The 72,089-nt window shown below is 44.6% G+C and overlaps 1 protein-coding gene across 6 annotated transcripts; it reads left to right on the forward strand.

The window, feature by feature from the left end:
* Positions 1-16,135: 16,135 nt before the first annotated feature.
* LOC110506857 (maestro heat-like repeat-containing protein family member 1) lies at positions 16,136-56,147 on the forward strand. 6 transcript variants are annotated; one of them, XM_036965882.2, is made up of 43 exons: positions 16,136-16,462; positions 17,203-17,314; positions 17,490-17,635; positions 18,549-18,680; positions 18,945-19,107; positions 19,329-19,427; positions 19,545-19,696; positions 21,172-21,312; positions 21,777-21,869; positions 22,335-22,413; positions 25,497-25,610; positions 27,669-27,742; positions 28,082-28,204; positions 28,368-28,478; positions 29,300-29,444; positions 30,066-30,106; positions 30,276-30,417; positions 31,059-31,111; positions 31,338-31,445; positions 31,734-31,853; positions 32,307-32,429; positions 32,878-33,024; positions 34,716-34,742; positions 35,755-35,877; positions 36,128-36,207; positions 36,509-36,653; positions 39,122-39,217; positions 39,311-39,415; positions 40,052-40,187; positions 40,639-40,751; positions 40,937-41,089; positions 41,221-41,375; positions 41,739-41,904; positions 42,032-42,228; positions 42,594-42,731; positions 42,870-42,984; positions 44,576-44,722; positions 46,454-46,642; positions 49,515-49,664; positions 50,185-50,319; positions 50,595-50,697; positions 51,135-51,200; positions 53,435-56,147. In XM_036965882.2, the coding sequence occupies exons 2-43, from the start codon at positions 17,293-17,295 to the stop codon at positions 53,509-53,511; spliced, it is 4,944 nt and encodes a 1,647-aa protein (XP_036821777.1). In that variant the 5' UTR covers positions 16,136-16,462; positions 17,203-17,292; the 3' UTR covers positions 53,512-56,147. The 6 variants fall into 6 exon arrangements, with proteins under 6 accessions (XP_036821777.1, XP_036821780.1, XP_036821789.1 ...); XM_036965885.2 differs by having other exon boundaries at positions 16,136-16,389; XM_090221585.1 differs by having other exon boundaries at positions 16,180-16,365.
* Positions 56,148-72,089: the final 15,942 nt, after the last annotated feature.

A 72,089-nucleotide genomic window follows, 5' to 3' on the forward strand; every position in this document is an offset into this window, starting at 1 on the left:
ACAGTAAAAAAAAACACTAGCATTTCTACAGTAAAACTGTGCACTTACTGTTTTTCAGAGAGTAATGGAGGTGGAAGCACTGGAAAGACCACATTCATTTGTATTTATCGATGAAGCTGGATTTAACCTTGCCAAAACACGACGCAGAGGAAGGAATGTTATAGGTCAAAGGGCCACTGTGGAGGTTCCAGGCCAAAGGGGGAGAAATATCACCATGTGTGCTGCAATGGCCAATGATGGTTTGCTTCTCAACACACCACTCATTGGCCCATACAACACAGAAAGGCTTATAGCTTTCCTAGAACAGCTCTATGCTCAGCTAGTGCCAGCAGAACAGGGGGAGCCAGTAAGAAACCCCCAAGTTTTTGTCATAGTTTGCGATAACGTTGCTTTTCACCACTCTGCAGCTGTCACAGATCGGTTTGCAGCACATCACAGATTTATGGTTCTGTACCTGCCTGCATATTCACCCTTCCTCAACCCAATAGAGGAGTTTTTCTCTGCCTGGAGGTGGAAAGTGTTTGGTCACCACCCACATGACCAAATGTCTCTTTTGGAAGCCATGCGTGCCGGATGTGAGGACACGAGTCCAGAGGACTGCCAGGGATGGATAAGGCACTCCAGAAGGTTCTTCCCCAGGTGCATGGCAAGAGAAAACATTAGATGTGATGTTGAAGAAAACCTGTGGCCTGATGCTAGAGAGAGGCAGGATTAGCCCCTCAATTATTTGTTCGAATTACAGTATGTACTTTTAGTTTCTACCTTTTTTTTCTCATTACTGTAATTCCGTAAATTATTACAGACTATTGAAGCAAACTGCTAATTTTCATTTACCTTAAAGAATTGTTATGTTCTAAAAATGTTAATAAATCATGTGAAAGAATGTCACTCTTTTCTTTGAAGAAAATATTACTTTGTATGAAGTCACTAAAATTGTTCAAACTGTAAAGATGAAAAGTTTGTATTTTCTGTATTGGTGTTTGATGCTAGTGTTTTTACTCTCAGTGTGTTCTGAGTGACAGTGTGTGTTATCTCAGTGAGGGTTGTGCATAGTGTTTGGCTGCACTGAGCGTGTTTTGAGACATGTGTTAAGAGTTGTGTTGCTTGGAATGAGTTTTGCAGGTGATGTGAACTGTTTAGCTCAGGTGACTGTTGGTAGTGCAGACTGTAGTTAGAGTTTTGCACATGTGACTCCAGTTGTGCCCACTGTCGTTTAGCTATCGAAAAAAACTGTAATTCATTCTTTACCAAAAATAAAACAATAGAGCCATTCCTCCCCCATATTAATTCATTCTTTACCAAAATAAAACAATAGAGCCATTCCTCCCCTATTATATCATTCTTTACCAAAAATAAAACAATAGAGCCATTCCTCCCCCATATTAATTCATTCTTTACCAAAATAAAACAATAGAGCCATTCCTCCCCTATTATATCATTCTTTACCAAAAATAAAACAATAGAGCCATTCCCCCCCTATTATATCATTCTTTACCCAAAATAAAACAATAGAGCCATTCCTCCCCCATATTAATTCATTCTTTACCAAAATAAAACAATAGAGCCATTCCTCCCCTATTATATCATTCTTTACCCAAAATAAAACAATAGAGCCATTCCTCCCCTATTATATCATTCTTTACCCAAAATAAAACAATAGAGCCATTCCTCCCTTATTATATCATTCTTTACCAAAAATAAAACAATAGAGCCATTCCTCCCCTATTATATCATTCTTTACCCAAAATAAAACAATAGAGCCATTCCTCCCTTATTATATCATTCTTTACCAAAAATAAAACAATAGAGCCATTCCTCCCCTATTATATCATTCTTTACCCAAAATAAAACAATAGAGCCATTCCTCCCCTATTATATCATTCTTTACCCAAAATAAAACAATAGAGCCATTCCTCCCTTATTATATCATTCTTTACCAAAAATAAAACAATAGAGCCACCCCCCCCCCTATTATATCATACTTTACCAAAATAAAACAATAGAGCCATTCCTCCCCCCCCCTATTATATCATACTTTACCAAAATAAAACAATAGAGCCACCCCCCCCCTATTATATCATACTTTACCAAAATAAAACAATAGAGCCATTCCCCCCCCCCCTATTATATCATACTTTACCAAAATAAAACAATAGAGCCATTCCCCCCCCCCCCCCTATTATATCATACTTTACCAAAATAAAACAATAGAGCCATTCCCCCCCCCCCCCCTATTAATTCATATTTTACCAAAAATAAAACAATAGAGCCATTCCCCCCCCCCCTATTAATTCATATTTTACCAAAAATAAAACAATAGAGCCATTCCTCCCTTATTATATCATACTTTACCCAAAATAAAACAATAGAGCCATTCCTCCCTTATTATATCATTCTTTACCAAAAATAAAACAATAGAGCCATTCCTCCCCTATTATATCATTCTTTACCAAAAATAAAACAATAGAGCCATTCCTCCCCTATTATATCATTCTTTACCAAAATAAAACAATAGAGCCATTCCTCCCTTATTATATCATTCTTTACCAAAAATAAAACAATAGAGCCATTCCTCCCCTATTATATCATACTTTACCAAAAATAAAACAATAGAGCCATTCCTCCCCTATTATATCATTCTTTACCAAAATAAAACAATAGAGCCATTCCTCCCCTATTATATCATACTTTACCAAAATAAAACAATAGAGCCATTCCTCCCCTATTATATCATACTTTACCAAAATAAAACAATAGAGCCATTCCTCCCCTATTATATCATACTTTACCAAAATAAAACAATAGAGCCATTCCTCCCCTATTATATCATTCTTTACCAAAAATAAAACAATAGATTAAAACCACTCTTTGTTTTGATTAGATAATTATTCAATGGACATCTGTCAATTCCTTCTCTTCTGGTTCCATTTCCTACAATGTTTTTATATCCTCATATTAGGCTGCATAATTATATTGATGTGAGTAAATCTGTTTGTGAGCACCAAACCTGCAGCCAAGAAGGAATATTTAGGCAAGTAAGATTTAGGAGAAACTCAACAGATTTGGATAGATCCAAAGTAAACAGTGGTGATGAAGTGAAATTTCCAGTCATCAAATTGTGCAGAGAGAGAGAGAAAGAGAGAGAGACAGAGAGAGACAGAGAGAGACAGAGAGAGACAGAGAGAGAGAGAGAGACAGAGAGAGGGAGAGAGAGACAGAGAGAGAGAGACAGAGAGAGACAGAGAGAAAGTGAGAGAGAGAGAGAAAGTGAGTGAGTGAGAGAGAGAGAGAGAGAGAGAGAGAGAGAGAGAGAGAGAAAGTGAGAGAGAGACAGAGAGAAAGTGAGTGAGTGAGTGAGAGAGAGAGACAGAGAGAAAGTGAGTGAGTGAGAGAGAGACAGAGAGAAAGTGAGTGAGTGAGAGAGAGAGAGTGAGATAATCTATCAGTCTATAAGAATAGTAACAGAAACTCAACTGTAAGTGAATTAGATATTTTCAGCGACAGACAGGTAAGAAACTAAGTAGTGTGATATCAGAAATGAAAGAGGAGTTGAATGTAATCTGTCATTTGCCAAGGAGAGTAGATAGTGATATTTCTACCATGCTTTTGGTGATGTTCCACATGAGGGAGACATGTCTGCAGGACGTCTCTCACCATGTCTGTCCTTCAAACTCAGAATAGAGCTGCAGGACATTTCAGCAAAGTTACACCAAGGGAAGAGGGTCAAAAGTTCACTTCAATACGAGATCATTTCAGATTCTTACAGATGATACAATCAGTCTCTGTGGGCTGGATGGAGGGAGAGGGTGTTGGGGTGCTGTGGGCTGTGAGCTGCTCTGCTCCATGACTTCAGCTGAATAAACAGTGTATGTTCCACTGGTTTCATCACAAATGGCACCCTTTACCCTATATAGTGCACTATGTTAGAACAGAGCGTGAATCAAAACTAGTGCACTATATAGGGAATAGGATGCCATTTGGGACACCCGCCCCCCAGTCTAAGCCATGTAGGGGTGGACCCGGACTTAAGGGCTTTGGCCTGTGCCTAACCTTTGTATTAATGCTTTAAAACCCTCATTTTATTGAATGTGAAAATATTAACGAAGAGGGTGAGGTACTTGCCTGAGGGGCATAACGATTTGTTTAACTGGTACATATAGCTTAGGTGGATTTAAATGATTTCCACAAGTTTGACCCAGAGCCATATATACAGACTGGTTTGACCTAGTGCAAAACACCCTGAGAGCCCTTCCCTGTACACTCTGAAGGAGAACCATTTTTGGTTCCAGTGAGAACCCTTTTTGGTTCAACATAAAACTATTTTGGGTTCCATGTAGAACCCTCTGTGGAAACGGTTCTACATGGAACTCAGAAGGGTTCTACCTGGAACCAAAAAGGGTTCTTAAAACGGTTCTTCTATGGGGACAGCAGAAAATCCTTATAGGCTCTATAGAACACCTTTTTTACCAAGAGTGTACCTGGTAACTCTGTTTTTAGGGTGAAATACAGTATGTGACAATGTCTCACTGATATGCTAACAATATATTTGAACTATGGATTGTGGTTTCATAAAACAACACTTTTACAGTTTGGTTTGTCATAGTTGTGCAAAACTTGACTATACCTGTTACAGTTTAGAAATACCTGAATATCTGAAAAAGCTCATTTTTCCCCTCATCAGAGTGAATTAACTTTCTCCCACAACTTTCAAGCCAACTTTCAAGGTCAATTTTCAGTAGTGGGGAAAATACATTCAACACCGCTCAAACTAGGCCCTTATTTCATCAGGTGATTGGTTTTCCTTCAGAGGCGTTAGTTTGTTGAGAATGAGGGACAGAGTTGTGTTTATTGTACTAACCATTTCTAGAACCTATTCAACGGGCTGAACCTCCATGGCAACCAGGGATCACATTGATTTACGTTCATGGTTGTCAATGCAGTCCCCATATGGACTATGGACAGGGCCAAATTGTCTCAGTCCTCATATGGACTATGGACAGGGCCAAATTGTCTCAGTCCCCATATGGACTATGGACAGGGCCAAATAGTCTCAGTCCCCATATGGACTATGGACAGGGCCAAATTGTCTCAGTCCCCATATGGACTATGGACAGGGCCAAATTGTCTCAGTCCCCATATGGACAGGGCCAGATTGTCTCAGTCCCCATATGGACAGGGCCAAATTGTCTCAGTCCCCATATGGACTATGGACAGGGCCAGATTGTCTCAGTCCCCATATGGACTATGGACAGGGCCAAATTGTCTCAGTCCCCATATGGACTATGGTCAGGGCCAAATTGTCTCAGTCCCCATATGGACTATGGACAGGGCCAAATTGTCTCAGTCCCCATATGGACTATGGACAGGGCCAAATTGTCTCAGTCCCCATATGGACTATGGACAGGGCCAGATTGTCTCAGTCCCCATATGGACAGGACCAAATTGTCTCAGTCCCCATATGGACTATGGACAGGGCCAAATAGTCTCAGTCCCCATATGGACTATGGACAGGGACAGATTGTCTCAGTCCCCATATGGACTATGGACAGGGCCAAATAGTCTCAGTCCCCATATGGTCAGGGCCAGATTGTCTCAGTCCCCATATGGACAGGGACAGATTGTCTCAGTCCCCATATAGACTATGGACAGGGCCAAATAGTCTCAGTCCCCATATGGACTATGGACAGGGCCAAATTGTCTCAGTCCCCATATGGACTATGGACAGGGCCAAATAGTCTCAGTCCCCATATGGACTATGGACAGGGACAGATTGTCTCAGTCCCCATATGGACTATGGACAGGGCCAAATTGTCTCAGTCCCCATATGGACTATGGACAGGGACAGATTGTCTCAGTCCCCATATGGACTATGGACAGGGCCAGATTGTCTCAGTCCCCATATGGACTATGGACAGGGCCAAATAGTCTCAGTCCCCATATGGACTATGGACAGGGCCAAATTGTCTCAGTCCCCATATGGACTATGGACAGGGCCAAATTGTCTCAGTCCCCATATGGACTATGGACAGGGCCAAATTGTCTCAGTCCCCATATGGACTATGGACAGGGCCAAATTGTCTCAGTCCCCATATGGACTATGGACAGGGCCAAATTGTCTCAGTCCCCATATGGACTATGGTCAGGGCCAAATTGTCTCAGTCCCCATATGGACTATGGACAGGGCCAAATTGTCTCAGTCCCCATATGGACTATGGACAGGGCCAAATTGTCTCAGTCCCCATATGGACTATGGACAGGGCCAAATTGTCTCAGTCCCCATATGGACTATGGACAGGGCCAAATTGTCTCAGTCCCCATATGGACTATGGACAGGGCCAAATTGTCTCAGTCCCCATATGGACTATGGACAGGGCCAGATTGTCTCAGTCCCCATATGGACTATGGACAGGGCCAAATTGTCTCAGTCCCCATATGGACTATGGACAGGGCCAAATTGTCTCAGTCCCCATATGGACTATGGACAGGGCCAAATTGTCTCAGTCCCCATATGGACTATGGACAGGGCCAAATTGTATCAGTCCCCATATGGACTATGGACAGGGCCAAATTGTCTCAGTCCTCATATGGACTATGGACAGGGACAGATTGTCTCAGTCCCCATATGGACTATGGACAGGGCCAAATTGTCTGTCCCCATATGGACTATGGACAGGGCCAAATTGTCTCAGTCCCCATATGGACTATGGACAGGGACAGATTGTCTCAGTCCCCATATGGACTATGGACAGGGCCAAATTGTCTCAGTCCCCATATGGACTATGGACAGGGCCAAATTGTCTGTCCCCATATGGACTATGGACAGGGCCAAATTGTCTCAGTCCCCATATGGTCAGGGCCAGATTGTCTCAGTCCCCATATGGTCAGGGCCAAATTGTCTCAGTCCCCATATGGACTATGGTCAGGGCCAAATTGTCTCAGTCCCCATATGGACTATGGACAGGGCCAAATTGTCTGTCCCCATATGGACTATGGACAGGGCCAAATTGTCTCAGTCCCCATATGGTCAGGGCCAGATTGTCTCAGTCCCCATATGGTCAGGGCCAAATTGTCTCAGTCCCCATATGGACTATGGTCAGGGCCAAATTGTCTCAGTCCCCATATGGACTATGGACAGGGCCAAATTGTCTCAGTCCCCATATGGACTATGGACAGGGCCAAATTGTCTCAGTCCCCATATGGACTATGGACAGGGCCAAATTGTCTCAGTCCCCATATGGACTATGGACAGGGCCAGATTGTCTCAGTCCCCATATGGACTATGGACAGGGCCAAATTGTCTCAGTCCCCATATGGACTATGGACAGGGCCAAATTGTCTCAGTCCCCATATGGACTATGGACAGGGCCAAATTGTCTCAGTCCCCATATGGACTATGGACAGGGCCAAATTGTATCAGTCCCCATATGGACTATGGACAGGGCCAAATTGTCTCAGTCCTCATATGGACTATGGACAGGGACAGATTGTCTCAGTCCCCATATGGACTATGGACAGGGCCAAATTGTCTGTCCCCATATGGACTATGGACAGGGCCAAATTGTCTCAGTCCCCATATGGACTATGGACAGGGACAGATTGTCTCAGTCCCCATATGGACTATGGACAGGGCCAAATTGTCTCAGTCCCCATATGGACTATGGACAGGGCCAAATTGTCTGTCCCCATATGGACTATGGACAGGGCCAAATTGTCTCAGTCCCCATATGGTCAGGGCCAGATTGTCTCAGTCCCCATATGGTCAGGGCCAAATTGTCTCAGTCCCCATATGGACTATGGTCAGGGCCAAATTGTCTCAGTCCCCATATGGACTATGGACAGGGCCAAATTGTCTGTCCCCATATGGACTATGGACAGGGCCAAATTGTCTCAGTCCCCATATGGTCAGGGCCAGATTGTCTCAGTCCCCATATGGTCAGGGCCAAATTGTCTCAGTCCCCATATGGACTATGGTCAGGGCCAAATTGTCTCAGTCCCCATATGGACTATGGACAGGGCCAAATTGTCTCAGTCCCCATATGGACTATGGTCAGGGCCAAATTGTCTCAGTCCCCATATGGACTATGGACAGGGCCAAATTGTCTCAGTCCCCATATGGACTATGGACAGGGCCAAATTGTCTCAGTCCCCATATGGACTATGGTCAGGGCCAAATTGTCTCAGTCCCCATATGGACTATGGTCAGGGCCAAATTGTCTCAGTCCCCATATGGACTATGGACAGGGCCAAATTGTCTCAGTCCCCATATGGACTATGGACAGGGCCAAATTGTCTGTCCCCATATGGACTATGGACAGGGCCAAATTGTCTCAGTCCCCATATGGACTATGGACAGGGCCAAATTGTCTCAGTCCCCATATGGACTATGGACAGGGCCAAATTGTCTCAGTCCCCATATGGACTATGGACAGGGCCAAATTGTCTCAGTCCCCATATGGACTATGGACAGGGCCAAATTGTCTCAGTCCCCATATGGACTATGGACAGGGCCAAATTGTCTCAGTCCCCATATGGACTATGGACAGGGCCAAATTGTCTCAGTCCCCATATGGACTATGGACAGGGCCAAATTGTCTCAGTCCCCATATGGACTATGGACAGGGCCAAATTGTCTCAGTCCCCATATGGACTATGGACAGGGCCAAATAGTCTCAGTCCCCATATGGTCAGGGCCAGATTGTCTCAGTCCCCATATGGACAGGGACAGATTGTCTCAGTCCCCATATGGACTATGGACAGGGCCAAATTGTCTCAGTCCCCATATGGACTATGGGCAGGGCCAAATAGTCTCAGTCCCCATATGGTCAGGGCCAGATTTTCTCAGTCCCCATATGGACAGGGACAGATTGTCTCAGTCCCCATATGGACTATGGACAGGGCCAAATTGTCTCAGTCCCCATATGGACATGAACAGATTGTCTCAGTCCCCAGATGGACTATGGACAGGGCCAAACTGTCTCAGTCACCATATGGACAGGGCCATATTGTCTCAATGCTTTGCATTCCTAATTAAAATTGGTCACAGGGTTGATTTGCCTGTTGGCCTGTAATTTGTTTAATGTTGTTTAATAAAAGTCTAAACCTCCGTTCCATCTCGTCTGTCTCCTTAAACCTTTCATTATGGACTGTGTTAAAACTCAGGAGGATAGACTGGGCCGCCAGGAGAGACCATTCATTTTGGCTCGGGGAGCTAATGGACTTGGAGCCGTGAAAATGCGGAGTTTTATAAACAGTTGGCTCCCCAAATCAACAGATGCAGCGATATTTAACGGAGAGTTATTGAGCTTTAACCATGACTGGTTTCCTAATGGGCCTCTCACCCTCATTGTTTATACTGACTTTAAGCTATAGCAAATGTTTGAATGTAGGATATTATTTAACTAGCTGGCAAATGTAAACCTTTATGTAAGCAATGTGGTATTGGAAAATGTATAAATAAAATGTCAAAGTAATGCTTTGACATTTTATTTCATATCTGATTCATGTCCATCACTCTTGAAATATCCGTATTCACTCGGCACCTACCAAATCATGGCTATTGAGATGTTTGCTTAGAGTGACAGCTCAGTGCCCCTGAAAGTCGCAGTCACACACACACACACACACACACACACACACACACACACACACATACATACATACATGCACGCACGCACGCACGCACGCACATACTACCAGTCCCAGACAAATATTCCCTGTGAATTTGGAGTGGGACTTGGATTTGACACATTCATTTAACAAGTGCCTCATTTCAATATACAATTTGTGTAATGAAGTTTAAATATCAAGAAATACAGTCTGGGCCTGTTACTACAGCTGCACTGTTTCAGAAAACGATTATTTGTGGTTTATTAAATAGAAAATAAATAAATTCCCATACAAATGACAAACAAAGGCTCTATCCACACAGAGACTACAACTCTATCCACACAGAGACTACAACTCTATCCACACAGAGACTACAACTCTATCCACACAGAGACTACAACTCTATCCACACAGAGACTACAACTCTATCCACACAGAGACTACAACTCTATCCACACAGAGACTACAACTCCATGTCCTAAACTAGCTCATTAGACAGCATTCAAACACAATATTTTACTACAAACATCAGACAAAATACTTTCATGCCAAATTGACTGGGAGGAGGGGTGGTCCAAAATAGGGGAGGGTTGTGTAGTTTTTGGAGGGCACAGGGGAGGGTTGTGTAGTTTTTGGGGGGCACAGGGGAGGGTTGTGTAGTTTTGGGTGGCACAGGGGAGGGTTGTGTAGTTTTTGGAGGGCACAGGGGAGGGTTGTGTAGTTTTTGGAGGGCACAGGGGAGGGTTGTGTAGTTTTTTGGGGGCACAGGGGAGGGTTGTGTAGTTTTGGGTGGCACAGGGAAGGGTTGTGTAGTTTTGGGGGGCACAGGGGAGGGTTGTGTAGTTTTTGGAGGGCACAGGGGAGGGTTGTGTAGTTTTTTGGGGGCACAGGGGAGGGTTGTGTAGTTTTGGGTGGCACAGGGGAGGGTTGTGTACCTTTGGGGGGGCACAGGGGAGGGTTGTGTAGTTTTTGGGGGGCACAATTGGGGGGGTTGTAGAGTTTTTGGGGGGCACAGGGGAGGGTTGTGTAGTTTTACCAGGTTTACATTTGCTCTTCTGCTCGTATTTTCCCTATTAACAATGGCTTGACTTACTTTTGATATTACCCTAATAAAGTTTAGAAACAGTTGTGAAGGTTTGTTATGGTGTGGCTATTACTAAGCTTTAGCTACTGCAGGTCTACGATATGAAGGCAGTGCGCCCCGTCACTCAGATTGACTCCGACAGTTGAACTTGAGGAAGACTGTTTCAAACCTACCAGAGTTACAGTGCCTTCGAAAAATATTCAGACCCGTTTACTTTTTCCACATTTTGTTACGTTACAGCTTTATTCTAAAATGAATTACATTTTAAAACATCCTCAGTAATCTACACACGATACCCCATAATGACAAAGCAAAAAACAAACAACCCTTTGCTCTGAGACTCAAAATTGAGCTCAGGTGCATCCGGTTTACATTGACCCTCCTTGAGATGTTTCTACAACTTGATTGGAGTCCATCTGTGGTAAATTCAATTGATTGGACATGATTTAGAAAGGCACACACCTGTCAATATAAGGTCCCACAGTTGACAGTGCATGTCAGAGCAAAAAACCAAGCCATGAAGTCGAAGGAATTGTCCGTAGAACTCTGAGACAGGATTGTGTTGAGAAACAGATCTGGGGAAGGGTACCAAAACATTTCTGCAGCATTGAAGGTCCCCAACAACACAGTGGCCTCGATCATTCTTAAATGGAAGATGTTTGGAACGAACAAGACTCTTCCTAGATCTGGCCGCCCGGCCAAACTGAGCAATCGGGGGAGAAAGGCCTTGGTCAGGGAGTTGATGGTTGATGTGCATCCCTATGGTGAAGCACATGGTGGTGGCATGCTGTGGGGATGTTTTTCAGTAGCAGGGACTGGGAGACTAGTCAGAATCAAGGCAAAGATGAATGGAGCAAAGTACAGAGCGATCCTTGATGATAACCTGCTCCAGAGAGCTCAGGATCTCAGACTGGGGTGAAGGTTCACCTTCCAACAGGACAATGACCCTAAGCACACAGCCAAGACAACGCAGGAGTGGCTAAGGGATAAGTCTCTGAATGTCCTTGAGTGGCCCAGCCAGAGCCCGGTCTTGAACCAGATCGAACATCTCTGGAGATACCTGAAAATAGCTGTGCAGCAATGCTCCCCATCCATCCTGACAAAGCTTGAGAGGATCTGCAGAGAACAATGGGAGAAACTCCCCAAATACAGCTGTGTGTCACGCCCTGACCTTAGAGAGCTGTTTTATTTCTGGGTCAGGGTGTGATGTGGAGTGGGCATTCTATGTTTTGTTTTTCTATGATTTTGTATTTCTATGTTTTGGCCGGGTATGGTTCTCAATCAGGGACAGCAGTCTATCGTTGTCTCTGATTGGGAACCATACTTTGGTAGCCTTTTCCCCTCCTTTCAGTGTGGGAAGTGTATTCAGTGTGGCACATAGCCCTTAAGCTTCACGGTTGTTTTGTATTGTTTATTGTCGCGTCATTTCTAATAAAGGGTATATGTACGCTCACCACGCAGCGCTTTGGTCCTCTTCATTCCACGGCCGTGACACTGTGCCAAGCTTGTAGTCAGACCCAAGAAGACTCGATGCTTACTGTGTAAAGGGTCTGAATATTTATGTAAATGTGATATTTAAGTTTTTTTTTATTTATAAATTAACAAAATATTCCCCAAAAATATTTTTGCATTGTCATTATGGGGTATTGCGTGTAGATTGCTGAGGATTTTTTATTTATTCAATCCATTTTAGAATATTTTTTATTACCTGAGAAATAAAATCCATCGATCAATCCAAACTGTGCAGCAGCCAAATGATGAATGGAAAGCGACATATGTTACAAAACAGCAAGTTTAATGACATTCGTAGATTGTGAAGCCAAGCCTTCGATACTGAGTAAGTCTACAAGGTAGGAGGGATGTATTTTCTGTTTGTAGAGATTGACATATCTACAGTGTGAATAGTCAATCTATTGTGGTGTTGAAAATGCAAACCATGATATTGAAGAGCCCGGAGATGGTATGCTTTGTTTATTGGTTGTGTGGTGCATTGGCACAGAAACCTGTTTTGTGTTAAGTTCATTGCATTTATTTTATATAATTATAAATATGGCATAAAAATGTTGAAAATCGAATTTCCCCCTAGCTGATTATTGTCTGCTGCCGGATCTGATTGTACTGTAATGAAATAGGCAGGGAGAGTGAGCTCGTCTGTGGTGGTCGGCGAACACTAAACCTTCTGGCCCGTATCCCTGCGTGGCATCAACTGTACCACGAAACCATGCTGAAGTAGCAAAGTGGATATCCACGGTTATAAACACAGGGTCACTACAGGGATTGTTATTTGTGGTCGTAAACATTATTTTGAGTCAATTTTATGAGCGTGTTCAATTTATTTTACAGTACAAGGGGAGGGTCATGTGAAAATATTTATAACTTTGGGAAGAGGGGTGCATTTCTTTCAATGACACCTTGAGTTGGACCAGTCCCCCCAAGTAAATTGTTGGGTTGGGTTTAGTTCATGCTGTTGAATTATTATGATAGACTTGTGCCACATTGAATAGAAGAAGTCATGGGATGTAATATCACATGCGTCCTGTTTGACTTTCAATAGCACTTATGGTTGAGGAAGAGAGAAAGTAATTACATTCACCATGCCTAAAACAATATGACTCGTCTTTATCTCGACTGAGCATCCCAAATGGCATCCTACCCCCTATATAGTGCACTACTTTTGACCAGATCCCTATGGGGGATAAAGGGAATAGGGTGCCATTGAGGACAGATCCCTAATAGTTGAGAAAGAGAGGAAGTAAGTTGTGTTTATTTACCATGAGTATAGCAAGATTTTATCTTGATAGATATGGCATTGCACCTTTAACAGAGGCAAACGTGATTCACTACACTCATAATGAAGCCCTAGATTGATCTGCCTCTTCAATTTCCAAAGGCTTCAAGAAAGAAGGGCAGTTTCATTATGAGTTCCACAGAATGTTGCTAGGCTATGCCTTGACTATTGGCCTACCTTGGATCCAAATTTCCTTGACCTTAAACCATGTTTTTTCCCGCTCTCTTCTCTTGGAGCGACCATGATGCCATGATCTTTTTAATTTGAAGAGTGGTGCTGATGTTGTCATCACTAAGAGCTTATTGAAAACATTTGTCAGGTTGTGCTGGTGTTTTTGCAGGTGACGGTAATGGTACAGCACATGCCTCGGCCTCTGGTTGGAGTGCACTGGAAGCAGGTAAATATAGGAGCCTTGTCCAACTGACTGGCTCCCCCTAGTGCAGTTTTCTGGGTTTGTCCAAGTCCCAGTGGCTTGTTGTTAATGTTATTACCGTCAGCAAGAGATGTCAAATAGCCAAGATGGTACAGCAGGCTGCTGAGGGGAGGACGGCTCATAACAATGGCTGGAACCAAAGGGAAACCAAGGATTTGATGTATTTGATACCATTCCACCTGTTCTGCTCCAGCCGTTACCACGAGCCCGTTCTTGTGACACCAACCTCCTGTGTAATCAAATCAATTTAAAAAATCTAATCAAATTTTTTTAGTCACATGCGCCAAATACAACAGGTGTATCATCTTACAGTGAAATGCTTACTTACGAGCCCCTAACCAACAGTGCAGTTTCAAAAAATATGGATAAGAATAAGAGATAAAAGTAACAAGTAATTAAAGAGGAGCAGTAAAAAATAACAACATATACAGGGGAATACCAGTACAGAGTCAATGTGGAGGCTATATACAGGGGGATACCAGTACAGAGTCAATGTGGAGGCTATATACAGGGGGATACCAGTACAGAGTCAATGTGGAGGCTATATACAGGGGGATACCGGTACAGAGTCAATGTGGAGGCTATATACAGGGGGATACCAGTACAGAGTCAATGTGGAGGCTATATACAGGGGGATACCAGTACAGGGTCAATGTGGAGGCTATATACAGGGGGATACCGGTACAGAGTCAATGTGGAGGCTATATACAGGGGGATACCAGTACAGAGTCAATGTGGAGGCTATATACAGGGGGATACCAGTACAGAGTCAATGTGGAGGCTATATACAGGGGGATACCAGTACAGAGTTAATGTGGAGGCTATATGCAGGGGGATACCAGTACAGAGTCAATGTGGAGGCTATATACAGGGGGATACCGGTACAGAGTCAATGTGGAGGCTATATACAGGGGGATACCAGTACAGAGTCAATGTGGAGGCTATATATACAGGGGGATACCAGTACAGAGTCAATGTGGAGGCTATATACAGGGGGATACCAGTACAGAGTCAATGTGGAGGGTATATACAGGGGGATACCAGTACAGAGTCAATGTGGAGGCTATATACAGGGGGATACCAGTACAGAGTCAATGTGGAGGCTATATACAGGGGGATACCAGTACAGGGTCAATGTGGAGGCTATATACAGGGGGATACCAGTACAGAGTCAATGTGGAGGCTATATACAGGGGGATACCGGTACAGAGTCAATGTGGAGGCTATATACAGGGGAATACCGGTACAGAGTCAATGTGCGGGGGCACCAGTTAGTTGAGGTAGTATGTACATGTAGGTAGAGTTAATTAAAGTGACTATGCATAGATGACAACAGGGAGTGGCAGTGGTGTGGAGAGGGTAGGGGGGGGGGGATGTGAATAGTCTGGGTATCCTTTTTGACTAGATGTTCAGGAGTCTTATGGCTTGGGGGTAGAAGCTGTTTAGAATCATCTTGGACCTAGATTTGGCGCTCCGGTACAGCTTGCCGTATGGTAGCAGAGAGAACAGTCTATGACTAAGGTGGCTGGAGTCTTTGACAATTTTTAGGGCCTTCCTCTGACACCGCCTGGTATAGAGGTCCTGGATGGCAGGAAGCTTGGCCACAGTGATGTACTGGGCCGTTCGCACTACCCTCTGTAGTGCCTTGCAGTCGGAGGCCGAGCAGTTGCCATACCAGGCGGTGATGCAACCAGTCAGGATGCTCCCAATGGTGCAGCTGTAGAACCTTTTGAGTATCTGAGGACTCATGCCAAATCTTTTCAGGCAAATTGGAGTGGGTCTAGGGTTTCTGGGATAATGGTGTTGATGTACTTCAAAGTACTTCAAAGTACTTCATGGCTACAGACGTGAGTGCTACGGGTCAGTAGTCATTTAGACAGGTTACCTTAGTGTTCTTGGGCACAGAGACTATGGTGGTCTGCTTAAAACATGTTGGTATTACAGACTCAGACAGGGAGAGGTTGAAAATGTCGGTGAATACACTTGCTGGTTGGTCAGCGCATGCTCGCAGTAATATGGCTAATATTGCTGTAATTGTTGGATAGAAAATAGAAATTGAATATAAAAACATAGATTTTGAGACGTATCCAGTACACATTGTCAAAGTATTTCAAGTCATGATGCATGACACAAAAACACATTACTTTCCTATGGCTATAACGTTGCAAAAGTTACAGAAAAGTGATATCTCACGTACCTCGTGATATCCAGTCAGTGATCTATCACATGGATCAAAATCATTCAACCTGCTGAACTGCTGTCAAAGTCACGCCCACACTGACTCGACGCACATGATTAGGGGTGTTAACCTGCAGTGGCGTAGTGCTAATCTAGCTACTGGATGCTAACAAGTCTCTCTCTTTATATTGAGGAAAAATACGATATCACAGTGGAAGACAGTTAGTCAGCCAAGTATCGGACAATATACATCGCATCTTCACTGAATTACTGCGCGTGAGGAGATTCATCCTTGCAATTGTGTGTAACGTTAGCTAGCCTGCTTGCTAGTTAGTTAACATCCAGCTAGCCTGTCAGACGGGCTGTTTGAAAGGTGGGGAGCCTACTTTGCTGCATTTGACGACGCTCATCATTCCACATGGTCGCTGCTGGTATAAGGTTAACAGTATGGATGTTGTCAATATACTAGAATTGAATACGTGAAATGTCATCGACCCACATTGTCTATTGCTACAGGTGACCGCTAGCGAGCTCTGTTACAGAGCTTGCCCTTCTGTCTCAGTCGAAACAGAGCTAGCTTGTTGTCACCTGTAGCAATAGACAAAATAGGTCGACGACACTTCATGTATCCAAATTCAATTATAGCATATTGACAACAACCATACTATTAACCACTTACCAGCGCAGAACATGTGGAATAGCTAACTTAGCCACAGTAATATCCCAACCAAGAAAAACAAGTCTTGGTCTGACAAGGAAGTGCTGCACTTCTCTCTGACTGTTTTCAGGTTCAGGCTCGTTATGATTTGACAGCTAGTTAACAGTTGATTTACTTTGTCATGCACTGCAACGGTGTGTTGCAACTCAGTTTGTTTGTATCCAGCATAGGACATGTCATGTGGCTGTTTGCACTAGTCTTAAAGTTGCCACACAAAGTGACGCCACTGAGCTAGTCATGATGTTACTGAACATCATCGCCAGTGAGAATATAATGCACCGTTTTAAGCACATGAATAATAATCACATTGTGTTGGTGTTCTCTCCATTCGCCCGACTTTTACCATAGGCTACATTCTTTGACATGTCAAACATGCATGTTTTCTCTCTTTGCAGTGTGGTGAAACCAGATGAACAAGTTTGAACCCTTTCTGACCACCAAATGAAATCCTAAATATCTCCAGTCCCAGCCTTCAGACAGGCACAATGGAGGAGTCAGATGTGGAGCGTGAGTGACCTCTATTCATAGTTGTGTGCTTATGCCATTACCTCTTTTGATATTGGCTATCCCTTGCATGCTGTTTGGTGGTATGAATAGACCCCAGGTCTCTCATTTGTGTCTCACTCTTCCACATCTATTCTGTATTCTCTCACTCCTCCTCCATGTCTTCTCTCCCCGTCAGAGGTGACCCTGGCCCTGCTGGATTCAGCCAATGACAAGGACCCAGTGGTCAGGGAGCAGGTCAGGAAGTCCATACTGACCCTGGGGAAGCAGCAGCCTAACAAGGTCCTGTCCATGTGCCAGGACTACCTGGTCAAGCACCCCAAGGTCAGACACCACCACTACTACTGCCACTTACTGTTGATTAGAGAGACTGGAACACTATAATAGAACGTCCCCAGTCTCATTAGCAATTTATGCTGAACTTGATGTGGCTCATGTTTGTAGGCTATCTGTGTCTGTATTTGTGTTGAGGTAGTTGGTGCTCAATGCTGGCCTAAGTAAACATTGCTCTATGTTAACAATATTAATATCATCTTTTTACTACCAAGACAATTGTAATACAAGCCTGATGTTTAAAACCTACTGTGGCAATCATATGTTTCCATTGTACCTGAATAACAGCATAGATTTCTAGTTCTGTTTTTGAGGTGTCATTCCTCCTAATTTCAGCCATTTATCTGTCCTGTCAACATCCTTGATGTAACTTTCACTCTCAAAACATGGGAAGTGGAGGTGTGATGGTGATAGGGTTCTTAGATATGAGAAGGCTACTGTACTGTGTGACCATAGTCCTCTGATGCAAGTGCAATTTCAGACAGCACCAATGCTGCTCTGTGCTGCAGATTTCCTTACAATGCTGGAGAGATAAGGTTTTAGAGTTGTATTAGTCGTTTGCATGGGATACACATGGTATACATCGTCCAATGAAATGCTCACTTGCAGGTTCCTTCTCGACAGTGCAACAACAATATGAAATAACTAAAGATTGCATTAGGATGTGATATGTTCTGACATGAAGCAATAACACACATCCTTCCAGAAGCTGGAGACCTTATCATCACTTCTCTGTTGACTGGGACTCTGCATGTGCTGCACCAATGATATGAATACAAAAGAGATGATGACATGTACTGTATGGGAGAGACTTTTCATACAGGCCACTGTGTTGACATTAATGCATGTAGACTTAAGGCCTGTGTTTTGAAGTGAATTACAATGTAAACTTATATTCCTGCAGCTTATCGTTGGACACAGAGTTGTCATACTGCAGACCATTGAGCTGATTGTGAAGACCAAGATAGACGATATCAGTTACCTGAAAATCAAAAGCATAATTTCTTTGGCCTCCGATGAAATGACCCGATCAAAGGTTAGATTGTTTCTGATGATTGTTATTAGGTCTCATCTGAAATACAAAGTTGGTCTTTCAATTTCTATGCTTTTAGCCTGATATTACATGTACTCTAGTTATTCATCTGAGAATGTACTTGATTTATCAGTGGTTATACTTTGTTCTAACATTGAGGCCATTGCATCAATCTGAACACATGGATAGTATCTGTTAGTTTTTGTATTTACATGAAAACAATGGCCCAGGGTTTGATTCAACAGCTCAGTTTTCATGTTTTTACAGGATGTTGTACCTGATTGGCAACAGGCAGCCAGCAATATTCTGGTTGCTGTGGGAAACAAGTACATCAATGACATCATGGAGGAAATCCTCAGCAAGTTCCAGCCAGGGATCCTGCCTCATTTTTTTGTGGTCCAAACATTAGCAAGCCTCTCTGAATCCAACGGTAGGCAAACACAAGACACAACGGTGTCAAGCACACTGTATAGAGCTGTCTAAATACTGAGGCTGCTGACATGTATCCCGTCTGTCCTGTCACCTAGCTTCCGAGAAGCAGTTTTGTCTTCTTACAAAGACTATCCCCCTCAGTGTGTTCAAATTGCTTAGAGATCTCTTGGCATTGTAATAGAGGTAGAGTCTAACGTCTAATCTTACTTTTGTTGACAGTTTATGGTATGGTGCCGTTTCTCAATGCCATCTTGGGCACCATGCTCCCAATGCTGGGCATGGCCAAGCAGGACAACATGAAGTGGGTGTTCTCCTCTGGTAGGACTAGATGCACTATGTCCAACATACTGTAGCATTATATTTGATTATTATTATTGTACATGGTTAAACATGTATTACCAGACCCAGTTTATAGACCTTCCCTCCTTCTCCCAGCTCTGTCCCACTTCAGTGAGAGTATCCTGGAGTACCTAGCCAACCTGGACAAAGCTCCCGACCCGACGGTGAGAAAGGACACGTTCTCCAGCGAGATCTACGCAGCCTACGACATCCTCTACTGCAGCTGGCTCCAGAGCAGGGAATCCAAGGTACACCACATTACATTAAGAGGAGCAGGAAACCAATTTATTTCTCCTAATTACATTTGTCTCAATGGTCCCTCTGTTGTAGGGATGTCTTGATGAACGCAACCCCCTAGACTGTGTGCTGGTATTTATAGGGAAGGGAGGAGAGAGGTCCACAGTCACAGCCAGGACTGATATCAGATGAATAAAGACATTTAGGAGAGTTTCCTGGACATATTTGCCTGGTTAATTCTCAGCAAGGTTATGCAGAAATGTTTTCCTGTGGTTTCTGAGTAGAGGACATAATCACAGTGCAGGTTGGTCTAGGCTTGTGGGCTAACAAATAGTCCCTTATCTGTAATCTGGTCATAAACTCTGTATTCCTCCATTTTGGTTATGACATGATTAGCCACAGAGTAACTGCAGCATAACTGCTGCTCTCTTTATGTTTGAGAGTGCCAGAAGTAACATGACTCCCCGTCTCTGAGTTGGTAAACAGATTTCTGCTTCAGTTAGATGTGGACTCAGTTGATTCAATCTTTTTCCAGTGATTGTATGTGTCCCAAATGGCATTGTATTCCCTAAATCACGTGTCAAACTAATTCCATGGAGCGCCGAGTGTCTGCTGCTTTTCACTCCTCCCTTGTACTTAATTGATGAATTAAGGTCACTAATTAGTAAACAACTCCTTACCTGGCTGTGTCTAGGTCTTGAGAGGAAAAAACAAAAACCTACAGACACTAGGCCCTCCGTGGAAAGAGTTTAACACCCCTGCCCTATAGTGTGCACTACTTCTGACCAGAACCCTTAGGGTTGATAGGGTTCTGGTCAAACCTGATGCTGCTGTATCTGGTCAAAAATAGTACACGGTAGAGATTAGGGTGCCATTTGGGACACAGTGTGGTGTTTCTCTCTCTCCCTGGCTGGGGCTGTAGCTACGACTAACTGTGGTGTTTCCCTCCCTGGCTGGGGCTGTAGCTACGACTAACTGTGGTGTGTGTCTCTCTCTCTCTCTGGCTGGGGCTGTAGCTACGACTAACTGTGGTGTTTCTCTCTCTCTCTCTCTCTGGCTGGGGCTGTAGCTACGACTAACTGTGGTGTTTCTCTCTCGCTCTCTCTGGCTGGGGCTGTAGCTACGACTAACTGTGGTGTTTCTCTCTCTCTCTCTCCCTGGCTGGGGCTGTAGCTACGACTAACTGTGGTGTTTCTCTCTCTCTCTCTCGCTCCCTGGCTGGGGCTGTAGCTATGACTAACTGTGGTGTTTCTCTCTCTCTCTCCCTGGCTAGGGCTGTAACTACGACTAACTGTGGTGTTTCTCTCTCTCTCTCTCCCTGGCTGGGGCTGTAGCTACGACTAACTGTGGTGTTTCTCTCGCTCTCCCTGGCTGGGGCTGTAGCTACGACTAACTGTGGTGTTTCTCTCTCTCTCTCTCCCTGGCTGGGGCTGTACCTACGACTAACTGTGGTGTTTCTCTCTCTCTCTCTCCCTGGGGGCCGTAGCTACGACTGACGGTGGCAGAAGCAGTGGGATCCATGAGTCACCTGATTGCCCATGATAAACTGGAGGAGCAGCTTCCCAAACTCATTCCCACAATCCTCTCCCTGTACAAGAAGAACACGGAGCATTACGTCATCAGTAAGGTAGGTCGGCCTCTAATGACCGCTGCTGGTGTTCTATACAGGGAATGAAGTGCTGTATGTGAGGCACCCAGAGAGTTCAGCAGTTTGCCTGGTCCAGATCTGTGTGTGTAATAGTTAACTCTGCTGACCTGCCAGTGTCCTGTCAAACAGGTAGGGCCCCCGGGAGGTAGGGCTCCCCCAGGAGGTATGCTTGTCATGTTCTCACGCCAAGACGTCTGGTTGTCTGGGCATGACAGTGGTAGTTAGCTGTGGAGTTGACTGAAGCACATACCGATTCAGACCAGGCTACTCTGCAGTCTGACACTCTGGTATTTATGTTGATTGGGACTTGCATTTCTTCTTTAATGGAGTCCTACTCTCCCAGTCATTCATCAGTCCTGTATCAGTATTTTAGTCTACATAGTTTCCCAACACTGTCTGCTCTGCTCACTAATCAGCTCATGTTGTTTTCACCTCCCCTGCAGAGCCTGTGTCAAGTTCTGGATGCTTCTGTGAACATGGGCAGCAGAGTTCTGGAGACGCAGATCGACAGCCTGCTCACTACTCTAAACCAGCAGGTACGGCAAAGTGACCGTCCCCTGATGGCACCAGTACAATGCAATGTTGAGGGAGCTAGCATGCAAGCCTTTCACTGCACCTTTTACACATGCTGCACACTGTTGATATAACTAATAACATTTGATTTGAAAGGACTTCCTTGAACACACACAGCTTCTGGTCACTCCGCCTGGGCTGTTTGCACAATGTCAATAAGATGTTTTTCTGTATTTAGCATAGCTAATGATACTAGACACTGACTATAAGGTTTCTCTATAACAGGATACATAATAAATCACTTCCTGTTGTAGTCACATGGTTTGTGACTCACCCCATGTGCCTTTGAAATTTCAAATTGGTTTGATTGCACTTAGGTCAACATCAATTAGACTGAATCAAGAACAAACTTCCTTTTCAATATGGATTGGTTGATTTGTATGAATAATGGTTCATGTACAGTAATTCTCATTTTGCTCCCCCTCCAGGTTTGTGCACCTGTTGACTACAGCAACCCACTGACGGTGAAAAATCACAACGAGGTATTGAGATGCTTCAGCATTCTAGGTTGGTTTTCTGTTCTTCAATAATCTGTGTGTGTTCTCTGGGTTTATTGGATTGAGAGGTCAGGGTTGTAGTCATTTAAGTGAATGTTACAGATAGAAATGCGTTGAATAGAATTGACACGATTCCTTATTCTACATGACAATCACAACTGTTCTACCCAATCTATTTCTACTGGAATGTTCTAAAACAGGCCCCTTGACCTGGTCTTTGTTAGACCAGTCAGTGGGCCACTGTGTGGAGTTGTAATCCAGGAGTCATTTGCTTCCTGTTGGGGAGGGAGGGATTTAAGCAACAGTCCCCCTGCCACACAGACACAATGCTGCTGCAGCAATATTCCACATGTCTGTCTTCACTGCTCTTCCAACTTATGGAGTTTGGCTTGAATACCTTTTGGCTGCAACGTGTAGAAGGATTTTATGAGGGGCTGGTCATCATAGTTTGGACTGTGAGCATTCTGTGTGCTTGCATCTAGAGATTACTGTCTGGGCCTATATATATTATTTTAGTGTTCCCTTTATTTTTTTGAGGTGTGTATGTATGTGTGTATATATATATAGATAGATAGATAGATAGATAGATAGATAGATATATATAGCTATATATATAGATATAGCTATATATATATATATATATATATATATATAGATATATATAGCTATATATATATATATATATATAGCTATATATATATATATATATATATATATATAGCTATATATAGCTATATATATATAGCTATATATATGAGTGTGACTCCAAATCCAGACCTCCATGGGTTGATACATTTGATTTCCATTGATAATGTGTGATTTTGTTGTCAGCACATTCAACTATGTAAAGAAAAAAGTATTTAATAAGAATATTTCATTCATTCAGATCTAGGATGTTTTATTTTAGTGTTCCCTTTATTTTTTTGAGCTAGCTATCTAGCTAGCTATATATATATATATATATATATATATATATATATATATATATATATATATATATATATATATATATATATATATATATATATATATATATATATATATATATATATATATATATATATATATATATATATATATATATATATATATATATATATATATATATATATATATATATATATATAGCTAGCTAGATAGCTAGCTCAAAAAAATAAAGGGAACACTAAAATAAAACATCCTAGATCTGAATGAATGAAATATTCTTATTAAATACTTTTTTCTTTACATAGTTGAATGTGCTGACAACAAAATCACACATTATCAATGGAAATCAAATGTATCAACCCATGGAGGTCTGGATTTGGAGTCACACTCAACATTAAAGTGGAAAACCACACTACAGGTTGATCCAATTTTGATGTAATGTCCTTAAAACAAGTCAAAATGAGGCTCAGTAGTGTGTGTGTGTGGCCTCCACGTGCCTGTATGACCTCCCTACAACGCCTGGACATGCCCTACAACTCCTGGACAGTCTGTGGTGCAACGTGGCGTTGGTGGATGGAGCGAGACATGATGTCCCAGATGTGCTCAATTGGATTCAGGTCTGGGGAACGGGCGGGCCAGTCCATAGCATCAATGCCTTCCTCTTGCAGGAACTGCTGATACACTCCAGCCAAATGAGGTCTAGCATTGTCTTGCATTAGGAGAAACCCAGGGCCAACCGCACCAGCATATGGTCTCACAAGGGGTCTGTGGATCTCATCTCGGTACCTAATGGCAGTCAGGCTACCTCTGGCGAGCACATGGAGGGCTGTGCGGCCCCCCAAAGAAATGCCACCCCACACCATGACTGACTCACCGCCAAACCGGTCATGCTGGAGGATGTTGCAGGCAGCAGAACGTTCTCCACGGCGTCTCCAGACTGTCACGTCTGTCACATGAAAGCAGGTTCACACTGAGCACATCTGTGAAGAGCACAGGGCGCCAGTGGCGAATTTGCCAATCTTGGTGTTCTCTGGCAAATGCTAAACGTCCTGCACGGTGTTGGGTTGTAAGCACAACCCCCACCTGTGGACGTCGGGCCCTCATACCACCCTCGTGGAGTCTGTTTCTGACCGTTTGAGCAGACACATGCACATTTGTGGCCTGCTGGAGGTCATTTTGCAGGGCTCTGGCAGTGCTCCTCCTTGCACAAAGGCAGAGGTAGCGGTCCTGCTGATGGGTTGTTGCCCTCCTACGGCCTCCTCCACGTCTCCTGATGTACTGGCCTGTCTCCTGGTAGAGCCTCCATGCTCTGGACACTACGCTGACAGACACAGCAAACCTTCTTGCCACAGCTCGCATTGACGTGCCATCCTGGATGAGCTGCACTACCTGAGCCAATTGTGTGGGTTGTAGACTCCGTCTCATGCTACCACTAGAGTGAAAGCACCGCCAGCATTCAAAAGTGACCAAAACATCAGCCAGGAAGCATATGAACTGAGAAGTGGTCTGTGGTTTTCACCTGCAGAACCACTCCTTTATTGGGGGTGTCTTGCTAATTGCCTATAATTTCCACCTGTCTATTCCATTTGCACAACAGCATGTGAAATGTATTGTCAATCAGTGTTGCTTCCTAAGTGGACAGTTTGATTACACAGAAGTGTGATTGACTTGGAGTTCCTTTATTTTTTTGAGCAGTGTTTATATATTTTCAGATCTGGGTAATTTCCTTCACATTGTGAAAATGATCATGGAATTGTAGAATATCAGTATTAATTGGTTCTGTTACCTACATGGTACTGTACTAGGACGATATACCATATTCAGAGTTCCAGACTGTTTTCCCTCTTCAACTAATACAGGACAGGACTCCTTGTGTCTCAAGAGGTACCCTACTCTCTATATAGTGCTCTACTTCTGACCAGAACCCTATAGGCCCTGGTCAACAGTAGTGCACTATAAAGGGAATAGGGTGCCATTGTGAATAAGGTCTTTGTTATTCTAGAACACGGAGCTGCTGCAGAGAAACTACATGATGGACACCATGTCCTCCTGTAATGAGATAATCCATGATTTAGATCTTAGATGGTGTGACTTCACTCAGAGGTAAATGTGTTTAAACTTTAAACAGTGGTCTGACTCTGTGCCATACGCTTCCTTCCTTCCTAGCCAACACCTTCCCAGACCGGCTGGTCATGTTTGTGCTTCAGAAACTGGAGAACAGTAATGAGAGAATCCGCATGGGCTCCCTGGCTGTGCTCCGACACCTCATCAACTCCTCCAGTAAGACTGCTAGTTAGTCTGGCTCGGGCCTGTCTGCACAGGACAGGAGGCACTTACTGCAGTGTATATATAGACACTACTACAAACTAATACAGTAAATATATATAGGCGCTACTACTAACAGTAGTGTATGCCTATAGTCACTACTCACTACTACAGTATACATATAGACACTACTACTAATTTACTACAATATATACAGTACCAGTCAAAAGTTTGAACACCTACTCATTCAAGGGTTTTTCTTTATTTTACGATTTTCTACATTGTAGAATAATAGTGAAGATATCAAAACTATGAAATAACACATATGGAATCATATAGTGACCAAAAAAAGTGTTAAACAAATCAAAATATAGTTTACATTTTAGATTCTTCAAAGTAGCCACCCTTTGCCTTGATAACAGCTTTGCACACTCTTGGCATTCTCTCAACCAGCTTCACCTGGAATGCTTTTCCAACAGTCTTGAAGGAGTTCCCACATATGCTGTACACTTGTTGGCTGCTTTTCCTTCCTAAAAGGCACCTAAAGATTCATAGACCATGATAAACAAGATTCTCTTGTCTGATAAAAGCAAGGTTGAACTCTTAGGCCTGAATGCCAAGTGTCACATCTGGAGGAAACCTGGCACCATCCCTATGGTGAAGCATGGTGGTGGCAGCATCAGGCTGTGTGGGTGTTTTTCAGCAGCAGGGACTGGGAGACTAGTCAGAATTGAGGCAAAGATGAATGGAGCAAAGTACAGAGAGATCCTTGATGAAAACCTGCTCCAGAGCTCTCAGGACCTCAGACTGGGGCGAAGGTTCACCTTCCAATAGGACAATGACCCTAAGCACACAGCCAAGACAACGCAGGGGTGGCTAAGGGACAAGTCTCTGAATGTCCTTGAGTGGCCCAGCCATAGTCCGGACTTGAACCTGATCGAACATCTCTTGAGAGATAGCTGTGCAGCAACGCACCCCATCCAACCTGACAGAGCTTGAGAGTATCTGTAGAGAAGAATGGGAGAAAGTTCCCAAATACAGCTGTGTGCCAAGCTTGCTGCGTTAGACCCAAGAAGACTCGAGGCTGTAATCGCTGCCAAAGGTGCTTTAACAAAGTACCGAGTAAAGGGTTTGAATACTTATGTAAATGTAATATTTATGTTTTTCTATTTTGATAAATTAGCAAAAATGTCTTAACCTGTTTTTGCTTTGTCATTATGAGGTATTGTGTGTAGATTGAGGGGGAAAACAAACTTTAATACATTTTAGGATAGGGCTGTAACATAACAAAAAATATCCCAAGCCACTGTACATGGTGTGCTTCACATAATGACATCAGTTGGATTTTTTTTAGCAGTTATCTCATATCCTAACCGTCCACATCTTCACCACTTTTAAATTTTTTCACCACACGTCATTTGCAGGGGACACGGGTGTCTTGGGTTCTGTTCTTTGTGCATCTGTCTCCTCCCTGGGAGTTGTTTGCAATTTGCCTTGTGCAAAGGCTCATGGGGAATCTGCTGCTGCCTTGACTCTCCTATGTCTCTCAGGTAGCCCATATGCCAAAATCGTGATGAAGTCTCTCCTGGGCATGGTGTTGGCCATGCACTTCTTGAACAACACGTGTGTGTGTGTTGACAGCAGCCAAGTCAAGCATGTTGTAAAACACAGCAACAGGCCAGCAGCGGGTGCCTCCTTTCAGAGTGCAGCTGTGCCATCTGATCAAAAACATCCACACCAATTTATGGTGTAAAACCATTCAAATAATGATATGCCCTCTTAAAACTGGTTCTAACTCCACTTCTGTTTGTGATATTAAGATTCTAACAACCCGTGTCTTTTTATGTAGACTTATTTCAGGCAGGTCAAGAACGGAGGGGGGGGGGGGGGGGGCATGACTTAAATGGCAGAGTAATAAAATAAATTCACGAACAGTCAAAATGACTACCTTAGCAGTTAGTGTTATTTGACCCTGTTCTCTGGATTTGAAAGCATCACTGGTACTTACAAAGGACTTGTTTTGATATGAAATGACCTCATGATGTTACTCAAGGCTTTCTGTCTGTGATCTAGCATCCATTATGGAGTCGAAGAAGCTTCTCATCCTGGCCAGCATCAGACAACCACTGGCTGACCACAGCAATAAGGTAACCTCATGCCGTGTAAATATTAAACTGTTACAATTTGGCATCGTTTTCTCTCCTAAAAGGCATAGAAAATAAAAATGAACACAGTTTCAATGACCCATATCCATGTGCTGTAGAAAACACATTTTCCATTGGGAAACATGTCATACTTTATGGGCCAATTTCCCAGACATGGATTAAATCTGGTCCTGGTTTGAAAATCACTTTCAATAGACTATAACATGTCTTTTAGTACAAACATATGCTTAATCAGGAAACCGGCGCTACATTTTTATTCTTGTTGTGTTGTATTAGTGTTTTGCTTGACCTCTGACCTCTGTCTATCGTTGCCCCCTGCAGGTGAAGAAGAGGGTTGTCCAGGTGATCAGTGCCATGGCTCACCATGGTTACCTGGAGCTGGAGGGAGGAGATCTGCTGGTCAAGTTTATCATCCAACACTGTGCTCTCCCCGACACCTACTATGTACGTTTGTCATATCTACAATCCCTTTTGGTCTTAAGACATTATCCTTGGCGAGGGATTAGCATGACATTGTAGATGGTGGTTCAGTTAAAACTACTCTCTGACTTGTATATGGTGGTCCGTGTGTTTCTAAAGAACTGTGTGTGGGTTTGGTCTGTTGCAGCGTCCAGGCCAGCGCCCCAGTGACCCAGAGGAAGTAACCAATGAGGCGCTGCGGAGCATGTGTGACAACACACTTCACCTCTTCACTACGACCGTGGGACGCCTGACTGACGTGAGTCTACTGCATGGAGATAAGAGTTCTCTCTCGGCAGGCAGGCAATCCATCACCTGTTTTCTTCTCTCACATTAACATTATGTATCTGATCAGCCTGTTTATGCACAAACATATTTTGTCGTTCATGAAATCATTTCAGGTATAGAGGCAGTGAGCATTTTAATGTTTGTTCCTGCTGGAAAAACGGCTTTCGAATACATCGAAGCCAAGTCACACTTAACACCAAACATAATACCGTTTTATGAGAAGAGGCTGAGGGTGGAATTGCTATAATATGGAGTTTTGTGTAAAGAAGCTCAGTCAGATATTTTCCTATCATCAGATGTCTTGAGGGGAAAACCAGCTCACATCCAAAGACGGCATCACCCTGTCTGTTTTTTACAGCCAATCACTCTGCTCTTAGTTACTTGTTCCTTTGCAGTTCCCAACATCAACACTCTCTGAGATGATATGTCTCTTGTATTACTTCCCACTGGAAGCTACGAGACAAGGCATTGACAGAGACTGAAGAGAACAATGATTTACCATGCCTTCATGGCATTAAATCTCTGCAGATTTGGGTTCAAATCATACATTACATATTTTGTTTGATTTATAGCTCTGGGTTTGATTTAGCATGCCTAGGAGCTCTGGGTTTGAACTTTTGTGACTATTCTATTGGTTCAATTGCACCAGGCGAACTCAATGTTGTGATATTACTGTACATCTGTGGCAGGTGCTCTTTTGCATGCTGTACTACCTGACTGTCTGTCTGTCTTCAGGTGCTGTGGTCCATGTTGTACTACCTGACAGTGATCCCTCTGTCTGTCTGTCTTCAGGTCCTGTGGCCCATGCTGCTGTACTACCTGACCCCAGGTCAGTACTCCAACGCCACCGCACCGCTCTGTAAGAGCCTCACGCTGCTGGGAACCAAGAAGAGAGCCTCCCAGGAGCCCAACTTCAACATCGACTTCAACGAGCATGGTAGGTGTCTTTTAGGAGAAGGAGCTCCATTTACTAGGTGTGCAACAGAAATGTATTTTTTTCTATCCCTTCCTCCCTGGTAGACATTTACAGTAGGTTCATACACAGTACATTACATTCATATTAACAAGGCATTATGATGTCATCACCATCATCTGAGCTGGGGAGGTCTTTTCCTCCCTCCCTTTCCCACTCAGTCAGTCTGGCGTTTCCGTATTGGGATTCGGCACACAGTCCCTTTAATGTAAACGAGATGGTCGCAGCCCGGGCCCACTCCTCGTCAGCACTTCTTTGGGATTGGGAATGTTTTAGTTTTCTTCGTTGAAACTGTATTTTATACAGCCATTTTGTTCTCATTAAAGGGCTGTTGGTCGGTTCTTAGAGGCCAGACAGACCAGAGTGTCTGGTTCTGATTAGCTGAATGAGAAGCCACATTTATCACTAAATAAAGCACTAGCGTCAGCTGGGTCCTGAACTGTAAGGTCATTGTTTCAATGATTAAGCTGAACTCTTTGTGGGGAGAAGTATGAGCCTGGCCAGTTAATCATTCAGTCATTCATTATAATGCTTAGTCTGCTATCAACCTTGTTTATTCTCATCTGTTTCTTCTTTCTAATTCAGTTAATCTTCCCTCTCCACATATACTGATGGTGCGGCTCTTGGTGAGTATGAAACCCTAATGACAGGCCACTTGAATGCTCCTGGATTTCAGTTTGCTATGTGGGTGTTATAAAACGTGAACTTGATTTAAAACCCCCATGAAATATGATCAATGTCTCCAGTAATAGCTAGGCTATGTCTTACCTGTAAGTTGGGATGTGTGTGTCTCAGGTGAATGGTTCGTTCCCGTTCCGGAGTCGTGGCCATGGTGCACCGTCTCTGTCTCTACTGAACGTTATAAGTCCTAATATCCACCCCAACGCTGAGACACTCTGGGAGAAGGAGATCCCTGCTCTCCTCAGCTACCTGGAAGGTAAAGGACCTCAACTCAATGACCCCGGAGTCTTATAACCTGTAGCGAGCTATGTCTGTTTGTCAAATGGCACCCTATTCCCTATGTAGTGCCTATGGACCCTGGTCAAAAGTTGTGCACTGAATAGGGTGCTATTTGGGGCTCATAATATCTCTCTCTCTCCAAAGCAGAAATAACCCTGAGGGACTTGTATTGCTGCTGCAGTATTGACAGTTTAGGAGGCTGTTTCAACCTCATTTTAATGTGACTGGTTTAAAATAGTTGTTCCTCCATGGATTCTACTGAGAACGGACATAAAAAAAGACGCATGCTTCTACCACAACAGCTGCAGTTAAGGGATGTTATAAGTGATTCACAATTTTAAAGGCAATATTTTATGGGCTATATATATTTTTTTTGAGAACTTTTATTTTTTTTAGCTGTGGGCCATTTTCATCTTTCCATCATAAAAATACATAGCTTGGATTGAAGTAGAGCATAGGGTATTAAAACGCATCTTAAATCATTTTAGCTCTTTGGTCGGTTTTGGAACGTGTACAGAATATTCTGCTGCTGCTCTATTATTTATTTATTTTTTGTTTTTGTCTGGGAGGAAGTCCGGCGAGCGAGGTCTGAGTAGTATGGTCTATTCTTCTTTACAGAGTCTACCCCAGAAACACTAGACAACAAGAAATGGGAAGAGAGTCTATTACAGGTATGCCCATCTTTATCTAACATCCTCTTTGTCTGTCCCCACAACACTGTCACTATGGTGATCTTTATCTAACATCCTCTTTGACCAGGGTCAACAGTATTTCACTACATAGGGAATAGGGTGCCATTTGGGATGCATGCACTGTCTGACACACAGTGTTGGATAAGAAGTGTTTTCTGTTTCAAAGGGATTTGATATACAGCATTATTTGTTTGGACATATACAGTTCCTAGCCAAGTCCCTGGTGGCCATAGCTGATGACAAGTGGAGCTGTCAGCTGGCTCTAGAGGCCACACGTTACCTGTCCACCTATAACCAGTCCCTGGAAGAGAAGGTTAGTGAACAACCTCATCCTAACCTCTCTTCAACCATGAGTAGGGCCAAGAGTTCTTCATGACCTGACCAGGAAGTTCTCTGGTCTCCACTTATAGTTCAGGGAAAACTCCTGGCCCTAACCATGAGATGTAACACATTCTATTTATTTGTCTCTTTGAACATGATCTTATTTAAAAGTACCCCAAGGAACTCTTCTGAACCTGATAAGCGTTAACAAAATCTTAGTAAAATAATGTCTTCTACAAACTATCAAGGTTTCTGGTCTTGGCTTCATGGCTCTTTCCAGAGTTTCCTCTACAGGTGCATTGGTGTGACTCTGCAGCAGTGTTCCAATAAGGAAGTGGTCCAGAAGCAGCTACAGGAGATGCTGATCAGTGCACGACACAACGACGCCATCGAGAGAGCGGTAAAAACCTCTTCGTCCCCGTTTGAGTCAGGCCATGATCCTCTTGATAGCATTTGCTTTTATTTATCATCATATGTTCAGCGTGACCTGTGATGTAATTGTCTGTGTAAGGCAGAGCGTCGCCGGGCAGAACAGTCTTTCTTTGTGCAGCTGAATTGCCCAGTTAAGACAGTCTTGTGACATGTACTCCTAAGCCTTTGCTTATTTTCAAAGGGAGGTCACGTCTGCCTTTCTAAGCTGTAATCTGTGTCTAGTGTTAAGTTTCCCCTCATTTCCGTTGTATTTTAACCAGATGATTGGGAATGGTGGTGTTTTTACAGTCTTTAGGCCTAATAGAGAGTGGTAGTGAAATTGTAATGCCGGTGTTAATGATAATCTAGATGTACTGTTTGGTCATTGGAGGCTGAAGTGTCCATTAAACTGTGCTAATAGGGTGGGGTAATGGGTTTCCAGGGTGTCGCCATGGGGATCGGGCTGTGTGCAAGCAGTCATCTCGATGCCACTCTGGCCAAACTGGACGACTTCGGGAAATCTGACGCCTTCAAGAAAGCCTCAGGAATATTCAGCCTGCTCAAAGTTAGTGTGCTATTCCTGTTTTTATTTTCATTGTAGGTGGATAAACACAAACGTGGCAATGTCTGCCTGCCTTGGAGGTTCTATCTACACCGTACAGTCAGCAATTTAACACGTTCAGATTGAAGATTTTATGGAGTTTGTTGATTTCTTTCTACTACTTTGAGCATTTGATTGAGCCTGCCTGGAGTGCCAGGTACAGTAGGCACAGTTTGCACTTTTGGGACTATTCCATTGGTTCCATTTCACCAGACAAGCTCGATCAAGCCCTGCTAAAGTCATTTTAAAGGAAACGTGTACAGGTATTGAAAAACTGATTTTTAATTAGCCTAATTTATATATTTGAAGGTTTTTATAAAGTTGACAGCTTTTTAGTCCACTACTAGGCTCAATCTGTGGGAGACCAAGCCCCTACACCGTAATCTTCCCATCTCTACCACCTCCTCCTCAGGACAAGAATGACTTGGATGTAGAGAAGATGAAGAGCACGTTGATCCTGTGTTATGGTTACGTAGCGCTCCACGCCCCAGAGGACCAGATCCTGTCCCGCATCGACTCAGACATCCTCCGCAGCATCAGTAAGCACTTCAACACCAAGGTAAGGAGCTAGGGCTTGGTTGCTCCACCACATCCCTTTAATAAAGCTAGTCCACAACGTTTCGACCCACGAGGGAATCTCTGTCAGGAAGGCCTGGATGAAACAGACAGCCAGCATCTCTCAAATTTAAATAGTTCTTTAGATGTTGTCATCAGTCTCAATGGACCAGTTTTGGCCTTCAGGGCACATAGTCACAAAGTTGTAGTGCTGATCTGGGATCAGTTTTAAATCATAATGAATAAGAGGGGGGGGACCTGACCCTAGATCAGCACTCCTACTCTGAGACACTACAGGCCCAGGCCTTCATCAGCATAAAGACTGAAGAGAGTTAGTTTGGGTGTTACATTTGGTTGCCCATACTGTTAGAGTACAGAGGCCGCCAGGGACCGACCTGTTAAATGCCCCTACATGTCCTATAAAGAGGTGCGGCCTGTCAAATGAAACCCCACTCCCATCTCCAACCATCCAGTTATCCCCCCCATTGCAGAGAGAGGAAATAATGACTGAGCGATACCCGTTGCTGATCACCACATAGCACTGTGTTTTACCATCGACTTGTAGTGTTTTCTCTTTCCTCAATGGCAGCGTCAGCTAGCGTAGTTAGAATAGCTGCAGTTTCACATTATTCCTGAATCTATTTTTTACCGTTGGCCCAGTGAGCATGCTTGGGTTGGCATGGTACCGAGTGACCTCACCGAGAAGAAGTTCTGTGAGCATGTGTGGGTTGGCATGGTACTGAGTGACCTCACAGAGCAGAAGTTGTGATAAGGCTGAGTCTGATGGAGTTAAGACATGCTGGTCAGACAGAGGATCCATCCCAAAATGCACCCTATTCCCTATATAGTGCACTATATAGTGAATTTGGGATGTACACAGACAGTCGGTCAGGCTTACTGCTCACAATTACATACAGGTGGTTATATCGTTAAAACCAACGATGGGTCATAATTGAGGTATTTGAAAGGTACATAAAACCACACAGCACAAACCACAGTGAAAGGAATGTGTGATTATATCAACCAGTTGGAGAAGTCACGCTATGTTTTAGTGTTTCAAATGTCTCACTCCTATTATTCAGGAGGTCTCTGTCTCTCCATGGCTACCGATGAACCTGGTTTATGTCCTCGGGTTCTTCTCCTGTAGCTGCCGGCCATATGCTTAGCATCACAATGACTGTCTGAAAACTAGCCTCCATAGTTGTCTTGGTTAAATGAGACCTGTTAAACTGCAGCCTTCAGGGGCCACTGCCAATGTACACTATGACCTCCAGATGTCCACTTGAATTGGATCATGGGATTTTATGTTAGGGTGGGTCATTGGACACACACACACACACACACACACACACGGTGTTTAATGTTAAGAAGCCGAGTCTATATCCATCGAGTCGTTTGGGTTCCACACAGGGCTCATTTAATTGGCTACGGCTAGTTGGCTAGCACTGTAACATTTGCTAACCTTTTTACTGCAATGTGGAAATAGAGGTTGAGTTCATCTGTATCTGTGAGACATTTAATGTATGGCTGTCCCATACCATGGTTAACCATCTAACCGGGGAACACTGTAGTCTGATAACATTTTCTTAATGAGGGGAAAGAGCATATTCTCTTCTCTTTAGGGGGATGGGATATATTCTCGTCTAGTAGCGTACACTTGTGGATTAAACTCCTTGTTGCTTTTATGTTGTGCAGGTTCTGGGAATTAAAATAGAGACCAAGGTACCGTGACTGGACCCTAATGAAGGATCCTCTGTCTCTCTCACTAAAACTCCTCTAACAATCTCTTCTCTCTAGAACGCTGCTGCTTCAACTTTCTGAACTTTTAGAAGTAAATGGCTCTAGTTGAAAGATCAGCACCTCATGTAGTTATGATGGGAGGCAGTGTATTTGTTTGCCTCTGTTTCAGAAGTTCAGAACGTTTAGTGCTTTTGAATGTTCCACTAACATGGTCGGACACTATGGTGTTTCTGAATGCCCTCCATGTCCTACTAACACGGTCTGACACTGGTGTTTCTAGGGCCTTGTGGTTTCCTCTTTGATCGACGACACACACCAGCTCTTAGGTTGTGATGCCAAATCAGATGGTGGAATTTGATGTTCAAATTCTTTTTCCCCTTCCAGATCGCAAAGCTTACATTTCTGTCTGACATTTAGTCTGCAAATCAAGGCATGGATGATCGTTCTTTAAAAATACACCCTCTACTCTGATTGTTTCATTCATATTGACCTGTATCTACACATTGATTTTTAAGCCAACTGAAAAGTAGTCAAATTCATCTTCAGTAGAATGTGTGACTTACCCAACCATAAGCTGTTGTTTCTTATGCCATTTTCTGAAACAGTTCTATTATTGAGATGCTCTTATCAAGTTTTTTACTTTTTTTTTTATGGACCCCTGACATTTTCAACAAAATCTAAAAATCACTACGGTTGAAACCCTTGTTCTTGCTCTAGGCTATCCAGCTATCTCTAGATGTTTTATGAATGGCATAGGAACCTTTTTAGAATCAGGGTAAGTGACTGTCTATGTATGCTTGAGGGCTGCACTATACAACTAATATTTGGTTGTCTTGCTCACAATGATGCGAACAAACTAAACCTCGGACTGCTATCGCCAATTGCCATGAACACAGTCTGAAGCTGTGTGTTTGTCTCTGTCCGTGTTTTTGTTGTGTTTGTGCCTGTCTCCCTGTCTCTGTGTGTGTGTACGCTGTATCCCCCCCCCCGTCAGGACCTGACCATGAAGCTGAGTCTGATTCAGAGTGTGGGCCTCATAGCCAGGGCCATCAGCACCGTCGTACGTAATCAGGGCTACATGTTCGTCCGCAAGCAGGAACTCATGGGAGTCATGATGGTCAGTGTTTGTCATGTTTATGTACTCTGTTGTGTCGTTGTTAGGACAGTGTTATGTCGCCCTTATGATGGAGGGTTACATTAAATGTTACTGGATTTAGATCACACCAACTGTAAAACATTGTTTATGACTGCCTATGACAGCTGTTATATCTTAGGTAGCTGTTAGAAAGGCTTTATGATATAAGGGCTGCTACAGTCAAGTGGTTCTGATTGTGTTGACCCATCTCAATATCTTCCTTTTATTGAAGGATTTTATCAAGGCAGAACCCACGGATGCCATGCGGACTCCGGTTCGCCACCTTGTGATGACCACGTGTGCCAACCTCATGTATCCTTTAATGCCCAGAGGTGTGCTAGTGGGTTGCATATTGGAACAGAGCCCAGAGATGTCAGCCTGTCAGGAGCTTGTCAGTACCAGGTGTTTCATCTTCCTCTCGGGTTGTAAAAATCAGGGAACTTTCCCCAAACTCCCAGGTTTTCCAGAAATCCTGGTTGGAAGATTCTGGATATTCCTTCCCTCCTGATTCCAGGAATCTTCCAACCAGGATGTCTGGAAAACCTGGGCAGTTTTTGCAACCCTAGCCTCTACTGAGTGACATCGTTGGTCCTTGACCCCAGGTTGACCCCAGTAACCTGGAGCCGGCGCTGACGGAGAATGAGAACTTTGATATGCTGCGGACGTGTCTGAACGGTGTGTACGGCCTTCCCCCGGTGAACACTCCGGACAAGGACAGGGGAAAAGACGAGGAGGTGCTGGAGCCCCAACAGAGAGAGGTGAGATCTGAAGCATCTCAATACCTCGTTGTGATTCTTCACCGTCAGTGGGTTGCTGTAGTCAACAGGTGCACAAACCTGGAGGGGGAGCAAAATGAGAATTACTGTACATGTAGGTACATTAACCGTTATTCATACAAATCAACCAATCCATATTGCAAAGGAAGTTTGTTCTTGATTCAGTATAATTGATCTTGACCTAAGTGCAATCAAATCAATGCATCAAGGACATTTCATAGTCAGTGGATTGACATGGGGTGAGTCACAAGCCATGTGACTAAAGCAGGAAGTGATTTATTATGTATCCTGTTATAGAGAAACCTAATAGTTATGTTCAACTTTAGGACACATGAACAACCTCAAGTATACACATACTGTATGCACAGACCTTCTCTCTGTGTGTAGACATACAGTCATCTCAACATAAACCTGCACTTTATTCCTTCACACTCATTTTGTGAAAGTATGAAACAGGGTGTTTGCGGGTCCTTAAATGAATAAATGATTTTTTTAAAAATCTGATTTGAAGACCTAAAAATGCCTTAAATTCAGTTTAAGTGTCTTAAATAATGTGACGGAGATGACTACACTGTTTTACAATGTGCTTCTGCGTAATTGTTGCTACTTTGACAAAACAACAATATTAAATAACAATCGAACCGCACTTTCAAGATGTTAGGTGTGTGTCGCGGGAGAGAAGGTAGCCTATACAATCAGACAACAACCCGATCTGGGATGATAAACAGACATTGTCCTTCTTACCTAATACATTTAGCTTGTGTTGGTGATGAGGCTCCACAACGTTCCTGCAGATTGTTTTGGTTGTAAAAACATGTTTTGCTCAACAGTAATGTGCATTAATCTGCTTCCTGAAATGAAAGTATCTGCGCTGTTTCGCTGCTGACTTACACACGGAGTGAAGGGAGAGATGCGTTCTGATAAGAGCATACTGACAGTTGAGCAACATTTTAGAAATGTAATTGTGGGAAAGACTTAGTTGTTTTAAAACAACTACTGTTACTGTTAAGAGTAGAGTCTCAGCCTTGTGTATCCCTGTAAAAATAATTTCTGTCAAGATGGAGGAAATGACACCACTTTACAAACGGATGATGAGCCAGGGGAACGGAGAGGAGCGTACCATCTGGGGTGAATACAATGGGACGTTTTTGTAGGATGTTACATTTACTGTTGGATCAATTGCGTTGCTACCCAGCAACAATATCATATTTAGAGTTAGCACTCTAGCTAATGTGTTTTGAGTTTCCACTTCCTCGGGCAGCAGGTAGCCTAGCGGTTAGAGCGTTGGGCCTGTAACCAAAAGGTTGCTGGTTTCAATATCTGACTAGACAAGGTGAAAAATCTGAGCAAGGCACCTCAACCCTAATTAGCTCCAGGGGTGTCGCACTACTATGGCTGACCCTTTAAAGCCAACACATTTCACTGCACCGATCTGGTGTATGTGACATAACATATTTATTTGTATCATTATGTAGTGTATGGCCTAGGACAATATACACAAACTTGCAGGCAAATAAATCAAACTAATATTTGATTATTCTGGATCCTATTCTGTTATTGCACATCAGAATAACTATCATGCATTCCCTGAACAAGTTAGATGAAATGTCTATAATAATGTCTTTGCACTGGGTAAAGTCAGTCTTGGAGCCTTCCCTCTCAGCTACCTTGCTTCAAAGTACCGCCATTTGATCCTGGATTCACTGAATGAGTTATTTTATTAGACTCTTTTGGTTGTAGGCTAATGTTCTAGTCGTATCCCATAATAATTATTGGATAATGGACTTTTGTTCCAGCGTGGACTTTTGTGTGGACGTTTGTTCCAGCCCCAGTCTAACACGTCAGATTCTACCAATCAGCTGCTCAACAGGACCTTGTTAATCTGACTCAGTGCTGAATCAAACGCCTGCACACCCAGTGACCTGGTTCTCCAGGTGGAGAGTTGACCACATGTTTATACACTTACTGTGCTGCGTTTGTGACTTGAAGGATTTGTTCACAGTGGTATGGTGGTGATGTTATGAAGTATCATTGTTGCAGGTATAGGTATCGAAGCCTTCGTTTGTGATCTAGCTAATGATTGGGCCAGCCTAAACAAATGCAGATGGGCAACCCCATGCTTCAGCCATCTATAGCCTAGCAGCCCAGGAATCATCACCTAGATTCAGACGCAGGCTAATTAAAACAAAACCAAAATTCATTTTTTTTATTGAGCGGATGGAACATAATGACTAATAATTTGTAGACTAAACATTGACCACAATAAGCCCAAACAGGTATGTTTGACTAATACATGATCATGTCCAACCTTGTTTATATTTGTGTACGATCACGTGTCTCTCTCTAATGCGTGGGAATGCTTGGGAACAGTCTTCAATTCACCTTCATGGAACCAGCAGATACCCTGACAGTGGAGATGGTAAAGCTTCTGTCTACTGCTTTTCCCTCAGGCGTTATACAAAGACACCTTCAATGCTCTTCAGGAGTTGTTGAGGAATATTCTTGCAAGAGACCTGAATCCAGACGGACTCCAGAGTGTTTTCAAGGTAAGTTGGTGATAAGAAGTATACGCTTAAACGTTGACTTATTTATACCTTGATCTTAAACTCCACTTTGACCCTGTCTTTGGTTGTCCTCAGCACATTGAGGAGTGGTTGAGTTCTGGTCAGGGTCATGAGAGGGAGAGGGCGATGAACACCACCGCTCACATCCTAGAGTTCTACTTCAACAACCTCCACGTCAAAGTGAGTCAGAACTTCTGCAAACCCTTCTTTCTCAGGTAATATTTGGACCTTACTAGCTGAAGTCCTTGAGTTCTGTAGACATGAACTAACAGCAAATATAGCTGTGTTTGTGTTCTTCAAAATGTTTGAGATGCCATAATGTTCAGTAGTGTATCTTATGAGCTGCCCGATGTTTGCAGTGGTTCTAAAGGCCCATTTGGTAGGAATATGGGGCTTGTGGTACCAGCACCACAAAATACTGAAGGACATGGAAATAAATCATCCAGAACTCCTGGGGAACCGTAGAAGTTGATAAAAGTGCTTCTTTATTGTTAAAGGGATTCTTGTGGATTTTTGCAATGAGGCCATTTATTTACTTTCCCAGACTCTGATGAACAGGTGAACTGCACTAGAAGTCTATGGGTATCTGCTAGCAGCAGCCTTGTAGATACCAATATACTTTGTCATTGCGCTAACGCTAGTTAGCATTGGCTTGCGAAACAACCTCTAATTTCCTTAATACTGGACACAGAGTCATAAAAATGGTATCCACAAGTGGGGGAAGTAGATACAGGGCCTCATTGCCAAAATCCTGAAGGATCCCTTTAAACGTGGAACCAACCCATAGCCTTAATCTGGGTGTTCTGTCTTTTGTAGAACATGGTAACCTTCCACAACCTGGGTTCTCTCCTGGGCCGCCTGGCCCCCCGATGCACCGACCCCAACCCCCTGGTCCGCAGGGCAGCCATCGACTGCATCTATACCCTGCTCTACATCCAGCTACGCTACGAAGGTAACACACATCACTACACACACACACACACCACTACACACACACACACACTGTCTCTGATTCAGTACGCCTTGTTTTGTTTAGTTTCCTATTCTCTGGCGACCAGCTTAACTCCCCCAGCGACCAGCTTAACTCCCCCAGCGACCAGCTTAACTCCCCCAGCGACCAGCATAACTCCCCCAGCGACCAGCTTAACTCCCCCAGCGACCAGCTTAACTCCCCCAGCGACCAATACAGCCCATTTGTGGGCACCTTTAATACGCGAAACTCTGGTTCCATTCCAAAGGGCACCCTATTCCCTATATAGGGCCCATAAGGCTCTGGCTCACTATATAGCGAATGGGCTGCCATTTGGGAAGCACACCTCTGTGTGCCATTCCGCTGGGAGGGAGATTTCAGGGTGTGGAGCTCAGCTGCAGCTGGTCTCATTGTCTCCCTGCCCTGGCGCTAGGCTTCTCTCTGGACTATAAAGACGACTCTGTGGAGAGACTGATCACACTGAGGGAGAGCATGGACAACCCAGACCACTCTGTCCTCTACAAGACCTGCTCCGAGCTGGCCAAGGTGAGGATAGGAGAATACAGCATTACATAGTCAAACATATTTACACATTGTTTCACCTTGGGTTTCAAAATTCTGGTCAACTCTTTCTGGAAAACCGGAGAATTTCGGGAAAGTTACTGGAATTTTGCAACTCTGCTTTCATAATGTGTCTTTATTTTGTCTGTCTTTTCCCCTCATCTGTGTAGATCATCAGTAAGCGTCTGCCCCAGCAGCAGCTCAACACTCTGATCTTCATGTTGATTGAGGGGCTGGTGGACTCCCAGTCTAACTGCTCCAGAGCCTCCAGTGTTCTACTCAACACCCTGCTGAAGAACAGAGGAGCTGGACTACAAGACCTGGTTGGCTCTCACACTCACTGGCTCTCACACTCACTGGCTCTCTCACTCACTGGCTCTCTCACTCACTGGCTCTCTCACTCACTGGCTCTCTCACTCACATTCACCCCCTCTAAATGATCTGTGTGTGTCAGGTATCAGAGATGCTGGAGGTGCTTCACATCCGTCTGCAGATGATCAGTGAGGAGCAGGTGAAGGTGTCTGTGGCCCAGTCCATCCTCATCCTGGCTACACAGCACCTCCAGACTGTCATCAACACACTCATCTCCTACCCCCTGCCCTTCGACAGGTGAGAACCATCTCTCTTCCTCTCCTCCATCTCCTACCACCTGCCCTTCGACAGGTGAGAACCATCTCTCTCTTCTATCTCCCCTCTGTTCAACAAGGAAGATTCCTCTGTCTTTGTTTCTCCATTTGACATGTTAATTCTCTCACACTCACACACACACACACACACACACACACACACACACACACACACACGAGTGAGACTCCATGTATCTTCCAACCAGTATTTCTGGAGAACTGATGGGTTTGGGGAAAGTTAGACATTTTGCAACCCTGTGTGTAGAAGCAGAGGAAATGTTTTCACTGCCTCCCATTCAAAGTGAGCCCTACCCCTCATGGTCACTTCTCCCTGTGTGATCCCCAGTTGGAGCTGTGAGATGTGGATTGCCCTGGGGGCAGACAGTAAACTGGCCTCTCAGATCATGGAGATGTTGATGGAGAAGCTCAACATCATGGTACCCTACGTGGACAAGAAGGAGTCCATGATGAGAGGAGGCCTCACCAAGGTGGCCACCAGTCACCCTCTAGCTGTGAGTAGCAGGTTGTAGAGTGCTATGATGAGACTGTAGATGTCTGGGTAATGGTGTGTTGCTAGGTTTATTTGTGTCAAATGTACAAGTCTGAGCAATCATTTTCTATGCTATTCTATTGTGTCAGATGACCTGTGCCCTGAAGGAGATGATGCTGAATGGGCAGAGCCAGGAGGCTGTGGTGTCCCTGTTCCCCCAGCTCTTCAGCTCCCTGCTGGTCCGCCTGGGCTCCAGCGTGGGGGTCACACTACCCAAAGACATCAACAGCTCCGGAACAAACAGGAAGAGCCCCACCAAACTGGCCGCAGGCTTCGACGTGTGCGGGTGGGTTAGGAGACGACATACGCTAGCTAGCACATACTGTATCATAAGACACACGGGCTGGAGTGCACTCCATTAGATAATCTGGAGAGCCACTGTTAGAAAATAACTAGAGGTTAGGTCCTACAGGGGTCCACATGTACCTCCCAGAAAATGTCATACCGGAAATCATCCAAACATGTAAATATACACTTAGTACTGGTGACATACGATATGAAGTTATCAGTACAGGTAATGACAGTATCTGTTTCACTGATCATAGTTACCATACAATGTGAAGTTGTGAAAATGAAGTTCCTTCAGGAAAAATGTAGTTATTTTTATTCAAGGTTTAACTCCTTTGTCTGTGTGTGTTCCTGGGTCTGCAGGGTAGCGGTGGAGGCGCTGCGGATCCTCCTGGCCCGGGCCCAGCTGGACCATGTAGTTAAACCCCTGGACCAGGAGGGGGCCTGGGACAAGATGAAGGACCCCCAGCAGCACATCACCGGGGTCACCCTCCTCGCCAGGTACACCCTGACCCTGGCTTCATGTCCACATCCTGGTTCAACCCTAACCTCAGCCCTAACTCTTTCTTCATGATATGTACAGTATAGCTACCCTATATGCTGTACCAGTTAGTGTGAGAGGTGTGTTGTTGTTTTCAGGGCCATGGCCAAACACGCAGGCCCTCGTCTCCCGGCCATAGTGGAGTGTCTGTGCCCCTGTCTCAACAACATCTACGAGTGTCAGAGGGTCACTATCACAGCCTTCTTCTCTGAGGTGAGCCAAGCCCAGGGCCCACTGTTGTAGGTCTGTGAGGTGAGCCAAGCCCAGGGCCCACTGTTGTAGGTCTGTGAGGTGAGCCAAGCCCAGGGACCACTGTTGTAGGTCTGTGAGGTGAGCCAAGCCCAGGGCCCACTGTTGTAGGTCTTTAAAGAGGGAATATGGTAGAATGTCCACCACCACACTGATTATACCTATCCAGACCCTTCACATCTGCAAACATATACATCCTGTGTCACACCAACCAATTTGGATGCAATTTCTGTTGCAGATGCAAGTGACATCAGCTTTGCTGATACACAAAGCAATTAAAATGCAATATAAATTGCATGCAACATCCAACCCTGTAATACATCATGGTATCATAAAAAAAAAATGTGCCAAACGTTTGGTAATTGTAACATAATTGTTATAGACAATGCTGGCTGTAAAATTTAGATAGTTAGTGAAAATGTTGCTGTTTTGCCAAGCTACTGTAACTAGCTAGCAAACCAAGCTAGCGAGGAGCTAAGTTAGCTAGCTAGTGCAGTTCATGTTGGACAGAAAGGTCTGGGGGAGGAGACGGGTTAAAGAAGGATCTTTAAGCCTTGAGACAATTGAGATGGATTGTGTATGTGTGCCATTCAGATGCTGAATGGGCAAGACAATACAGAAGTGTCTTTGAACAGGGTATGGTAGTACAGTAGGTTCCAGGCACACTGATTTGTGTCAAGAACTGCAACTCTGCTTACTAAGCTAACATTTTGTTGATGTATTTAACCCCTTAGTTTAATGCTTAAACTATCTCCATAAAGTTCCATGTATATTTTTTTAAAGTGGTGCACGGCTACCTTCAGACTAGTCTTATGAGGGTTGTGGGTGTCCTGGAGCAAAACAACTGACATGTACGTGGTTGTGAGGGTCATATTAGTGTGTAGCCCAAACTGTTCAAACACTACAGACAGAAGTTGGCAGATCGGATGTACCGACTTCAGACGATTCCCGTGATGCTTGTGGGGGGGTCGTAAGGTAAAACATGGTGTTGGAGGGGGGGCTGCCCACATCTAGGGGGTTGTAGAGGTGTGACAGAGTTAGGATGTCAAACTGGACATAGTGGCTTTACAGTATTATAATACTTAGAAGGAATTGCATTTTAATTGCTGTTGTCACCAGGAGTCAAAGTAGTTTACATTGCATTTGTTGTGCTTTTGTAGGTCTCCTTCATGTATATCTCAATGTACCGGCTTCACACTGTGTTCTGTCTCCGTGGCTAACGCTAGTTGCTGAACCACTGTGTTCTGTCTCTGTGGCTAACGCTAGTTGCTGAACCACTGTGTTCTGTCTCTGTGGCTAATGCTAGTTGCTGAACCACTGTGTTCTGTCTCTGTGGCTAATGCTAGTTGCTGAACCACTGTGTTCTGTCTCTGTGGCTAATGCTAGTTGCTGAACCACTGTGTTCTGTCTCTGTGGGTAACGCTAGTTGCTGAACCACTGTGTTCTGTCTCTGTGGGTAACGCTAGTTGCTGAACCACTGGCTTCACACTGTTCTGTCTCTGTGGGTAACGCTTGTTGCTGAACAACTGTGTTCTGTCTCTGTGGGTAACGCTAGTTGCTGAACCACCACGTGGTGACAGAGCTGATGATGATGGATGTCCTGATGAACAACATGATGGAGCGTATCTCTGACCCCAGCTGTACCGTCCGCATGCTGGCCGTCAGGGGGCTGGGGAACATCGCTGTGGGATCACCTGAGAAGGTACATATGGAGGGGGGAGGGGAGGTGCTGGTTGTCAGGGGGCTGGGGAACATCGCTGTGGGATCACCTGAGAAGGTACGTATGGAGGGAGGATGGGAGGTGCTGGTTGTCAGGGGGCTGGGGAACATCGCTGTGAGATCACCTGAGAAGGTACATATGGAGGGGGAGGGGAGGTGCTGGTTGTCAGGGGGCTGGGGAACATCGCTGTGAGATCACCTGAGAAGGTACATATGGAGGGGGAGGGGAGGTGCTGGTTGTCAGGGGGCTGGGGAACATCGCTGTGGGATCACCTGAGAAGGTACGTATGGAGGGAGGATGGGAGGTGCTGGTTGTCAGGGGGCTGGGGAACATCGCTGTGAGATCACCTGAGAAGGTACGTATGGAGGGAGGATGGGAGGTGCTGGTTGTCAGGGGGCTGGGGAACATCGCTGTGAGATCACCTGAGAAGGTACATATGGAGGGGGAGGGGAGGTGCTGGTTGTCAGGGGGCTGGGGAACATCGCTGTGAGATCACCTGAGAAGGTACATATGGAGGGGGGATGGGAGGTGCTGGTTGTCAGGGGGCTGGGGAACATCGCTGTGAGATCACCTGAGAAGGTACATATGGAGGGGGAGGGGAGGTGCTGGTTGTCAGGGGGCTGGGGAACATCGCTGTGAGATCACCTGAGAAGGTACATATGGAGGGGGGATGGGAGGTGCTGGTTGTCAGGGGGCTGGGGAACATCGCTGTGAGATCACCTGAGAAGGTACATATGGAGGGGGGATGGGAGGTGCTGGTTGTCAGGGGGCTGGGGAACATCGCTGTGGGATCACCTGAGAAGGTACATATGCAGGGGGAGGGGAGGTGCTGGTTGTCAGGGGGCTGGGGAACATCGCTGTGGGATCACCTGAGAAGGTACATATGGAGGGGGAGGGGAGGTGCTGGTTGTCAGGGGGCTGGGGAACATCGCTGTGGGATCACCTGAGAAGGTACGTATGGAGGGAGGATGGGAGGTGCTGGTTGTCAGGGGGCTGGGGAACATCGCTGTGAGATCACCTGAGAAGGTACATATGGAGGGGGAGGGGAGGTGCTAGTTGTCAGGGGGCTGGGGAACATCGCTGTGAGATCACCTGAGAAGGTACATATGGAGGGGGAGGGGAGGTGCTGGTTGTCAGGGGGCTGGGGAACATCGCTGTGGGATCACCTGAGAAGGTACATATGGAGGGGGGAGGGGAGGTGCTAGTTGTCAGGGGGCTGGGGAACATCGCTGTGAGATCACCTGAGAAGGTACATATGGAGGGGGGATGGGAGGTGCTGGTTGTCAGGGGGCTGGGGAACATCGCCATAGGATCACCTGAGAAGATATGACTGATTAATCTTACCTCAATGTGGCAACATTACGCAGACAAAATGTATTAACAGAAGTTTCAAGAGATATCAGAGGGATCGGGTTAGGATATACTACAGAGCAGGAGCAATGAGTTAGCCAGATATATTTTATAAACAACCTAAAATATATATTGATTTTTCTGGTTCATTAAGACATCTGAACTGTGTTTTTGGTTGAATCAAATGCAAATTTTAAGCTTATATAAAATAAGTGATTTCAGAATATTTAGGCAAGTTATCTGGCTAATCCTACTTTGTAGTATATCCCTCTGGTCCAACCAAGACAGCAGCAGAGGGGAACAATGTTTCAGACAAATATGGATCTCTAGGTAATCACAACCTATACTTAATCTATTTTATAGGTAAATAAGTATGCCAAGGAGCTGCTGGCTGCTATGAGCTCTGGGATGGAGGAGAAGGACGACCCTGGGAAACGCATCACTCTGGAGGCCATGTCGGGCCTGTCCAAGGTGCTCCTCTACCTGGACAAGAAGAACGTCCAGCTGCTGGTCGTCTACATCTTCATGAAGATTAAACCCTTCCTGGAGAGTGTGAGTTGAGCAGATACACACTTCTATGTTGTCATGGTTACCACCCTGCTGTAGCCCACTGTTGTCATGCTAGAGTTACCACCCTGCTGCAGCCCACTGTTGTCATGGTAGCATTACCACCCTGCTGCAGCCCACTGCTAGATTGCCTCTGAAGCTAAGCAGGGTTGGTCCTGGTCGGTCCCTAGATAGGAGATCAGATGCTGCTGGAAGTGTTGTTGGAGGGCCAGTAAGAGGCACCCTTTCATCTGGTCTAAAAAAAAAATCCCAATGCCCCAGGGCAGTGATTGGGGACATTGCCCTGTGTAGGGTGCCGTCTTTCGGATGGGACGTTACAGGTGTCCTGACTCTCTGTGGTCACTAAAGATCCCATGGCACTTATTGTTAGAGTAGGGGTGTTAACTCTGGTGTCCTGGCTAAATTCCCAATCTGGCCCTCATACCGTCACCTAATCATCCCAAGCTTACTATTGGCTCATTCATCCCCCCCCCTCCTCTCCCCTATAACTATTCCCCAGGTCATTGCTGTAAATGGGAATGTGTTTTTCAGTCAACTTAACTGGTAGAGTTTGGGTTCAATCAAAATAAATAGAGGTGAATCCTGGTCCCTGTACATTGATTCCATGTCCAGTAGCTTTTGTCTATTGACTTTATTACTTTGGGGCGGCAGGTTCAGTGTGTGTTTTGATATTTTAACCTGTGTGTCGTGATTGCGTTTGGTGTAGGGGGACAAAATAAAGTGGGTAGCGCGTTGGACTTGTAACTGAAAGGTTGCTAGATCGAATCCCCGCACTGATAAGGTAAAAATCTGTCATTCTGCCCCTGAACAAGGCAGTTAACCGACTGTTCTTAGGCCATCATTGTCAATAAGAATTTGTTCTTCACTGACTTGCCTAGTTAAATAAAGAATAAATAAATAAAAAATAATACAATTACTGAAACTTTGCAAGGTTGCAAAATAGGTTTCTTATCTCAGGGGCCTTTTGTAGTTAATAACATAAGACATACAGTTTAACCTGATGTCACAAGTGTCATTGAGGTATATGTGGTTGGGTCTTTAAGCTTATTTGAACTATTCCTGACATAAGTCTAGCGTCTGGCACCCTAAAATATGCTTTTCTCTCTTGGTAACTCCCCTACCTGATAGATATAGATTAAGGTGAAATTACACCAATCCCTGACACGAAACCCAAACTGGCTGCGAGCGTGCTCCATCGTGCACACATTTATTTTGTCACTACACCAAACGCCATCACGACACACAGGTTAAAATATCAAAACAAACTCTTAACCAATTACATTCATTTGGGGACAGGTCGAAAAGCATTAAACATTCATGGCAATTTAGCTTGCACTTGCTAGCTAATTTGTCCTATTTATCTAGCTTGCTGTTGCTAGTTAATTTGTCCTGGGATATAAACATTAGGTTGTTATTTTACCTGAAATGCACAAGGTCCTCTACTCCACACATAAAAACGGTCAACCGAATTGTTTCTAGTCATCTCTCCTCCTTCCAGGCTTTTTCATCGTTTAACTTATATGATGATTGGCATCTAAAGTTTCATAGTATTACCACGACAACCGGCAGTCTTTCAATCACCCACGTGGGTATAACCAGTGAGGAGATGGCACGTGCGTACCTACTTCTATAAACCAATGAGGAGATGGGAGAGGCAGGACTTGCAGCGCGATCTGTGTCAGAAATAGGAATGACTTCTATTTTAGCCCTTGGCAACGCAGACGAGCAGTGTGGGTGCAATAATTGAATAACATGGATTCCTACATTTATTTTGCAGCGAGCGGTGTTGTCAGGGTATTAGAGACTAGTGGCCTCTGAGGAGGATGCTTGTGATGTGGCTACAACGTCTGAAACACATTTGTTAGGCTTATTACGTTTCACTTCTCAGAGAGAAGGCAAGATATATGTTTGATATTTGGTGTTTTGAGTTCCTAGTTTCTCAGGGCCAGATTTCTATCATGTAGAAGTTGACAGGGTCAAGAAAAGGACAACCTTGTTTCAATAAATGGATGTAAGACTGAGTCGCTCTGGATAAGAAGGGTTTGATCTACTAAATTACAGTGTTTTTAAATGATGGGTTTAGGTTGGATCCTCTGAAGGTTATCTAGGTCTACTGCTGTGTGTTAACGTTATGATGGGTTTAGTGTGGATCCTCTGAAGGTTATCTAGGTCTACTGCTGTGTGTTAATGTTATGATGGGTTTAGGTTGGATCCTCTGAAGGTTATCTAGGTCTACTGCTGTGTGTTAATGTTATGATGGGTTTAGTGTGGATCCTCTGAAGGTTATCTAGGTCTACTGGTGTGTGTTAATGTTATGATGGGTTTAGTGTGGATCCTCTGAAGGTTATCTAGGTCTACTGCTGTGTGTTAATGTTATGATGGGTTTAGGTTGGATCCTCTGAAGGTTATCTAGGTCTACTGCTGTGTGTTAATGTTATGATGGGTTTAGTGTGGATCCTCTGAAGGTTATCTAGGTCTACTGGTGTGTGTTAATGTTATGATGGGTTTAGTGTGGATCCTCTGAAGGTTATCTAGGTCTACTGCTGTGTGTTAACGTTATGATGGGTTTAGTGTGGATCCTCTGAAGGTTATCTAGGTCTACTGGTGTGTGTTAATGTTATGATGGGTTTAGGTTGGATCCTCTGAAGGTTATCTAGGTCTACTGCTGTGTGTTAACGTTATGATGGGTTTAGTGTGGATCCTCTGAAGGTTATCTAGGTCTACTGCTGTGTGTTAACGTTATGATGGGTTTAGTGTGGATCCTCTGAAGGTTATCTAGGTCTACTGGTGTGTGTTAATGTTATGATGGGTTTAGTGTGGATCCTCTAACTGCGCTCCTGTATTGTTGACCCAACAGGAGAATGATGAGATCCGCTGTGCCTCCATCATGCTCCTGGGGAACCTGTCTAAGTTTGGTTCAGGAGAACCTGTGTTCAAAGACCAGATCCACAACGTACTGGTCAGCCTGCTGCTGCACCTCAGTGACCCCAACCTGCAGGTGGTCAAGGTGGGTAACCTCACATCAACACTCAGGCAGTGGACTTGGGGAACTATGGTTCTACAAACTGGTTTGGTACACTATACCTGTTGTCTAGTTTTCTTTGCAGTCCTGTGCTTTACATACCTAGAATTAATCTGATATAGTCTGGTTTATATCATAGGATTCATCTGGTATAGTCTGGTTTATATCATAGATTCATCTGATATCGTCTGGCTTATGTCATAGATTCATCTGATATCGTCTGGCTTATGTCATAGATTCATCTGATATCGTCTGGCTTATGTCATAGATTCATCTGATATCGTCTGGCTTATATCATAGATTCATCTGATATCGTCTGGTTTATATCATAGATTCATCTGATATAGTCTGGTTTATGTCATAGATTCATCTGATATAGTCTGGTTTATATCATAGATAAGTAAATGATACGTTATTACGTCATGTGGATTGAATTGAAGCAGCCTTTGTGCAGAGACTCAGATGGTAGGCTAAAAGACTGTTTCCTGTCTGTTTTTCTGTGCAGGCGTGTAAGTATGCCATGCGAGTGTGTGCTCCAGTGGTGGGCTCAGAGCTCATCACCACTATGTTCCAGAACCATCTCCACGAGGACAAGAGTCTGCACTACGGAGAGTTCATCAACGACCTCACCAAATATATTGTGAGTTGAGCACTGTCTAATACTGTAATAGTCTACTCACATCCACAAACTGGTACAGACCTCACCGTCGGCCATCAAAACCAGTAGCGGAGATCTGGCGTCAGGAGGCGGAAATTATTTACCTACTGTAGTAAACAGCTTTTTAAATGCGTTGCACGCTATGCAATCACTAGAGCAGTTGCCTTGGAAACCCACCTTGAATAATGTTCTATTACAAAAGGTTAGTTATTTTTCTCTCTTTATATGATAGAACTGTTCTTTTGATTTGTCCCCAGATTCAAGACTTCCCTGGCATGCTCAACTTCTACCACATCACTGTCATCCAGTTCTTCAAAAGCAACTGGGCCGAGGTTCGGGCCGGCGCTGCCATGTTTATCGGTAGGTAGGGAAACTGGTTAGTGGGATGTCTCTGTTTCCTCAACTTCACCTCAACACCATGGTTGGGTTCTATTCCATTTCTATTCAGGAAGTACACTGAAATCCCAATTATCTTCAATGCTTTTCAATAAGGAAAATTGGAATTTGGTTTACCTTGTGAATTGACCTCAACCCTGCTCAACATGGCTCTGCTCTGTGTCTTAGCTTCTGTAGCTATCCCTTTGTAGTCATTCATGAGTTAGACAATTATTAGTCATTTTTCAGACAGTGTTCTGTTATTAATATTGGATAAATGTCATAATTAGTTGTAATTTTCAAGAAGAGAATATCAGTGAAGCTGTTTGCACAAACCAAATATTCTCTCTCATTTACCATGGTAGAGCTTTTCACTTAAACATTTATCTAATGAAATGTTAAAGGCCTTTATTTCTTTGTAGGTTTCCTTCTGGGTAATCTTCCTGAGGAATTATTTTCTCACATCAACATGGGGAGTGTGACCAAAGGTAGGCTGTTTCTCTAGTTCTGCTTCCCAGTGAGTTGGGCTTGTTGGACCGGTTGTAGTAGTCTGTGTGATGAGTACTCCTTCCATGTGATATAACTGTAACGGTGCTTGGGTATGTCGGGCCAGGAGTTATTCCTGCTCAGATCCAAGGGATCAGGGAAACCTCCTCATACTCATTGTCTTCTGTCTGACCAGGGAAACCTACCTCATACTCATGACCAGGGAAACCTCCTCATACTCATTGTCTTCTGTCTGACCAGGGAAACCTACCTCATACTCATTGTCTTCTCTCTGATCAGGGATCAGGGAAACCTCCTCATACTCATTGTCTTCTGTCTGACCAGGGAAACCTCCTCATACTCATTGTCTTCTCTCTGATCAGGGAAACCTACCTCAAACTCATTGTCTTCTCTCTGATCAGGGATCAGGGAAACCTCCTCATACTCATTGTCTTCTGTCTGATCAGGGAAACCTACCTCATACTCATTGTCTTCTGTCTGACCAGGGATCAGGGAAACCTCCTCATACTCATTGTCTTCTGTCTGGCCAGGGAAACCTCCTCATACTCATTGTCTTCTGTCTGACCAGGGAAACCTCCTCATACTCATTGTCTTCTGTCTGACCAGGGAAACCTCCCTCATACTCATTGTCTTCTCTCTGATCAGGGATCAGGGAAACCTCCTCATACTCATTGTCTTCTGTCTGACCAGGGAAACCTCCTCATACTCATCGTCTTCTCTCTGATCAGGGATCAGGGAAACCTCCTCATACTCATTGTCTTCTGTCTGATCAGGGAAACCTACCTCATACTCATTGTCTTCTGTCTGACCAGGGATCAGGGAAACCTACCTCATACTCATTGTCTTCTGTCTGACCAGGGATCAGGGAAACCTCCTCATACTCATTGTCTTCTGTCTGACCAGGGAAACCTCCTCATACTCATTGTCTTCTGTCTGACCAGGGAAACCTACCTCATACTCATTGTCTTCTGTCTGACCAGGGAAACCTACCTCATACTCATTGCCTTCTGTCTGATCAGGGATCAGGGAAACCTCCTCATACTCATTGTCTTCTGTCTGACCAGGGAAACCTACCTCATACTCATTGTCTTCTGTCTGACCAGGGATCAGGGAAACCTCCTCATACTCATTGTCTTCTGTCTGATCAGGGATCAGGAAAACCTACCTCATACTCATTGTCTTCTGTCTGACCAGGGAAACCTCCTCATACTCATTGTCTTCTCTCTGATCAGGGATCAGGGAAACCTCCTCATACTCATTGTCTTCTGTCTGATCAGGGAAACCTACCTCATACTCATTGTCTTCTGTCTGATCAGGGAAACCTACCTCATTGTCTTCTGTCTGACCAGGGAAACCTACCTCATACTCATTGTCTTCTGTCTGACCAGGGATCAGGGAAACCTCCTCATACTCATTGTCTTCTGTCTGACCAGGGAAACCTCCTCATACTCATTGTCTTCTGTCTGACCAGGGAAACCTACCTCATACTCATTGTCTTCTGTCTGATCAGGGATCAGGGAAACCTCCTCATACTCATTGTCTTCTGTCTGACCAGGGATCAGGGAAACCTCCTCATACTCATTGTCTTCTGTCTGACCAGGGAAACCTACCTCATACTCATTGTCTTCTGTCTGATCAGGGATCAGGGAAACCTCCTCATACTCATTGTCTTCTGTCTGACCAGGGAAACCTACCTCATACTCATTGTCTTCTGTCTGACCAGGGAAACCTACCTCATACTCATTGTATTCTCTCTGATCAGGGATCAGGGAAACCTCCTCATACTCATTGTCTTCTGTCTGACCAGGGAAACCTACCTCATACTCATTGTCTTCTGTCTGATCAGGGATCAGGGAAACCTCCTCATACTCATTGTCTTCTCTCTGATCAGGGATCAGGGAAACCTCCTCATACTCATTGTCTTCTGTCTGACCAGGGAAACCTACCTCATACTCATTGTCTTCTGTCTGATCAGGGATCAGGGAAACCTCCTCATACTCATTGTCTTCTGTCTGACCAGGGATCAGGGAAACCTCCTCATACTCATTGTCTTCTGTCTGACCAGGGAAACCTCCTCATACTCATTGTCTTCTGTCTGACCAGGGAAACCTACCTCATACTCATTGTCTTCTGTCTGATCAGTGTTGCATAGGAGTGATGTCACCTGGGGGAAGACAATGACCTCATACTGTGTTCTGTGTGTGGTGTCTCCCAGGTCTGGTCATGCTGCTCCAGGACCCAGACCCAGTGGTGAGAGTCAAGGCAGCTGAAGCTATGGGCCACTTCCATTGAACAGACACACATCCTGCCTGCCATTCATTATTCCATTAGCTGTTTTAGAGTTGTTCATGTTACTGTTTTCAACAAAGATGATCTGGTACTTCACATGTTGACAGTGCAACTTGAATTAGTCCATGAACGTATGTATTAGTGACCAAAGACTGTACCTCCATGTATAGAAAAACATGCATAGTACTTTGGAGCAGTATTATGAAATCTGTTGACACTTTTAGAATGTTGACAGTAGGTTAGATCAATTGGCCAATGGGCTTGACCTCTGCTGAGCTTAGTGTTTAGCTGAATTCCAAATGGAGCCCTATCCCCTCTTCCCTAGGCACTCCTGTAGACCTGAAGGGAATAGAACGGTGTAGGCAATATGGTAGTTACTTCCTTGGCCTCCTGATGGGATTTGCCTGCTGGATGGGATCTCCACCATATTGGTCATAGCTGTCTGTCACTTTCAGGTCAGGAAAAGGGGCTTGTGGGGAGGGGCTAGGGGTTGATCTCCAGCCTCCACTCCATTCACACTAGTCTAGTGGACCAACCCCTGAAACACACGTAGGGCTGGCACTATTACCCTGTAACCCACGGTTATGGATGAAGACTGTAAAGAATAACCTCCATTACCGTAGAAAATGAATGTGTGCAGTTAAGTCCCTTTCTTCTGCAACATGGACTCTTAACATGATTTATCTTTGTAATGTAGAATGTTCATTCAAATGATGTTAACTGGTGTGGCTCATGCAATGGAATGTACTGCACTTTTTGTAATGTCTATTGAGTTGAATCACCAAATCACAGCACATATTTTACTTCCTGCTTTGGTCCTATGGGTAGACTCGCAATGGCTGCCAGTCCACCCATAATGCCAACGTTGAGTTGAATGGGGACTCCCGTTTCTATGGCAGCACATGCAGTCAGGAACGGAGGAGAAATGTGCGTCTACATTTATTAATTTGTATTTATTTTGCTATTTGAACGGTTGTTACGGTGACCGCAGTCATTTGGCTGACCAAATTGCCGTCCTACAAAGCTCCATGACCGTCCACAGCCCTCCACTCAAGGATGAGCAGTTATCATCCACGTCCAAGGAGGCTGTCTGTCAGCGAGGACAGCCCAAAACCATCCCATGTACCTGTTCTTACACTTCTGAGGCAGAAGGGATTTCAGAGGCTCCATTTATTCTCGTGGTAGCATTGTTTAACAACAGAACTGCATCCTGAAACACTATTGTAGCTAGTTCAGAAAATGTCTTGTAGGAACAGGAGTTTTCTCCTGACCACGAGACCTCACCAGGACCTCACCAGGGGTGATACATTGAGGGCCCAGAGTTTCTACTTGTCAGGTCAGGGAAAACGCCTGGGTCACTTTCATTAGGACCACGCAACGGAAAATGAATATGGGAAGTTAGTCCCTCCCTGTTTTCAGTCAGTTTTCTTCCGTTTGGTGCCTAATGCATGTGACCCCTAGTCTTTATCTGTTCTTCTTTACCCCAGGTACAACATGTACGCAACCAGGCACTCCCGTGGAGTTGCCACAGTGCCAAATAATCAGACCTGGATTTAAATACTATTTGATTTATTTCAAAAGTAGTGTGGTTTACTTTAACCTGCCAGAGGGGCAGGGTTTGCAGTTTAGCCAGCGCTTTTCTATTGGTTCCATTGCCAGCAGGCAATCAGAATTAAGAACACCTAATGTACTTGAAATGATTTCAAATAGTATTTGAACCCATATCTACAAATAATAGTTTTACTGGGTAGCTACATTAAGATGGACGCAATAACCTTCTCTTTCTTTTCACATCGGTCCTAGTCTTCTCTCACTCTTTCTCTTAAAAGATGCACTTCACTTTTCTTTTCACATCGGTCCTAGTCTTCTCTCACTCTTTCTCTTAAAAGATGCACTTCACTTTTCTTTTCACATCGGTCCTAGTCTTCTCTCACTCTCTCTCTTAAAAGATGCACTTCACTTTTCTTTTCACATCGGTCCTAGTCTTCTCTCACTCTCTCTCTTAAAAGATGCACTTCACTTTTCTTTTCACATCGGTCCTAGTCTTCTCTCACTCTCTCTCTTAAAAGATGCACTTCACTTTTCTTTTCACATCGGTCCTAGTCTTCTCTCACTCTTTCTCTTAAAAGATGCACTTCACTTTTCCACTCCTGTCCGTTTCATGTGATTAGATTAGGGTACTGATTATAACAGGTTATGAGGTCTTAATAGATGACATTCCTGTCGAGGTTTTACGTTGCACTACTTAATCAGTCTGTCATTGTACACAGTGAATGACACATCCACATGTTTTTGTTGTGTTACTGATGGATAGAGATGTTTTACTGTGGTAAAGTGCAGTATAGGCGCTATTTAATGTGTTGCCTACATTGGGTAAAAGTCCTGGTCCTAAAGTACAGCTGGATTGGACCTGTGTGTCTGTCGGTGTCTGGGGTGTTGAAAGGTTACTGGGGATGATGGCTGTTCTGTTGGACCATTCTTTGTTAATGTAATATTTTAATGTGACATCTTTCAATAATGGACATGGGAAAAGTATCATGTATGCACACTGTGTCCATTTGAAACGGAAACAGGCCTATGACGTTGATGGAAATCATATTTTATTTACTAAATAAAACCTAAGATCCCTATAAAAATAACTGGTGTCCTGAGCCTTTTATGTCACAATTCTTCAAAGGAAAACACTAATACATAATACATCACATGGTTATTAAAGCTGTTTTATAAGGAAAGTATGGAGAAAGATGAATATATATAAAGGAAAGGTACTTCTATACTATTGAGGATATAAAGCTTACTGTACCTTTATGTGAAAGCTTATTTGATAACCTGTGGGAGTCCCCTGCTCTCCTCACACTCACAGCATTCATCTGGAAAGGCATCTGCCTGATGGAAGTGAATTGGGGAATAAGATTTAATTGTGTTTTTCTAAATGACTAATGGTTTTTAATATATCTCACTTCAAAGTACTGTCCACTGGGTCTCTTCACAACTCCTCAAAAGTAAGAGAGGAGAGTATTGTTTGGGTAGTTTGAAGACTATGAGAAGAAAAAGAAAGTGAGTCTCATCCAGCAGTATTTGGATCCGTAGTGTTCAAGGTGAATCAAACCATTGGTGATGAAGTTAATTTAACTCTAGGCCATGTAATTGATGTTACATTCACTGCACGTTCTAACTGGACACGGTATTCAACTGCAGTCAGCAGATTGGGGTCTCAGGCAGTCTGAGATAATCAACGCCTAATGGAATAGAATACATACCGGCGTATTGAATCTGACTCAATTTAACTTCATGACCAAATGACGGCTTGTTGAATGTAATGGGCTGAACCTTGATAACCACTCGCCCATGTGAATGACTGGATGTCCTCTTAACACTGCTTCCAGTGACCGCTCTGCATGAGAACCCCATATTGTCTAAATAAGCAATCCAATCTCAAGATCCGTAATGGTGATTAAAAATGATCAGTGTCATCATCACATTGAATGGCACCGGTGTTCTTCTCAGGTCAACTCAGTTCATTTCAGATAACAATTGGTTTACCATAAATGGCAGCTCCACATTGTCATGCAGGTCATTTCAAATCTTAATTGACCATCTTTAAATAATGACTTTGAAGGTAATGCAATCATATACTGTAGCTGCACTTGAGGAGGCTATGGATTGAAACGCCAGCTAGATCAGTGGGCAGGACAGGAGATGGTGATATTGGTTCTTCATTGTCCTAGAGAAGACAGGAGATGGTGATATTGGTTCTTCATTGTCCTAGAGAAGACAGGAGATGGTGATATTGATGCTTCATTGTCCTAGAGAAGACAAGGGAGGGTGATATTGGTTCTTCATTGTCCTAGAGAAGACATGAGATGGTGATATTGATGCTTCATTGTCCTAGAGAAGACAGGAGATGGTGATATTGGTTCTTCATTGTCCTAGAGAAGACAGGAGATGGTGATATTGATGCTTCATTGTCCTAGAGAAGACAGGAGATGGTGATATTGGTTCTTCATTGTCCTAGAGAAGACAGGAGATGGTGATATTGATGCTTCATTGTCCTAGAGAAGACAGGAGATGGTGATATTGATGCTTCATTGTCCTAGAGAAGACAGGAGATGGTGATATTGATGCGTCATTGTCCTAGAGAAGACAGGAGATGGTGATATTGATGCTTCATTGTCCTAGAGAAGACAGGAGATGGTGATATTGATGCTTCATTGTCCTAGAGAAGACAGGAGATGGTGATATTGGTTCTTCATTGTCCTAGAGAAGACAGGAGATGGTGATATTGATGCTTCATTGTCCTAGAGAAGACAGGAGATGGTGATATTGGTTCTACATTGTCCTGCAGAAGAGAAAAGGCAATAATAGTTAGTCAATAGTTAGTCTAAAGTTGTGACCAATGATGCATATAAACCCTGGATTGCTAATGCTACGTATTGGCCATTGAGAGGCTAGAAAACCACCGGTCTCTTCCCCAGTAGAAGTCATCATTTAGTTTTTTCTTTCACATTTTCAAACAGTCCAACGGGGTTATACATTTGGGTGAGGTTTTTTCCTCGCCTGAGTAACCTTGTTTCACTGCCAAAAATAACATTAAACCATCTAGTGTTCAGTGAAATAACAACACAATGTCAAATACAGGTAGCCTAGTCAAATAATTAACATCCAATCACATTAACCGTTATTCTCTCACGGAGATTCCACTAACGGTCCGTATGTAGCCAAACGTAGCTGCAGCTCATGTTGGTATCTGTACTGATGGCGCAAAAGCCATGACAGGGAGACATAGTGGAGTGGGAACGCACGTGTAAGCAGTTGCTCCCAACGCCACCTGGGTACACTGCAGCATCCACCGAGAGGCTCTTGCTGCCAAGGGAATGCCTGACAGCTTGAAGGATGTTTTGACACTACAGTGAATATGGTTAACTTTGATAAAGCCCCATTTCTGCATTATGCAATGATATGGACAGTGACCATGTAACATTTTTACAACATAAAAGTGCGCTGGTTATCAAGGGACAAAGTATTTACACGTTGTTTTGAATTGAGAGACGAGCTTAAAGTTTTCTTTACTGACCATCATTTTCACTAGTCTGACCGCTTGTATGATGATGAGTTTCTCATACGACTGGCCTATCTGGGTGATGTTTTTTCTCGACTGTTTTTTCTCGACTATCTGGGTGATGTTTTTTCCCAACTATATTCAATGTGTGAGACAAAATTGAGTCTGTGATGAAGAAGTTGGAGCTCTTCTCTGTCTGCATTACCAAGGACAACGCACAGGTCTTTCCATCATTGTATGATTCTTTGTGTGAAAATGAACTCAAGCTTACAGACAATGTCAAATGTGATGTAGCAAAGCACCTGAGTGGTTCTGTGAAGATTTTATTTAATCAGAAACCACTGCCAGATTTCTGGATTGGGCTGCGCTCAGAATATCCTGCCTTGACAAATCACACCATTAGGACACTGATGCCCTTTGCAACCACGTACCTATGTGAGAGTGGATTCTCGGCCCTCATGAAAACTAAATACAGACACAGACTGTGTGTGGAAAATGATTTAAGACTGAGACTTTATCCAATACATCCCAATATTGCAGAGTAATGTGCATCCTTTCAAGCACACCTTTCTCATTAACCTGTCGTGAGTTATTCACAATTTTCAATTAACAAATAAGGTTTTATATGTAAGACGGTTAAATAAAGAGCAAAATGATTGAAGATGATTATTATATTATTATTTGTGCCCTGGCCTTATAAGAGCTCTTTGTCACGTCCCACGAGCCGGGTTGTGACAGAAACCCACACTCATTCTTATGTTTAATAAATGTATTGTATAGTGTGTGGGTGGCAGGCTTACAATGGTGGCAAAAAAACAACATTTGAGAGTGTGCCGACCCTCGTGCTAGAGGGGGGTACGCAGCTGGAGGTTGAATGTTTGAAGGGGTATGGGACTATAAAAAGTTTGGGAACCACTGCTCTTTAGGAATGAATAGAATTCTACACTATTTCAATTAAGGGCAAAATGACATAATTCATGATTTTGTTGTTGTTGCGGGGACAGTAACATTCGTAATCTTTAAAAATCTATACTTTAATTAAGGAAAATGTTTTATGTATTTTTTCATTTGAATATGTTTAGTGCACATGATACAATTTCAATGCATTAATAGAAAACGTGTTAAAAACGAATCTAGACATGAATACATTTTTTTTTTAAATTACAATGGAGGAGGAGTACCAAGATGGCTGCACTGTGGCTTTAATACAGTGCCTCCTGTCAGTCATCCAGGGTTTATGCACATCATTGGTTGTGACTCATGTCATGCCACAGAACCATGGAATACTTTCTCCTGTACTGTAAAATCTCCCTCCCACATCCCTAACTTTACATGTTGATTAATGGGTCATGTCTAAGGTTTTTACACCTCTGCAAACAGTTGAAAGCTTCATTAATAGGTACTTACAGTACCAGTTAAATGTCTGGACACACCTACTCATTCAAGGGTTTTTCTGCATTTTTACTATTTTCTACATTGTAGAGTAATAGAGAAGACATGAAAACTATGAAAAAACACATATGGAATCATGTAGTAACCAAAAAAGTGTTAAACAAATCAAAATATATTTTAGATTTTAGATTCTTCAAAGTAGCCAACATTTGCCTTGAAGACAGCTTTGCACACTCTTGGCATTCTCTCAACCAGCTTCATGAGGAATTATTTTCCAATAGTCTTGAAGGAGTCCCCACATATGCTGAGCACTTGTTGGCTGCTTATCCATCTCTCTGCGGTCCAACTCATCCCAAACCATCTCAATTGGGTTGAGGTCAGGTGATTGTGGAGGCCAGGTCATCTGATGCAGCCCTCCATCACTCTGCAGTCCAACTCATCCCAAACCATCTCAATTGGGTTGAGGTCAGGTGATTGTGGAGGTCAGGTAATCTGATACAGCACTCCATCACTCTCCTTGGTCAAAAAGCCTTTACACAGCCTGGAGGTGTGTTTTGGGTCATTGTCCTGTTGAAAAACAAATGATAGTCCCACTAAGCGCAAACCAGATCGCTGCAGAATGGTGTGGTAGCCATGTTGGTTAAGTGTGCCTTCAATTCTAAATAAATCACAGACAGTGTCACCAGCAAAGCACCATCACACCTTCTCCTCCATGCTTCACTGAAAGAACCACACATGCAGAGATAATCCGTTTACCTACTCTGCGTCTCACAAAGACACGGAGGTTGGGTCCAAAAATCTCAAATTCGGACCAAAGGACAGATTTCCACCGCTCTAATGGCCATTGCTCGTGTTTCTTGGCCCAAGCAAGTCTCTTCTTATTATTGGTGTCCTTTAGTAGTGGTTTCTTGCAGCAATTGGACCATGAAGGCCTGATTCACGCAGTCTCTTGTGAACAGTTGATGTTGAGATGTGTCTGCTACTTGAACTCTGTGAAGCATTTATTTGAGCTGCAATCTGAGGTGTAGTTACCTCTGCTGCAGAGGAAAAGTTCATTAGAGGTAACTCTGGGTCTTCCTTTCCTGTGGCGGTTGTCATGAGAGACAGTTTCATCATAGCACTTGATGGTTATTGCAACTACACTTGAAGAAACTTTCAAAGTTCTTGAAATGTTCTGGATTGACTAACCTTCATGTCTTAAAGTAATGATGGACTGTCATTTCTCTTTCCTTATTTGAGCTGTTCTTGCCATAATCTTCTGTATACCTTGTCACAACACAACTGATTGGCTGAAACGCATTAAGAAGGAAAGAAATTCCACAAATTAACTTTTAACAAAACACACCTCACAATTGAAATGCATTCTAGGTGACTACCTCATGAAGCTGGTTGAGAGAATGCCAAGAGTTTGCAAAGCTGTCATCAAGGCAAAGGGTGGCTACTTAGAATAATCTAAAATCTAAAATAGATTTTGATTTGTTTAATATTTTGTTGGTTACTACATGATTCCATGTGTGTTATTTAATAGTTTTACTACAATGAAGTAAATAGTAAAAAAAAAAAAAAAAAAAAACTGGAATGAGTTCTGACTGATACTGTACATCAAACTTCACTCCTATTCAAGAGAGCAGGAGGTAGTTATGAGAGTGAAGGAATGTCTTCCCTTTCATGAATGATGGAACATCCTCAGTATGGCTGGACGGACAGCTGCCTCCCATCACATTGAAAGAGGATCATTATGAGGTTTCCTTGTTGTGCATCAGCTAATGTTCTATCTGATCACAAGACCGTGATGTCATATCACAGGACTCAAGGATTTTATATCACACAAGACCGTGATGTCATATCACAGGACTCAAGGATTTTATATCACAAGACCGTGATGTCATATCACAGGACTCAAGGATTTTATATCACACAAGACCGTGATGTCATATCACAGGACTCAAGGATTTTATATCACAAGACCGTGATGTCATATCACAGGACTCAAGGATTTTATATCACAAGACCGTGATGTCATATCACAGGACTCAAGGATTTTATATCACAAAACCGTGATGTCATATCACAGGACTCAAGGATTTTCATGATTTTATATCACAAGACTATGATTTCATAAATTCCTACCACAAGGATTTATTATGATATCATGCTGAATTTGATCTCTTAAAATGTGTGACAGGAGCAGGTTATAGATCTGTCACCTGACCAAGGAGAAGGACTCCTCCACCTCTCTCTCGTGTAACCACATGAGGGAGCTAAAGCTCATCATAATCAAATAATCCTCACGTTGTCGTTTCAACCTTGCTGAATTGCTAAACGTGAGAGTCAGACAGTTAGTTATACATTGACTGGAATGCTAAAGCCAATGAAGAGAGTGAGAGAAATGTGATTATTATCCAATGGAAACGGTTCTGGGGATGTGGGTTAAAAGGTCAAACACACTGTGATCAGATTGTGTTTATCAAGTCATTCACATTACCTTGCAGAAATCCACTTAAATCCTTCTCAGGGTTGAATCCTTATAGTCTCAGGATTAGGAAAACGTGTGTACATGTGAGGTCAGGTAGATGTGATTCTAACTACGTTCCAAATGGAACCATATTCTCTACGTAGTGCACTACTTTTGACCAGAGTCTAGGGAATAGGGTACCATTAGGGATGCTACATCTGTGTGCCTGAGGTAATTTTCTATGTTGGAAAAACACTAACTGTCCTTCATCATAATCAAGTTGATCTTTTCCATTGTCACCGTACGGTCAGTACCTCCTATCGACTTGGGCTGTTCTCTCCCTCTTTCTTGGCTGGTTTAAACAGGGGATTACTGCTCATTTGTTGCTGTATGATAACGTCTCTCATTGGCCACCCATTTACTGCTAATGCTAATGCTGCCGATGAAAGGGCCTGACAAGACCCACACGCACACATTAACACACACACGCACAAATTAACACACACACACACACACACACACACACACACACACACACACACACACACACACACACACACACACACACAAACACAAACACAAACACACACACACACTCAGAGAAGCGGGACAGAGATCCAGTGTTAATCACAAAGACTAGGAAACCAGCCTTGCATACAGACTCTACAATATGACAAACTATAGGTGGAAAAAGTAATGAAAGATTACGGCACCCTTGTGAGATGTTACTGGAAGGTCACTGGAAGGATTTTGATAACTGACTGAAGGTGGCACTGGAAGGATTTTGATAACTGACTGAAGGTGACACTGAAGGTCATTGGAAGGATTTTGATAACTGACTGAAGGTGACACTGAAGGTGGCCTGGAAGGTCATTGGAAGGATTTTGATAACTGACTGAAGGTGACACTGGAAGGTCGTTTGAAGGATTTTGATAACTGACTGAAGGTGGCACTGGAAGGTCATTGGAAGGATTTTGATAACTGACTGAAGGTGACACTGGAAGGTCGTTTGAAGGATTTTGATAACTGACTGAAGGTGGCCTGGAAGGTCATTTGAAGGATTTTGATAACTGACTGAAGGTGACACTGGAAGGTCGTTTGAAGGATTTTGATAACTGACTGAAGGTGGCACTGGAAGGTCATTGGAAGGATTTTGATAACTGACTGAAGGTGACACTGGAAGGTCGTTTGAAGGATTTTGATAACTGACTGAAGGTGGCCTGGAAGGTCATTTGAAGGATTTTGATAACTGACTGAAGGTGACACTGGAAGGTCGTTTGAAGGATTTTGATAACTCTCCTCCATCTCTCTCTCCTCCACCACCTCTCTCTCCCACTTCTCCACCAAACCCCTCTCTCTCTCTCAACCTCCCCCACCTCTCTCTCTTTCTCCTCCACCACCTCTCTCTCTCTCTCCTCCACCACCTCTCTCTCTCTCTCCTCCACCACCTCCCTCTCTTTCTCCTCCACCACCGCTCTCTCTTTCTCCTTGACCACATCTCTCTCTCTCCTCCACCACCTCTCTCTCTCTCCCCCACCACCTATCTCTCTCTCTCCTCCACCACCTCTCTCTCTCCTCCACCTTCACTCTCTCTCTCCTCCACTGCCTCTCTCTCTTCTCCACCACCACTTTGTCTCTCCTCTACCACCTCTCTCTTTCCTCCACCACCTCTCTCTCTCCCCACCACCATCTCTCTCTCTCCTCCACCACCTCTCTCTCTCCTCCACCACCTCTCTCTCTCATCCACCTTCACTCTCTCTCTCCTCCACTGCCTCTCTCTCTCCTCCACCACCTCTTTCTCTCATCTCTACCACCTCTCTCTTTCCTCCACCATCTCTCTCTTTCCTCCACCACCTCTCTCTCTCCCCACCACCTCTCTCTCTCTCTCTCCTCCACCACCTCTCTCTCCTCCACCACCTCTCTCACTCTCCTCCACCATCTCTCACTCTCCTCCACCATCTCTCTCTCTCCTCCACCATCTCTCTCTCCTCCACCACCATCTCTCTCTCCTCCACCACTCCTCTCTCTCAACCTCCCCCACCTCTCTCTCTTTCTCCTCCACCACCTCTCTCTCTCTCTCCTCCACCACCTCTCTCTCTCTCTCCTCCACCACCTCCCTCTCTTTCTCCTCCACCACCGCTCTCTCTTTCTCCTTTCTCCTTGACCACATCTCTCTCTCTCCTCCACCAACTCTCTCTCTCTCTCCTCCACCACCTCTCTCTCTCTCTCCTCCACCACCTCTCTCTCTCTCCTCCACCTTCACTCTCTCTCTCCTCCACTGCCTCTCTCTCTTCTCCACCACCACTTTGTCTCTCCTCTACCACCTCTCTCTTTCCTCCACCACCTCTCTCTCTCCCCCACCACCATCTCTCTCTCTACTCCACTACCTCTCTCTCTCCTCCACCACCTCTCTCTCTCATCCACCTTCACTCTCTCTCTCCTCCACTGCCTCTCTCTCTCCTCCACCACCTCTTTCTCTCATCTCTACCACCTCTCTTTCCTCCACCATCTCTCTCTTTCCTCCACCACCTCTCTCTCTCCCCACCACCTCTCTCTCTCTCTCTCTCTCTCTCTCTCTCTCTCCTCCACCACCTCTCTCTCTCCTCCACCACCTCTCTCTCTCCTCCACCATCTCTCTCTCTCCTCCACCATCTCTCTCTCCTCCACCATCTCTCTGTCCTCCACCACTCCTCTCTCTCTCTCCTCCACCACCTCTCTCTCTCCTCCACCACCTCTCTCACTCTCCACCACCTCTCTCTCTCTCCTCCACCATCTCTCTCTCTCCTCCACCACCTCTCTCTCTTTCTCCTCCACCACCTCTCTCTCTTTCTGCTCCACCACATCTCTCTCTCTCATCCACCTTCACTCTCTCTCTCCTCCACCACCTCTCTCTCTCCTCTACCACCTCTCTCTTTCCTCCACCACCTCTCTCTCTCCCCACCACCATCTCTCTCTTTCCTCCACCACCTCTCTCTCTCCCCTCCACCACACCTCTCTTTCTCTTACACCACCTCTCTCTCTTTCTCCTCCACCACCTCTCTCTCTCTTTCTCTTACACCACCTCTCTCTCTTTCTCCTCCACCACCTCTCTCTCTCTTTCTCCTTTTCCCTCTCGGATTTTGATAACTGACTGAAGGTGGCACTGGAAGGTCATTGGAAGGATTTTGATAACTGACTGAAGGTGACACTGGAAGGTTGTTTGAAGGATTTTGATAACTGACTGAAGGTGGCCTGGAAGGTCATTTGAAGGATTTTGATAACTGACTGAAGGTGACACTGGAAGGTCGTTTGAAGGATTTTGATAACTGACTGAAGGTGGCACTGGAAGGTCATTTGAAGGATTTTGATAACTGACTGAAGGTGGCCTGGAAGGTCATTTGAAGGATTTTGATAACTGACTGAAGGTGACACTGGAAGGTCATTTGAAGGATTTTGATAACTGACTGAAGGTGTCATTGGAAGGTCATTGGAAGGATTTTGATAACTGACTGAAGGTGACACTGGAAGGTCATTTGAATGATTTTGATAACTGACTGAAGGTGACACTGGAAGGTCATTTGAAGGATTTTGATAACTGACTGAAGGTGGCACTGGAAGGTCGTTGGAACCTCTCTCTCACACTTATCCACCAAAACTCTCTCTCTCTCCTCCACCACCTCTCTCTCTCCCCACCACCTCTCTTTCTCTCCTCCACCACCTTTCTCTCTCCTCCACAATCTCTCTCTCCTCCACCACTCTCTCTAACCTCCTTCATCTCTCTCTCTCCCCACCACCTTTCTTTCTTTCTCCTCCACCACCTCTCTCATTCTCCTCCACCATCTCTCCCTCTCCTCCACCATCTCTCTCTCTCTACTCCACAATCTCTCTCCTCCACCACCTCTCTCTCTCCTCCACAACATCTCTCTCTCCTCCACAATCTCCCCTTCCTCCTCCTCCACCACTCTCTCTCTCCACCTCTCTCCCTTTCTCTATCCACCTCTTTCTCCATCTATTTCTCCTCCACAACCTCTGCATCTTCCTCCTCTTCCACCACCACTCTCTCTCCCACTTCTCCACCAAACCTCTCTCTCTCCTCCAACACCTCTCTCTCTCCTCCACCACCATCACTCGCTTTCCTCCATCACCTAACTCTCTCCTCCATCTCTCTCTCTCCTCCACCACCTCTCTCTCCCACTTCTCCACCAAACCTCTCTCTCTCTCAACCTCCCCCACCTCTCTCTCTTTCTCCTCCACCACCTCTCTCTCTCTCCTCCACCACCTCTCTCTCTCTCTCCTCCACCACCTCCCTCTCTTTCTCCTCCACCACCGCTCTCTCTTTCTCCTTGACCACATCTCTCTCTCTCCTCCACCACCTCTCTCTCTCTCTCTCCCCCACCACCTATCTCTCTCTCCTCCACCACCTCTCTCTCTCCTCCACTCTCTCTCTCCTCCACTGCCTCTCTCTCTTCTCCACCACCACTTTGTCTCTCCTCTACCACCTCTCTCTTTCCTCCACCACCTCTCTCTCTCCCCACCACCATCTCTCTCTCCTCCACCACCTCTCTCTCTCCTCCACCACCTCTCTCTCTCATCCACCTTCACTCTCTCTCTCCTCCACTGCCTCTCTCTCTCCTCCACCACCTCTTTCTCTCATCTCTACCACCTCTCTCTTTCCTCCACCATCTCTCTCTTTCCTCCACCACCTCTCTCTCTCCCCACCACCTCTCTCTCTCTCTCTCCTCCACCACCTCTCTCTCTCCTCCACCACTTCTCTCACTCTCCTCCACCATCTCTCTCTCTCCTCCACCATCTCTCTCTCTCCTCCACCATCTCTCTCTCCTCCACCACCATCTCTCTCTCCTCCACCACTCCTCTCTCTCAACCTCCCCCACCTCTCTCTCTTTCTCCTCCACCACCTCTCTCTCTCTTTCCTCCACCACCTCTCTCTCTCCCCACCACCTCTCTCTCTCTCTCTCCTCCACCACCTCTCTCTCTCCTCCACCACTTCTCTCACTCTCCTCCCCCATCTCTCTCTCTCCTCCACCATCTCTCTCTCTCCTCCACCATCTCTCTCTCCTCCACCACCATCTCTCTCTCCTCCACCACTCCTCTCTCTCAACCTCCCCCACCTCTCTCTCTTTCTCCTCCACCACCTCTCTCTCTCTCTCCTCCACCACCTCTCTCTCTCTCTCCTCCACCACCTCCCTCTCTTTCTCCTCCACCACCGCTCTCTCCTTCTCCTTTCTCCTTGACCACATCTCTCTCTCTCCTCCACCACCTCTCTCTCTCTCTCCTCCACCACCTCTCTCTCTCTCTCCTCCACCACCTCTCTCTCTCTCCTCCACCTTCACTCTCTCTCTCCTCCACTGCCTCTCTCTCTTCTCCACCACCACTTTGTCTCTCCTCTACCACCTCTCTCTTTCCTCCACCACCGCTCTCTCTTTCTCCTTTCTCCTTGACCACATCTCTCTCTCTCCTCCACCACCTCTCTCTCTCTCTCCTCCACCACCTCTCTCTCTCTCTCCTCCACCACCTCTCTCTCTCCCCACCACCATCTCTCTCTCTACTCCACTACCTCTCTCTCTCCTCCACCACCTCTCTCTCTCATCCACCTTCACTCTCTCTCTCCTCCACTGCCTCTCTCTCTCCTCCACCACCTCTTTCTCTCATCTCTACCACCTCTCTTTCCTCCACCATCTCTCTCTTTCCTCCACCACCTCTCTCTCTCCCCACCACCCCTCTCTCTCTCTCTCTCTCTCTCTCTCTCTCTCTCCTCCACCACCTCTCTCTCTCCTCCACCACCTCTCTCACTCTCCTCCACCATCTCTCTCTCTCCTCCACCATCTCTCTCTCTCCTCCACCATCTCTCTCTCTCCTCCACCATCTCTCTCTCCTCCACCATCTCTGTGTCCTCCACCACTCCTCTCTCTCTCTCTCTCTCCTCCACCACCTCTCTCTCTCCTCCACCACCTCTCTCACTCTCCACCACCTCTCTCTCTCTCCTCCACCATCTCTCTCTCTCCTCCACCACCTCTCTCTCTTTCTCCTCCACCACCTCTCTCTCTTTCTGCTCCACCACATCTCTCTCTCTCATCCACCTTCACTCTCTCACTCCTCCACCACCTCTCTCTCTCCTCTACCACCTCTCTCTTTCCTCCACCACCTCTCTCTCTCCCCACCACCATCTCTCTCTTTCCTCCACCACCTCTCTCTCTCCCCACCACCTCTCTCTCTCTCCTCCACCACCTCTCTCTCTCTCCTCCACCACCTCTCCCACTCTCCTCCACCCCCTCTCTCTCCTCCATCATCTCTCTCTCCTCCACCACCTCTCTCGCTCTCTCTCGTCCACCATCTCTCTCTCTCCCCTCCACCACACCTCTCTTTCTCTTACACCACCTCTCTCTCTCTTTCTCTTACACCACCTCTCTCTCTTTCTCCTCCACCACCTCTCTCTCTCTCTTTCTCCTTTTCCCTCTCTCTCTATCCTCCACCACCTCTCTCTCTCTCCTCCACCATCTCTCTCCTTCCTCCACCACCTCTCTCTCTCCCCACCACCATCTCTCTCCTCCACCACCTCTCTCTCTCCTCCACAACATCTCTATCTCCTCCACAACCTCTCCTTCCTCCTCTTCCTCCACCACTCTCTCTCTCTACCTCTCTCCCTTTCTCTCTCCACCTCTTTCTCCATCTCTTTCTCCTCCACAACCTCTCCATCTTCCTCCTCTTCCACCACCACTATCTTTCTCTCCACCTCACTCCCTCTCTCTCCTTCACCACACTCTCTCTCCTCCACCTCTCTTTTTCCTCCACCACCTCTCCCTCCCTCTCTCTCTCTCCACCTTTCTCTCCTCCACCACCTCTCTCTTTCTCCACCTCTCTCTCTCCCCACCTCTCTCTCCTCCACCACCTCTCTCTATCTCCACATCTCTCTCTGTCTCCCTCTCTCTCTCTCCACCTCTCTCTGTCCTCCACAACCTCTCTCTTTCCTCCATCACCTCTCTCTGTCTCTCTCGCGCTCTCTCTGAAATTACAGTCATTCATTCCCACCTGGCAGGCGTGGAAAGCTAGACAGAAGAGGAATGTATCTGGAGTTGTCCCCACTCTTTCAGGACATACTGTATGCCTTTAATTTGTGACTCGATTGCTTTTGCTCACATTTGATAGTTCCCATCAATTTATACTGTGGTGTGATACAATGAAAACCCTGTGTTGTGCTCTGAAACCATTATATTTGAGATCCTGTAGTAATCTTGATTCTGGTCTGGATCAAGGAAATTGTCCGATGACACTGGCTTGGTATTAGAAAACCTATTTCAATTGCAGACTGAAAGAGTTTTATTGACTTTGCAGTAAACTTGAAAATGTTTCATGGAACTTTTTACGCCATTTGTTTTCTTGTCCTAAATTGACAGTTTTTGTCATATTCATACTGACATATAACATTACTGTCATGTCAAAACAAATGTGGATTTCAATACAATTAGTAGCTAAGACGAACTGTGGATGACGAATCGTTGCATTGTGACCATTGTCTTGCAGCCCAACCCATAACAACATCTCAGTAGAAGGAGAACTTGATGATTGCATACTACTACATCAACCAAAACAATACCTAGTGTGTTGCTAGGCTTAACTTGTGAGCTTCCATGCCCTTGGAAAATGATCACAGTTACCGCAAATTGAAATAACTGGGTGCTCCTTCCGTTGATCATTTTCAATTTGGGTGCTTGGGTGTGTTCTATCCCATCAGGATGATATCCCCATAAGGATACTCTGTGTCTGGTTGTTCACTGCAGGTTCAAGGGAAGCAAACACACACACACACGCACACACACATGCAAACTCACACACACACATGCACACACACGCACACACACATGCACACACACACACACACACACACACACACACACACACACCATAGTAAGGTGTAGTCAGTGTGATCACAAACGAACCGTGAAATGAAGAAACAGATAGCTAGCACATAGTCTCTCTGGGGACCCTGATGTTGGGGGAGAGAAGACCAGGCCTTCCAGGCCAGTGGGAATCTTTGGCTTTAGGAGGGGACTCTGTCCTCCAGCCGTTCACTTCAGAAGGCACTGGGAGGATGAGCTAAACTCTCGCTGCTCCTCCACTAGGGCAAAGGGAGGGAGGGAAAGGGTGGGGGAGGGCTGGGTGTCCTTTAAACAAGGCTAATGGACACCAACTCTTTGATGAGGGAAAGGGAGAATTTCAAGGGAAACTGGACTGATAATTAAAAACGCTTGATGCAACAACAGTAGTAAATAGTATTCCACCTGAAAATATCTCTAAATGAACTAACCTTTATATATATATATATATATATATATATATATATACAAAATAACCCTAAAATATTTTTTTTTCTGGAGTTTCTATGGCTAAACCAGGAAATCAGTACTTAATTGTCACATAGAGAACCTTCATTACACATGCACATATTCAAATGAGTTTGCCCCGCCCCCATGCATGCACAGACGGTATGTATATTATCATGGATTAAGTTGTAATGTCCTCTGGATCATATGGAGCCTGTTAGTGTGAGCCTGAGAGAATTGAATGAGTTGAGAGAATGCAGTGTCTTTCTGTCTCTCTCTAACTACCACTGAATAATCTGGGAGGTGAGGTGTTAAAACACCACAGCTGGAGCAGGAACCTGTGAGCTTCTGGGGTGTGTTTTGTTCTGCCACTGTCATGCTTCTTTCCAAAACCCAGAGCTGACGCTGTCACTGTTAATCACCAAGACTGTCAAAGCTGTTCCCTCTGAACAGAGCTGACGCTGTCACTGTTGATCACCAAGACTGTTAAAGCTGTTCCCTCTGAACAGAGCTGACGCTGTCACTGTTGATCACCAAGACTGTTAAAGCTGTTCCCTCTGAACAGAGCTGACGCTGTCACTGTTGATCACCAAGACTGTTAAAGCTGTTCCCTCTGAACAGAGCTGACGCTGTCACTGTTGATCACCAAGACTGTTCAAGCTGTTCCCTCTAAACAGAGCTGACGCTGTCACTGTTGATCACCAAGACTGTTAAAGCTGTTCCCTCTGAACAGAGCTGACGCTGTCACTGTTGATCACCAAGACTGTTAAAGCTGTTCCCTCTGAACAGAGCTGACGCTGTCACTGTTGATCACCAAGACTGTTAAAGCTGTTCCCTCTGAACAGAGCTGACGCTGTCACTGTTGATCACCAAGACTGTTAAAGCTGTTCCCTCTGAACAGAGCTGACGCTGTCACTGTTGATCACCAAGACTGTTCAAGCTGTTCCCTCTGAACAGAGCTGACGCTGTCACTGTTGATCACCAAGACTGTTAAAGCTGTTCCCTCTGAACAGAGCTGACGCTGTCACTGTTGATCACCAAGACTGTTAAAGCTGTTCCCTCTGAACAGAGCTGACGCTGTCACTGTTGATCACCAAGACTGTTAAAGCTGTTCCCTCTGTACAGAGCTGACGCTGTCACTGTTGATCACCAAGACTGTCAAAGCTGTTCCCTCTGAACAGAGCTGACACTGTCACTGTTGATCACCAAGACTGTTAAAGCTGTTCCCTCTGAACAGAGCTGACGCTGTCACTGTTGATCACCAAGACTGTTAAAGCTGTTCCCTCTGAACAGAGCTGACGCTGTCACTGTCGATCACCAAGACTGTTAAAGCTGTTCCCTCTAAACAGAGCTGACG

This window comes from Oncorhynchus mykiss, chromosome 3 (assembly GCF_057628025.1).
Source record: "Oncorhynchus mykiss isolate SJ-2025 chromosome 3, ASM5762802v1, whole genome shotgun sequence".
NCBI lineage: Eukaryota > Metazoa > Chordata > Actinopteri > Salmoniformes > Salmonidae > Oncorhynchus > Oncorhynchus mykiss.

Coding starts and splice junctions, on each gene's coding strand:
- LOC110506857 (XM_036965882.2), top strand. CDS start 17,293: ATGGAGGAGTCAGATGTGGAGC. Junction 36,208..36,508: donor ACCACGTGTGCCAACCTCAT/GTATCCTTTAAT, acceptor GGTTGACCCCAG/TAACCTGGAGCCGGCGCTGA. Junction 50,320..50,594: donor ACGACCTCACCAAATATATT/GTGAGTTGAGCA, acceptor ATTTGTCCCCAG/ATTCAAGACTTCCCTGGCAT.